The sequence below is a fragment of the Ctenocephalides felis genome, unplaced genomic scaffold, assembly GCF_003426905.1.
Source record: "Ctenocephalides felis isolate EL2017-DRISC unplaced genomic scaffold, ASM342690v1 CF-g0.4_SCAFFOLD_01604, whole genome shotgun sequence".
Taxonomy (NCBI): domain Eukaryota; kingdom Metazoa; phylum Arthropoda; class Insecta; order Siphonaptera; family Pulicidae; genus Ctenocephalides; species Ctenocephalides felis.
In genome coordinates, this window is record NW_020537758.1 from 43,385,148 (window position 1) to 43,457,236 (window position 72,089).

The following is a 72,089-nucleotide window of genomic DNA, read 5'->3' on the forward strand; positions in this document are numbered from 1 at the left end:
AATTAAAATATATATCGTAATCACTTTAGAATAAAACTATATGATAATAGATAACATATTTAATAATTTGACAATTAACATAATTTAAAATTAAAATATAATCATTTAATATTTAGATTAAGTAATGTTTTCTGATGAAATATAATTACTAAATAACACTCTTCATACTCTATCTTGGAATACGTAACTTTTTATCTAAAGTTGGATACTCATTTTACTCAATTTGATTATGATTTGAGACATTTTTCTAGACACATTTTACTAAGTTTCAAATTTAACTTCGTAAAATTTAACAGCTTGTAACTTGATTTTCTCTAATATACATATTTAATATAGAGTAGAGACCCAATATTTTACCGCTAAAAAGATCCAACACCAATATTTAAGTGAAATCATGATTTATTTAACATCAATATTTTAAAGTAGAGGGGAAAAATATACGTAACCAGCCATTGCCTCAAATGAAGGAATGTCGCTATCATAAGATAAATAGCCATGTTTGAAAATCAATTCCAAATTTTATTTAATTGTTGTTAAAAAATGTATAGTTATAATTGAGTTTAATTACCTTGCCATTGGGTAAGTTATAGTACTCGCAAAAAATTGAAAATGAATTTTTTTTTATATCTTCACGTTTGAAAGCTTTCTGCACATTTTGGCATACCTTCGGAAAAATGGATGCATGTATATGTATGTTTGGATACAGTTTTTGGACGTATGAATCAACAGATTTAAATGGTTCAAAAAACATTCGATTTCTACTAATGGAGAGACTTGCAGATTAGTTTTTGGTGAAGACAGGTCGAGCCATTTCAAAGGAATGAGACAAAAAGTGCCAAAAATGGTAATTCAGTTTTTGACTTAATGGTGCGACCGATTTGAATGATTCAAAAAACCATTTACTTGTACTGACGATATGAACATTTGGTTAAATTTCTTGGGAAGGGATACAGTTGAAAAAGTATATAAAAAAATATTTGGCGGTCAAAAATGATTATTAGAAGACATATGTTATTCAAATTCTCAGATATTTTATAAATGAGTACTGATATTTTTACTACTTTTTGGGTTCCGTACCAAGATTTTTACTTTTTAAAGTTCACTTGTACGGTTCAAGCAAATATCAAAATTTTCTTTTTTTTTTTTAAATTCTCAAATATATACAAAGTTTTATACTTTAAATATTAATTTTAAATTTACAATTCAGCTTTAAAATGTATATATGTCGTTATTGTAATCGTAAGGAATATATCCTCAGATGGATTCATTTAGCATCTATTTCTAATGTAAACATTTTGAAGTATATTGAGCGATAAGATCGCCACTGTATATTATATGAACGAATAAATATACATATAGTAATTATAATTATCTCTTAAAAATATTTAAAACAATTGTTATTAATCATTGATCAATATTTATTGTTACTGATGTTTTTTCCCAGAAGTAATTAACTCTGGTACGTGAAGTTCCAGCAATTTGCCTTAAGACACAATACCATGCACCACTAGTTTGTATATAATATTTGAATGCATAATAATACCTAGCTAAGAATAAATAATATCTCGTCACCAGGTCCGACAATATCCGCAAAGAGGTCTTCGTTGATATATTCTTATTTATCCGCGGGTCGAGTTAAACCCGCTCCTGTCATCTCTCTCACTAACCTAGGACAGTAATCCTAAAACATTTCACGATTGTCCCATTTATATTATAGACGAAGCACTGGAAAATATTTTTCTCAATAATACTTACTAGGCAACTACATCTGCAGATGTAGTGGGCATGTCTTCATACTACACTCTATAAAATTAAACCCTTACCCAATTTGTAATCAAAGTTGTACAAATACAAATAACTGAACATAGTAATATTGATAATTAGTTATAGATCAGTTCGTACTTATGAGGTAACTAATTAAAAGATCAATTGACGGGGCAAAGTTTTTTTTAGTTTATTACAATAGCGTGTATTATACAATTTGATTGCTTAGAAGCTAAAATGTCATTCACAAGTAATTAAAATACTTGACAAAATGCCCAACATTTTTATTCATAACTTTACTTTATAGTTGAACACATTACTATATTCAACTTTAATTTTGGAATTACATCAACAACAAGAAATCTCTAAAAAATCCTGTATTTATTACTGATAATTTATTTTCATACATTAGAAAACGTACCAATGAGTGGTTCTCTAAAAACATTATACCTAGGTTAAGTTTCAGATTAATTACTAAATGTCTTTTAATCATAAGACAGATTGTAATTTAAATATGAATAAAAAAAATATTACTGATAACTTTCCTCGTTCAACCGAAACTGATAATTATTACTACCAGGTCTTTAAAACGAAATGAAACATAAAGTTCAACATTCCAACTATGTAAAAATTAATCCTAGTAGCCTTAAATATTTATTTCAATCGATTTTCGAAAGCTTAATTCTGCACATGTTGATGCATCACTATACGAATATTAAATATTTTGGACACGTTATTTATATTTATTGCACAAAATTGTAGTTTTCTATTGTGCAAAAATAACCGTTTGTGGTTTGAATTTTCCAATTAAATTATTTTTAGCTGTCGACGATATATGAATTAAATTATTTGGTAGCATTATGAAATATAAAGGAAACACTGTATAATGAATATTTGAAATATAATATTAATAATGAAAAAAACAAGTATAGATGTGTATTAGAGCGGGTCGATTTGTATGGGTCAAAAAAGTCGCTTAGGCACATTTGATTTAGGATACTAAGTATCAAAGTAATATACTTTGCTGAAGAAACCATAACTGTAATGAATTTTTATGACCCGTGCATTGACCTGAATTTAACATTTATCCATCCAATCATTAAAGAATCTAGGTTGCGTTTAATTAGTTTTTAATAAAACATCCAGACGTTTAGAGTCCCAAATTAATTATTTTTAGTAGATATATTTCAAAATAAATTAATATAATGAATATCTAAAATTCATGAAAAAAATCAACGGAAATAGTACACAACATGACTGTTATGCTGATGTACGAGTAAAATGATATAGATGTACAATTTAAAAATGTACGATTAGGGTTAGTCAAAACCGGTTTTTGAAAACCGTTTTTTTTACGAAAATTATGTAATTTGATTTAATTTGATTTGATTTTTTAGCGGAAAAAATCGGTTTTTACTGCATGAATGGAAAATGACAAATATACTAGATGGAAGCAGTCGTATTAAACTTGGAATCATATGGCTACAGTACGATACTATCATGTAATAAAATACATGAACATTTGCAGATAAATTATTTAAAAAAAACGCAGAAACCATCAGTGAAAAAAAACCTTTAATAAACAGTCGTTTGTCAAATATGCGATTGCAAATATATAATCCAGTGTGCGAACTATTCAATTAGGAACATAAAGTAAATAATACTAAAGCGCGTTGCTCTGTTTTTGGATTGAAATAGTTGAATGCAGATTGTTTATAACCGAACATTTCATTTTATAAAATAAGTAAAAATGTTTAGCATACTATTTTTTAAAAAATACAAACATTACATGATGTCTATTTGTTTTTCATGCAGGATTTCATGGCCTAACAAGTATGCAAGAGGTACAGAAATCAAACATTGAGTCGCCTTGTTCTGATTTGGTACAATATTTTTTAATACAAAATTTTATTTGAATGAGTATTAAATTTTATAAAATAAGTAAAATTATGATCGGTGCTATGTCTATAAAACTAGGCCACAAAGAAAAACGCAAATAGGCGAACGGGTTGTTGGCTGATGAATAAAAAGGCGCGCGTGACGGTTCCAGCGCTCATTCTTCAAGCCGGATTTTCTTATGCAGAATAAATCTTTTGTTTTGCGCATCTTCCGTAAGCCGACGTCACATAAATACCAGGGCTTTGCAACACTGTCGGGACGATCATCATAATTCTCGAGCCGGCGATTTTTTTTATATAAACCGCAACGGGAAAGAATCACTATAAATAATATGAGATTTAGGAAAAATCTTGATTTAATGGGTTCACTTTGACTTTTGACGAATTACAACAACCATGGATCAATTTTACTCTTGACTAAAAGTATAATTTTGATATTCACAAATCGCGTTCAATAGATTTCTTTTTTCTGGACTTTTTTTGGCAAATCAAGTTTATCATTAAAATAGTTATTAGGCAATTTTTTTTATATAAACCGCAACTAGAGGGAAAGAATCATTGTAAATAGTATGAGATTTAGGAAAAATTTTGATTTAATGGGTTCATTTTGACTTTTGACGAATTACAACACCCATTGATAAATTTTACTCTTGACTAGAAATATAGTTGTGATATTCACAAATCGTGTTTAATAAATTTCTTTTTGCTGGAATTTTTTCGGGAAATCAAGTTTATCATTAAAATTGTTATTTGTTAAATATAAAACTTATATGTTTAAATATGTTTACACAAAATAATGTAAACGAAATTATTGTACCAAGTCTGGGAGATAATAAAGCACCATCATTTTTCACCTTTTTAAATTGTCATGTACTCTGCACTATATCTCTAAAAGTCTTATATTGCAATGAATTGACAATCACTATTTCGATCAATATTCTAGTGTATCAAATTATTAATCTTATAATGTTTATTTTATTAACTTCCCGTAGGATAAATTATTGTAATTGTACAAAAATCGAAATTCAAAATTTTTCCATTTCTCGACGTTGAAGGTTTCTGAACATTTTGACATACCTCCGAAAAAATGGATGTGTGTGTATGTATGTATGGATACCATTTTTCGGTCACGTTTTCGAGCGCACGGATCAACCGATTTGAATGGTTCAAAAAACATTCCATTCCTATTGATAGGGAGATTAGTTTTTGGCAAAGGCAGGTCCAGCAGTTACGGAGATACGGAGCAAAGAGCGCAGAAAACAGAAATCAAGTTTTTGGAGCATCCGATTTGAATGAACTAAAAAACATTCAATTAGTAATGATTGGGAGAAGTGGTTATTAGTTTTTAGCAAAGGCAGGCCCAGCCATTTCGAAGATACGGAGCTAAATGTCCAAAAAATGGTAGTTTTTGAGAGAACTAAGCGTCCGATTTAATTGATTCAAAGAACTTTCTGCTTGTCTTAACAAAGTAATTGATTTTGAAAAAAAAATTTGTTTCACCTTTTTTTTTTAATTTTTTGTATATCGAAAATTATTCAGGTTTTATTTTAATTCTGACTATAGTTCTAATATACTTTAAACAAATAATTTCAACTTTGCAATTCAGTTTATATAATTCTTATAAATATTAGACAATTTTATAATAATTTATTTGAAAACATTCAGTATTCTTCGAACATTTCGTTACGGTACGGGAAGTTCCAGCAATTTGCCATAAGGCACGATGCCACCCACCCCGCTAGTTATGTTTTGGTTTCTTGACATATCAATTGCAAATCATTACTACTGTATTGTGCCAATATTTTAGACCAACGTTTGTTGGTCTAAATATTACAGTCCAACGTTTGTTGGACTGTATTGTGCCAATAGACCAACGTTTTGCCATGCAATTCCTGAATCATCAGTAATCGGAGCACTATTTTTTTATAATTATGGAGCTTACTTTCAACAAAACCATTACTTATTGATCACTACCCTACCGCCTTTCTGAACATTTTTTTTTTAAATTAAACTTATTGGAGTCTAAAGTGTTCGTTTTGACTACCAACTCTATCACCATTATAAATACAATACATCTTTATAAATACAATTTGGGTATACAGAGAAAATCTTGTCTTACAATTACAGAATCATTAATACAATAAGTACTAATTTGATATCATTTTATACATTATCTGAATCATTTCTACACGATTGTGGTAATATTTTGGAGAATGCCTTTCCATAACAATAACCGAATCATTACTGCGCTATTGTGGTATTATTTTAAAGCACGTTTTGCTACGCAATTACTAAATCATTACTACACTGAGTACTGAATTTTGGTACTATTTTAGAGAATACGTATCATAACTTAATGAGGCTTGATGTGTCGTATTACAGCGCTAATGTCCCCGTATTAATCGCATGGGACGCGTTTGTCGTTTGTAGGTTGTCGTTTGTTTGGTAGTTCGCATGCATGCATTATCACATCGGCAAGTGTTCGACATTGAACAACAGTCGTTGTCCAGCCAAACAATGTTCTAAGGGACCTCTGCTCCATTCTGCTCCAACCTGCTCCACTCACAATGTTATGCATTGAATACGAGAGTTGCCGCATGAGAACATATTGACCTCGTCACATCTGGGGACAGATTAATAATCTGCGTTTTGCTAATGAGCTTGTAACACCGGATAAGGGCGGATGTACATGGACCATAAACCTTAAATTTTAGTAAAGGATTATACCACTGTTAAGCAAGAGTACAACAAGTTTGCGTTTGAATTTGACCTCTTTGTATTAAGCTGTACTCCATTATGGTTTACTGGGCAGTCCATATTGACTGACAGTTCTTGGGATATTTGACCCATATCTGATGACAGAATAATAATCTGCTTTCCATTAATGAGCTAGCAAATCTTGTATATTGGATGGTGGAAATTACCATGAAGATTGCTTATCATAATGCAAATCTTATATAATTTTAAATGCACGTTTCAAAAATTAAAAAAAAAAACTTCTGTTCCCTTCTACTCCACTTTGGCCTAACAACTACCTTAACATCTGTTAAGGGCTATCTTGTATTCAATATTGCTATGATAATATATTAGCTGGTACATCTGTGGTCATTTGATCCATTACATCAGAGAACAGATTAGTATAGAGTATTACTGATGAAATTGTAACAATGCACAAGGACAGATTTCCATGATCGGGAATTTAATCGTGTCTTTTAGTTATTGGACGCTGGTAATGATTGAGTTCATGTATATATTTCTAAAAACCTCCAATTTCACTTTGGTCCACTTTGCTTCAAGTTTTCGCACAAGTCGTATACTATATCTAAGGACAATTTATTGGACATTGGAGATTGTAAATAATCTGTGATTAGCTAATAAGTTAGCAAAGGTTGAAGTGGGATGAAAGAAGAATTTGAACATTTAAGATAATAGATGGTGTTAAGGATGGGGTTTGATTAGTCCCTTTCGGAATAGTTTATTGTGCTTCGATTCAATAGGTACTCCGAGGACTTTGTAAAATTGAGTATATTAAGGAAAAAATTGAGGTTATCTGCTTGAAAGTCGGCCCAGACGGATGGCTGCTTGAAGTCTGGAATTCTCTGATCGCCCTAGGTATTTGGTGCTGAGGAAGGAATTGACTTCAAAAGCACAATAAGGACTGGTTGCATTTATTGAAAAGATTCATTCACATGAATAACAGATAATACTCGGAAAATATATCAAACTCGCACGTAAAAACAAGTGAACAACGTAAATGAATAAACAAAAGGACTCATAAACGCTCATGATTAGCATTTATATACAAATCTTTTTCTTTGGGAATTGCCAGAGATTTAGTAATGTCCGATTCTCACAATTACGCGTGTCATCTAACGTCATTTTTACGCAAACAGATGACGCTTATTAGTTGATGAGATGAACTTGATACTCATATTATAAAACTGCGATTACTCATTAGAATCAAATATAAATGCTAGTTTGTGTATTAAAAAAATGTTTTACTCTTTATTCTACTTTGATCAAAATTGATTTACTATCTCTGTCGATTACCTGTTACTGCATGAGAACATATTGACCCTATAACATCATGGAACAGACTAATAATCTTAGTTTTGATAACCAGCTTGCAACCGAGCCATCGGATAAGAGCAAATTTGCATAGACAGAGTTGTGATCATAAACTTAAGTTACTGGTTGGTGCATATTATATGAAAATTAGGTAAAACTTGACGAGTTTATATTGAGCATACGCTTAAGCTGTAGAATAAACTATTATGTTGCTAAGTCCATATTTCAGAAAGTTAGAATAAAATTTACTCCACCACTGTTGCCCCATGAAGTTTCATACACAATAATACAATAAGAAATTAACAAAACAATTAATAATACGCATTTTAATGATGATCATATCTGATATATGATCTGATGATTTCGTAGGCATCATTTTGATTATAATGTGCATAATCCTGAATATAGGATATAATTTCATATTTTCTGGTGACAAGGGTGATAATCAAAAACTTTTTTCAAGTATATTTCAAAATAACAGACTCAAAAATATATTTTACTCTACAACAACTCACCCTCACCTCACCTACGAGAAGTTAATAATTAATTCATATTGCCATGTTAACCTAGCCTTATGCTGCTACGTTGCGTTTTGAAACAATGCATACATTATGGGTAACGCGACGTTGTTATTACGTTTGTTAAATTGGATATCCGGAACTGCCGAGTAATGTTACCAAGTTTGGCCATGGCCATTATCAAAATTAATTGCTGAGATTGATTGTTATTAATACCCACTAAAGATAATCTCGAAAGGGATTTATTATATGAAAAGGTTCATTTGTATGGATCAAGGATTCCACATGGTATCAATTACATTGATTTAATCCACAGTATAGAGATAAATCTGTGATAATCTACATTTAATCAACAAACTAGTTTTTTAAATGTTACAATGGCAGAGAACCAATAAATACAGAAATATATTTTTTTTTGCCAATAAATTCATTTTTGCTCTACCATGAAAATATTTTTTATGAAATTTCAAAATGACTTTTATTGATGCCTTCAATAGATATTGCATTCATTGGTTTCCCTGAACGAGTAATTGTGTTTTAGGACTTACTCTTTATACAACAAAAATTGCGTTTTTTGATTGGATCGAATGGGAGCTCTTAAAGGAGTCACATACCAAAAAAAATTGTTGCAATTTTATTGCTGATATAAATTCAGATTCGATTCAAACCTTGAGAGCATATTATATATTATTCATATTCATTATTAATTAATAAACTTATTTGTTTACAATTAAGTTTCTATAAGTCTATCATTTCATCATTTTCCAATTTTTCAATCACTTCAGTACATTTTTTTAAGGTTGGGCTTACAAAGTCAACCAATTTTGAAAAATTTAAAATCATAGTTCAATAAACAGTCTTAATTATATTAATCTTGTGATAATAGTGGTATTTTTCTAAATGTAATCTTAGAAATGTTAGTCACGGTTACGATTACAATGTTGAAATTAACAAAAGTAGTGAAAATTAACAATAATAACCGAAATATGGTCATCATTTCACAAAAGCTCTAGGTTGCACTTAAAAGCTCATAATTTCCAAACAACGTGAGGATTTGTATATAATTTTTTAGCCTGGATTTTTACCCCGTTTTGGCTGACGTCATGATTTGGGACATATATATATATATATATATATATATATATATGTCATAGCAGCGAATAAGTGGTTAAGTCCATTTTCACGATTTTGCAAAGCTTGACTTAAAAGTTCTATTACTCGTATAATATTGCGAATTTGAAATTAAATTTCATATAAAGTGCTTCATTAACTTCTGTTCCTAATTAATAGTTTTTTCATTTAATAACTAATATCTGAGAAATAGTTAATATCGCTATTTGAACTTTTTCCGAAATTTGACTTAACCCAGTGGTTTCCAATCTATCCTGCACCGCGCCCCCTGCTCTAATAAAAAAATGTATATATATATATATATGATTTAGTAGTTAATTTTGATGTTGAAATATATGAGTGAGTTCTTGAGGGCGATACATCAAACAAAGAAAAGCCAAAGATTTATAAAATAATCTTTATTTCCAAACGTTTCGACATTCAATTTAATGTCATCATCAGTGGATCTAAAAACAGTATGAAAATTAGCATATCTAGGTAATTATAATATATGTGGATTGGTAAAGTAACTATACAATAAGAGAAAAATTAACAAACAGCAACACTTAACAACAAACCAAATATAAAAGATAGGAAAGGTAGTAGAGACTAGAATTAAATAAATAATTAAAAAGTATAGGCAAAAATATTTAAGTACACTCATATAAACCTACGCATATATACATATATATACATACACATATACACACATATACATATATATATATACATATATATATATATATATATATATATACATGTATATATCCATATACACACACATACAAACATATAATACACATATACATATACAGATACAACAATATATACCTATATATGTACACATATACATGTAAGACTATACACATATAAATATACGTATATACATATATGCAACGTGCAAGCATATTCACAACGACGTACATGTACATGTATGAACCATACATATACTCATACCTATCTATGTAACTATAGCTATACACGTATACACATACATATACGCATAAACATGTATATACACATATATACACACACATATATATACATATATATACATACATATATATACATATACACACAATATATATATATACATATGTACATAAATGCTCACAAATATATATATATATATATACACATACATATATATACATATATATATATATATATATATATATACACATACATACATGCATATATACGTATATATAACTACATGTATACACATATACATATGCACATACATACAAACATACATGTAAATAAGTAATATACATATATATACATACATACATACAAATACATATATATATATATATATATATATATATACATATAATATATAAACATACAATATATGTAAACTCGTATATATGTAAAGCAAACAAATTATTTATGAAGATGGATAAAACATATAAAATACAAGTGGACTTACATTACGTTGGTTAGTTACATATAGAGAAGTGTACACAGCACTAGAGATTTGGCACTAACATTTATACAACTAACTTGTCAGCACTATGCATTTTTTATATAATTTTTTTGTATGATGTAAACAGAAAAATGATAGTTTTATTGAACAAAAATGTAAGTAGAATTATGTAATTTCTGCCACGACTTCTGTACTTTGCTAGTACCGAGGCATATATAAAAGTCACCACATGTTTTGAGAGATTTTTAAGGGTCATTCCAGGATTGTTATGGGCGGGTAGGTAGAAAATAGTCGGAAGTTGAAACTAGTAATGTTAGCCTAGGTTTGTATGGTTAGAATTAGGAGAAAAAAATTGGAAATGTTATTTAGTATTACTAAGTAGTTATAATAATAACTCAAAAATCTAAAATAAAAAATTTTTTTAAGGTTTATTCAAAATTTGCTATGTATGGGTAGGTAAAGCTCGGGTATCAAGGCCGAAGTTAAACTAGGAAGTGTTGGCAAGGTTAGTAAGGTCACTTAGTTTTGTTCAGAGGAGATAAATTTGGAAACATTATTTAGTATTACTTGGTAGTTATCGCAGAGTAAGGAGGAATCCGATCTTTTATTCACCACGTGGTCACATATTGATATGAAACAAGATTCTGCAAAACGTCTCTGAATGGTGTTCCGTTCATGGTAGAGAATACTGGCATTATAAAAGTTAAAGGAGTGTTTGAAATTTTTTATGTGTTCTGTTATCATAGTTTGGTTTTGGTTGGGGTTTTTCGAATTATTGTCGTGTTGTTTGAGTCTTTTTATTAAATTTTGTCCGGTTTCACCTATGTAAGTAGAAGGGCAATCATTGCAATTTATTTTGTAGACAATGTTGGAAGGTTTTGTAGTATAGAACGTACTTCCAACATTGTCTACAAAATAAATTGCAATGATTGCCCTTCTACTTACATAGGTGAAACCGGACAAAATTTAATAAAAAGACTCAAACAACACGACAATAATTCGAAAAACCCCAACCAAAACCAAACTATGATAACAGAACACATAAAAAATTTCAAACACTCCTTTAACTTTTATAATGCCAGTATTCTCTACCATGAACGGAACACCATTCAGAGACGTTTTGCAGAATCTTGTTTCATATCAATATGTGACCACGTGGTGAATAAAAGATCGGATTCCTCCTTACTCTGCGATAACTACCAAGTAATACTAAATAATGTTTCCAAATTTATCTCCTCTGAACAAAACTAAGTGACCTTACTAACCTTGCCAACACTTCCTAGTTTAACTTCGGCCTTGATACCCGAGCTTTACCTACCCATACATAGCAAATTTTGAATAAACCTTAAAAAAATTTTTTATTTTAGATTTTTGAGTTATTATTATAACTACTTAGTAATACTAAATAACATTTCCAATTTTTTTCTCCTAATTCTAACCATACAAACCTAGGCTAACATTACTAGTTTCAACTTCCGACTATTTTCTACCTACCCGCCCATAACAATCCTGGAATGACCCTTAAAAATCTCTCAAAACATGTGGTGACTTTTATATATGCCTCGGTACTAGCAAAGTACAGAAGTCGTGGCAGAAATTACATAATTCTACTTACATTTTTGTTCAATAAAACTATCATTTTTCTGTTTACATCATACAAAAAAATTATATAAAAAATGCATAGTGCTGACAAGTTAGTTGTATAAATGTTAGTGCCAAATCTCTAGTGCTGTGTACACTTCTCTATATGTAACTAACCAACGTAATGTAAGTCCACTTGTATTTTATATGTTTTATCCATCTTCATAAATAATTTGTTTGCTTTACATATATACGAGTTTACATATATTGTATGTTTATATATTTATATGTATATATATATATATATATATGTATTTGTATGTATGTATGTATATATATGTATATTACTTATTTACATGTATGTTTGTATGTATGTGCATATGTATATGTGTATACATGTAGTTATATATACGTATATATGCATGTATGTATGTGTATATATATATATATATATATATATGTATATATGTATGTGTATATATATATATATATATATATATATATTTGTGAGCATTTATGTACATATGTATATATATATATGTATTGTGTGTATATGTATATATATGTATGTATATATATGTATATATATGTGTGTGTATATATGTGTATATACATGTTTATGCGTATATGTATGTGTATACGTGTATAGCTATAGTTACATAGATAGGTATGAGTATATGTATGGTTCATACATGTACATGTACGTCGTTGTGAATATGCTTGCACGTTGCATATATGTATATACGTATATTTATATGTGTATAGTCTTACATGTATATGTGTACATATATAGGTATATATTGTTGTATCTGTATATGTATATGTGTATTATATGTTTGTATGTGTGTGTATATGGATATATACATGTATATATATATATATATATATATATATATATATATGTATATATATATATGTATATGTGTGTATATGTGTATGTATATATATGTATATATGCGTAGGTTTATATGAGTGTACTTAAATATTTTTGCCTATACTTTTTAATTATTTATTTAATTCTAGTCTCTACTACCTTTCCTATCTTTTATATTTGGTTTGTTGTTAAGTGTTGCTGTTTGTTAATTTTTCTCTTATTGTATAGTTACTTTACCAATCCACATATATTATAATTACCTAGATATGCTAATTTTCATACTGTTTTTAGATCCACTGATGATGACATTAAATTGAATGTCGAAACGTTTGGAAATAAAGATTATTTTATAAATCTTTGGCTTTTCTTTGTTTGATGTATCGCCCTCAAGAACTCACTCATATATATATATATATATATATTGCAACATTTTAATTTTATAAATAATCAACTGAAATTATCAGACTACAAATTAATATGCAATATTATGTAAAAATATGCAAAAAAACTAATTATTTTTCGCTTATTTTTTAATATCATTTCAAAAATGTTGGGTTATTTTCGATAATTGTATTTTGGAACCAGATGTACGCGCCCTACAGGGTTGAAAACGCTCACTCAACCACTTGTTCACTGGGATGGCTTATTTGATGAGACTCTCTTCTATATATTCAAATTATTTGAACAGCAATCAGACCTTATGCGTTTATAAGGCTATGCGATGAATTGCTTACTGCATACATATGTAGTTTTATTATAGATTACTCAAACAGTCGTCATCTCTATATGATCAATTTGGTTATTACAATATCCGTAATACGGATGACTTATTACAAATGCAGTAAACACCACTTGCACTTGGCAATATATTGCTATCTAAATTTGCAAGTGAACACCAATATTACTACTACTATTTGATATCAGGCTACTCTGATTCAGATCCAGTTATTATAACTCACTTACTAATAAGGGGGCGTCTATTATTCACAGGGGCGAGTTTTTAAGGATTTTTGGAACCCCATTCCCTTGGTGATACAAGGGGTATTCGAAATTATCCCGTTCCTCCTTTTCCACCAAACATCACGTGTATATTTAGTTACGTGATAAGGCTGTAAAATTTATGATTTTTTTTTTGAAAATGTTTTTTCAAAAAAATCAGATAAAAAATAAATATACGTGATATCTTACTATACCCCTCCCTCCCGTGATATCACGTGATACTTCGTGATTTTTTGTCAAACCCGCTCTCCCTAAAATCCTCACTGGACGCCCCCTAATGAAATTATTTTTCTTTGAATATAGTTTGTGGCCTTGATGATATTGTTAAGTAAAAGGTTTGATGAAGTTCGTCTCTGTTGCTGACGATTCCCGTGATAACTTAGCTTATTGTTAATGTGTTTGGATTTATGACAATATACGTCATAATTAACGCATCGTGCAGCCCGAACTTCTATCATAACTCAATGCTACGCGCTCTCATACGCGCATACGCATGGCGGTTTCGCGTTTCACGTCGGAAACTAAACGATATATATAGACCGAATCCGAACCCAGGATGCAGTGCATTGCCTAGTATTTAGCACTTGACTGGAATAATCACATCATGCCGACTGTAGTATTTTCTAGGATACTTCTACTTAACCCAATGGCATGGGTCGCCTTCTACGAAAGAACTCCATATTTGATTTATGTCTTGTTAGAATGTTTTGAAAAGCGATTGAACATTTTTAACCTGACGCAAACATATTTTTATTCTATTTTATCAAGTAACTAGTGGGGTGCATGGCATCGTACCTTAAGGCAAATTGCTGAAACTTTCCGTACCGTAATTAAAAAAAAAATTACACAAAATGTGTACACATTATCAAAATCTCTATAAAATATCTGATAATTTGATGTACATATGTTCAATAACCATTTTTGACCGCCAAATGACATGTTTCACAACGGCTGTTCTGCTTCCAACAAATTTAACCAGTCCTCCATCTCATCAACACAAATGAAATTTTTTTGAATTATTAAAATCGAACGCTCCGTTCTCTTAAAAACTGAGTTACCATTTCGGCACTTTTTCACTGTATCTTCGAAACGGCTAGACCTGCCTTCGCCAAAACCTAATCAGCACGTCTCCCTACCAATACAAATCAAATGTTTTTTGAATTATTTATATCGGTTGATCGGTGCTCTCGAAATCGTCGACGAAAATTTGTATCCGCACACGCACACACACGCACACATACACATACACGCATACATCCATTAATTCTAAGGTGTTCCAAAATATTCAGAAACCTTAAGATACATAAAAATTTTCATTTTCGATTTTTTGCGAATACTATAACTTACCCTACGGGAAGTTAAAAATGTTTATTGCTACTGCTAGTAATCAAATTGTGCAAACTATAGGCGATAGCGATAGCAACTTGTCTGTAGGCCACACTGTGAAGAATTCGAAGTTGCGATATATGGGAAAAAACTAAGGATTTTGATACCTTTATAACGATGTATAATATTTTATGTTTTCTTTACAGAAATATCTAAACCATATAATCACTAGATCACTAGGACCACCCGTTACTAGTTGGATTTACAACTTTTTAAAGCTGGGCAATTCAAAGTCAAGCAATATTAAAAATTTGAAATTATAGTTTAATAATTAGCCTTATTTTTTGCAAACCTGAGAAAATTGTGGTATTTTTGCTGTAGTCCTAGAAATGTTGTTCAAATGTTCAAAAGAACCAAAGTAGTAAAGATTAACCGCAATAACCTAAATATGGTCATAACTTGACTAAAGCTCTAGGTTACACTTGAAAGCTCATAACTTCTGAACAATGCAAGCTTTTAACTTCCCTTAGGTTAAAGGGACCGATTCTGCCGCAATGTTATGATAAGGTCATGTTATGAAGAATTTTTCATAGTAATATAGACAAAAGTTATGCGGTTGGTGTTCAGTCAGGCGAATTTCTCAGGTTTTCTCATACAAAACATAACCTAAAAGCCGCACAAATGTCAAAAAAACGATGTTAGATAAGTGTGTGTTTCTGATTCCTCTTAGATAACATACGAGTGACGTTGCAGTTTATGCTTAAAACGCCGGAATGAACAGCAAATACATAATATTTTGACAGCATTCAGTATGATTCATTCGCATAATGTATGGAGGTCGGAGCGTAACATAGCTATGCCGTAACATTTCTCTGTTATGCGCAGAATCGGTCCATTATGGAGTTTAAGTTACAGCAATCGCAAAAAAATCGAAAACGTAAATTTTTGCATAACATAACGTTTTCAAGGTTTCTGAACATTTTGGCATACTTTAAAAATAATGGATGTATGTGTGTGTGTTTGGATACAATTTTTTGTTCACGATTTCGGGCGCACGAATCAACCGATTTGAATTATTGAAAAAACATTCGATTCCTACTGATGAGGAGACGTGCTGATTAGTTTTTGATCGAGAGAGGTCCAGCCATTTTAAAGATACGAGGCAAAAAAAGCCAAAAACGGTAATTCAATTTTTGAGAGAACGGAGTACCCGATTGGAATGATTCGAAAAACATGTTACTTGTATTGACGGATTGAAGAATTTTTGGTAAGGTAAAAAGTAAAAAAAAAAGATATTTGGCGGTCAAAAATGTCAATTAGACATATGCACATCAAATTATCAGATATTTGATAATTTTTTTAATAATGTGCCCTAATTTTGTTGGGTTCCGTATCAAGATTGATAATTTTTAAAGTCATACGGATCAAGCAAATTTCAAAATTTTCAGATAATTTTTTTTCAAAATTTTCAAAAATATACACAATTTTATATTTCAAATATGAATTTTAAATTTACATTTCAGTTTGAAAATGTATATATGTTCAAATTCGTTCAAATTCTAATCGTAAGAAATACGAGTATATCCTCAGGTGGATTTATTTGGCACCTATTGCTAATGAAAACTTTCTGAAGTGTTTTGAGCGATAGGATATAGCGATTATAATTATCTTTCTGAAAATGTTAACAAATGTTAATAATATATAATTTAATAGATCAAAATTTATTGATTACTGATTGTTTCCCTTCGATTATTTAATTCTGGTACGGAAAGTTCCAGCAATTTGCCTTTAGGCACAATGCCATGCACTAGTGTAATTTGTAATAATGAAAAATATTACTATGTTTGAAAATGGGAAAATAAAACTTTTTAAGATAGCAACTATCCCCGAAAATTAAAATGGGTTCATGGCGACCGAGTGAAATGTGTCAACCGTACTAAAATCACATCTAAAATGTTCTGTAACGTTTTATCTTATATTGAAATGTCATACAATTTGTTGGCATTAATATTTTTGAGTGCTTTATTCTAAAGATATTTTCACAATAAATATATCGTCTAGTAGCTGCTTGTTATTTTATGAAGAAGGCATGCTATTTGTAGGATTGGATCACTTCTAAAATAAAGTATGCTAAAGACATACTATTAACTAACTATATTTTAATTACATACTCATATTTTATTTTTCTAAAATATTTACTACATACACGATTCGCACTAAACATTGTCCAAACTATGTATAAATTTATTTATATACTATATGTGTAAAGTTATAAATAATTATATTACTGAATCTGTTTTTACTTTGCCTATAAAATACCATGCACGTTGCAAAATATTTCTGAGGATTATAATTTTCGAAGCAATGCAAATATTTGCACACGTGTTATTTTCATTTATGCAAACGAAATATATGCAAAGTAATGAACTCTATAATATTTACATTATTTATTCTATTCCGTTTTAAATCTGATTTTATTTACATACCGTATTTATTTTATAGGTACTATATATAAATAAAATCATAACAGCAAAATAAAAATGGCCATATGTTCTAAAATAAAATGTTGAAAAAAAGGAGATATCTCATTCGAGATAAACTCTCTAAAGGCAAAAGGACCAACGGATTGCCTTGAAAAATAATTTATAGATTAATTGACAAAAAATATATGCATGCACCTACATGTAACAAAATAAATTATATAAATAATAAAAGAAAAGTTGCATATTTAGTGTATTTTTGAAAAATATATGGAAATGGTTGGGATGAAGTGTATGTATGAATTTTAATTGAAAGGTAAAATGATTGTTACTAAAATATTATATTTTAGAAATACTGAAGCTTCAGTAAATTTGTCTTATACTTTTTTGTAATCGGATATTGCAAATTTAAAATCATAATTTACATATATCTGCATAAAAATTACAATTCAAATACAAAAGTTTTATAATTTATTATAGATGTTTTATCTGCATATTTATATTTAATCGCTTCTTTCTACCTTCAGAACCATTGACCCAAATTGTGAATATACAAAAACTCATTATATAAACATTTTATACTTCATCGCCTTAAGTTATAACCTATACCACATTGAAACTAGAAAACATATTCAATTTTACTCGAAACGTTAATGCATAAAACATAAGAAGTGTATAAAGTTATGAAAATTTCGAACTTTCGCAATATCATCATGACGAAACATCAAACTTACTGAAAACTTTGAAAGAAGCAACTTTGGCACGTGTATACTGTTCGTGTGCGATAATTATAATTTGTATGAATCATATAGAAGATGTATTCATTATTGTTTATTCCTTAATAGAGACGCTCTAAATTACTTCGAATTTAATCGACATACTTTTAAAACAAAATCAATCAAGAATCCCTGGTGCATTCTGGATAGTTAAAATAAAATATGTTTAAGCCGGTATTCTGGTTCAGAATATTTTGTCCTTTTAGCATATTTGCAATGTGTAATTATTCAAGATTATGTGTACAAGAAGATTTTATAGATTAATCTATTTTTGGGGGTATTGCAGATAATCAACCTGTTTCTTCCCTCAGCAAAACATTAAACGCAGTTTTTCTCGAAACTGCTCTTTTTGATACGACACCCAGATTTCTCATTTCATACTAGATTGATTTATTTGAAATTTTTACAGAGTTTTCTTTATAGACTTTTCTTAGTTTAAATTTAACAATATTTTTTAATAATATTTCTAATAAATTTGATAAAAAATATTGTTTTTCCTGGCAGTTGCTACTTTGTGAAATAGTTTATTCATCTTGTACGTTGTTTATAGGATGATCATATCATTCGTAATTAATAATACATTAATATTTTGTCTTCAGGCAAAAATGAGTATAGAACAAGTGCCAATTTTTTGAGATCCCCCACTTTATCCCCTTCTAGAAATAAAATTTCACGCCTATATACCAGAATAGCCCCTGAAAACGCGTATAAGATCTTTTATGAAAAGATCCTCCATCGATATATCAGGTTGTTAGGTTAAAACTTAACCTTTGTAACTGTCGACTGTAAGAAACACTGATTTAGTATTGGATGATTTTTTAAACCAAAACATCTGGTGTGACCACCGATGTAAAATTATAAAATATTATTTCACATAACTGTCAGGTTAAATCTGGTTAATCCTGAAAATTGGGAACAATCTCGCCCAGGTTCGACAGTCCATATAATTGGGTTGTAAAATGTTCACCTTTGGGCCTGGAATTTATAAAAAAAATTTAGTCTAGTATAAGAACACAGAGAAACAAGATGTATTTTTAAATTAGTTATATAAACCTTTTTTTATTTATATATATATATATATATATATATATATACATTATTTTCATATCTCAGTCGGCAGAGTTGCCTGGTATGAGAGATTATGAAAAAGAGTTTTCATATAATATATACATTTCATTTGACTATAATATCTATTTCATTAATATAATATCTATATATAATGTTATATAATATAAGTTATATCTTTATATATAACTCTTCAGTCTTCTTTGTCTTCAATTTCCTTATAGTGCTTCTTTATTTTTCTTTTAAATTTATCGTCATCATTGGTCATCTTAATTTCGTTTGGCAATTCGTTATATATTTTGCTAGCACTCCATATGACATTTTCTGTGAAATTCTTCTTTCTATTGTGTTCAATGTGACGTAAAAATATAAAAGGACTTTCATTTTTATAAAACAATCATCGTGAACATTTCACATTTCGTCGATCATCCAAATTACAGTCCACTAAAGATGCAACAATCAGTTGACGTTATATAAATTGCTCCAAGTATGATATTTGTATTTGTTGCTAGTTTGTATTATAAGATACTTTTTTTTAAATTTTTAAATATTTATTGCTTATTTATTATACATGTTACTATGAGGACTTCAATTATAGTAGTGAAAAGCAGAGAAAATTCTCTACTGCCCCATCTGCAGGGCAGCCAGCTTTTGGTACAAAAGCTCAATGATATGAAGATTGCTGTATTCAATATAATAATATGAAATTACGTCTGAACGCCCCCTTCCTTAAGGTGCTAGTTTATTAACAAAGTCATGCACTGATTTTTTCAGAGCTCCTTTATGTTTAAAGAAATGCAGATAAAGAGTGGCATGATATAAACAATTTTATATTGCTTTAATAGTTGCTGATAGAAAAAATATTTAATTATTTTCTTAATATTTTATATTTCTTTGCAGCTGGTCTTAATACAATGTGATAACGGGTCTTAATACAATGTGAACTTTGTTAACCATTTTATATAAGTATAATCTAGAACAAAACCTATATAGAATCTTATTAACTAAATTTTCAATTTTGTCCCATGAATTCATATTGAAAAAGTATGATACCATACCTTCCAAGTGGCGTTCAATTCCCGCCGTACTAATAAATTCCCCTAGCTCGCAAAATGATCTCTTATTTAATGAAAAAATGCTTAATCAACATTTAACGCAGCCGAAAACCACGTTTTCTACGCAGATTACGCGCAATACAAATAAATCAAGTTGAAAAATCATCGGAGAGAGAGACACCCCCCACACCACCCACATCACCCACCCACCACAAACAACGAACAGTTGAGTTTGCAATATAGCAAGCAAGGGGACGTTTTCTTGCCAACGCAAAATAAATACCAATTTTCTTTTTAATTATAAAATCACCCGAAAAAAGTTTGTATTTTTCAAGAGACCAAAGTATCACTGCCTTTAAAAATGGCACGATACGATGCGCTGAATAAGCAAACGCTTCTACTCGGCTTTTTATTTTTTTTTGCGGACTTGGGAAAATATTCTAAAAAGTCGAAGAGCGAAAGAAAAAAATATTCAATTAGTGGCTGTTTTTATGAGTATATTGGTAATATATACAATATCATACAATGTATAAGCAAAATAACTTATTTAGATTTGATAATTAAATTAAACAACACCCAGCGGCACATCTAATAGGTTTATATTATAACACATCATAACAAAAATAACAAACAAAAAATCAATCTAATATGTCTAAGGCAAAACAAAATAATTTAGGTTTAACTAGACTAGATTCAATATGTATGATCATATTCTTGCTACTATAAATATGAAAAGTCTGACTATGTTTTGCAAAATATGTTAACTAGCTGGCCAAATTCAGTCTTACTAGGCTAGAGCAAGACTTCTTAAATTATGGGTTGTGACCCCAAATGGGGTTGCGAGGGAAAATTCTGGGGTCACGATATATTTTAATGACAAATATTTACATCATTTTATAACATTACGCCTTGATTTTTGTATGTTCTCAATGAATTTTACTATATAGTTTCATATGTATATGTATATTGTTACCATTTTTTTGGTTTTTTTTTTAATTACAATATTTGTTACAACAATAGTTGTTACTAAATAATATAACATTATTGAACTAAAACATAAATAGAATAACATAAAAAAATAGAGCACAAAATAATGGATAGTATTTACATTGAAATGATATCCGTATTTTGATGATTTAATATAAAATAATAATAATAATAAAATTAATAAGTAAAATAAATAAAATGTGTGAATAATAAAAATAATACTAGAAAAACAATAAAGTGAAATAAAAACAATAATTGACAGATAATAATAAATATAACAATAAGAATACTAGAAATAATAAGATAATAATATATTAATAATAATAATAATAATAATAATAATAATAATAATAATAATAATGATGTTAATAATAATAAAGAGTTTACAAATGGCTATTTATGAGATCATTGAATTTTTTTTGAGTTAGCCTGGTAGTGCGCGCCAATTTTTTTATATGTTTTGGGTCGCCAAAAAAACTCGCAATCATAAACGGGGTCGCAAAGCACAAAAGTTTAAGAAGCTCTGGTCTAGAGAATATCATTAATTATACTAGATTGATCGTTCATATGTTAGTAAATTCTTAAATAAGATTCACTTATTATATGTACAATAATAATATTGAATTTGATTCTGGAGATGCCTTGAGTATGCATCTCAATGTGATTCATATGTACAATGTAAGAAACTATTTTTTGGAACTGCAAAAATATGTAGTTAACACAAATATTTATTTAATTCATGCCCATCAATTTATTAGATTTGAATTGAACACATAGTCATATTTTTGGTTTCTATTAACATTTTATATAAGAAGTAAATAATACCATAAAAAATTACCAAGTCACTCAAACAAATATTTAAAAGAATTGCTTGGGGGTCAACGATTAAGAAAAAATGGCCATATGATCTCAAATAAAATGCCATAAAATAAAGAAGAGATATGTCATTGGAGATAAACTCTTTAAACGCATAATGACCAACATATTATCTTGAAAAATAATATTATTTTGATCGGCAATAAATATATGCAAAAAAATAACATTTTTTATAATTTAAACATAAAATTTAATCAAGAAATATAAACATTAGATAGCAAATGAATTGAACTACACATACTTCAATTTTTTTCAATACTATCACCTACCACAGCTTTTCTCTTTAAATTTCTACTTTTACATATTACTGTAGTGTTCGTATTTTATAACAACCTTTTTAAATTTAACTAATTGTCCAGCTCTGTCTTTTAACTAACATAGAATAAAAAACAATTAGAGTGCAACTCGAGATCTGGTGTCCGCAATTTAAATTACGACGTACGAATTAAAACTACTATACAACTAAAAGAGCAGTAGTGGAAAATAATAATGACTTCTGTTTGCAGAATACAAAGTGCACGCTTTCGAGTATTAAATACTGGTAAATGGATAAAATAAAATTGGCATTTATTTATCTTTAAAACTACTATTCAATATCCAAAGAAGCGCTCCAGGATAGACGGTAATTAGAAGATCTACAAATAAAAATTTTAAAATTACGAAAAAAAAACAAAATTTCCACTATTTTGTTATCGAGTTTCAATTCGATAGAGTGATCTTCTGAGGTTTGTTTTTTAAGTTTTGCAAGAAAGTCAGAAACCTGGCGAAAATAGCGTCGTTCCCAGTGTACAAACTGACTCAGCATATTCTTTTTTCCGATTTTTTCCGGAGTCATTTGAGAGTTGTTGCAGATTGATATTTATGTGCAGATACACGAATGCCTATATGTGAATGAAAACTGAATGTTATGTAGCAAAAGTATGCGGGATTCTCGGCACGTCAGCAAAAATTTGAAACGTGCTCTCTTATATCTCATGGGTATTTTGCAGGGGTTGCAAACCAAAAAGGTACAAAGAGAGGTTGATATCACGGTACACGTACCAAGAGTGATAATGCTTTCTTGAGGTATTGAAAGGAATAATATTATTTCTCCATGCTTTAGAGGAAAAAATCGTTTTTCAACGAGATATTTGGAAATGCTACTTTGAAGATGTAAACCATGTATAAAACACGCTAATTACTGCATATTTTTTTAATTCTACATTATAAATACGTTAATAATGTTTGTTAAAAAATCCGTTTTTAGGAAATTACTGCTACAAAAAATATTTCTAATCTTTGTAATGCTAATACAAATTTAATATGAAATATGTAATCAGGTCATTTTAATTCAAGCTTTCAAATTGAGAATTAGAGATTAGTTCTAATAGTTTGAGCTTTTCAACCACAAAGTCCAGGTTCGATACCTATCTTAGACATCCGGATATCAAACAGTAGCAATATTTTTCGGCATTACTGATTCGAATAAAAAATCGTCAACGCTAAATACCTAATAATGACAATATGTTTTTGTGTAGAAAATATCAAATATCAAATGAAAAATGAAAAAATATTTTTTTTATTGAAGGTGTTTCTTAAGTATCACATCTTATTCACTTAATTACATATTTATAACAAAATTTATATTTATTATATATTCAAATATTTTGTTAAAAAAATCAAGTAATAATCCTAATATTTATAATATATATATACATATTTATTATTAACTTCCCGTAGGGCAAATTATAATAATCGCAAAAAAATCGAAAATGAAAATTTTTATATATCTTTATGTTTCAATGATTTTTAAACATTTTGACATACCTATAATTTGATATACCATAAACATTTTGGATACAAAATTTCGTCGACGATTTCGGGAACACCGATCAACCGATTTGAATAATTTAGTAATCATTCGATTCGTATTGAGAAGAAGACGTGCTGATTATTTTTTTGGCAAATTCAGGTCTAGCCGTTCCAAAGATACGGGGAAAAAAGTGTCAAAAACGGTAAACCAGTTCTGAGCGTCCGATTTTATTAATTCAGAATATTTTACTTGAATTGACAAGATGAAGAACTGATTAAATTTTTGGTGAGGCAGGTTCACCGGTTATGGACTCTCAATAAAAATAAGTTAAAAAAATGTCATTTGGCGGTTAAAAATGTTTATTGGAGATATGTACATCAAATTATCAAATCTTTTATAAAGATTTTAATAATGTGTACACATTTTGTGCAATTTTTTTGAGTTCTGTACCAAGATTTTTAATTACGGTACGGGAAGTTCCAGCAATTTGCCTTAAGGCACGATGCCATGCACCCCACTAGCTATCTTAACATTTGTAAAATAAAAATTTAAGAATAAATATAAGTAGTGAATTAATAATATAAAACACAAAGAAATATATGTAACAAAAATATTTAAATGAATTAAGAATGAAACTTTGACTACAACATATAAACCAGTTTTAAATAATTCCATGGCGTATGTTTGATAGAAATATTTTCTATAAATAAGACTAATAATTATATGTTTATAATATAATAGTATAATAATAATAATTATATAAATAAATTACAATTTATCGAATTAAAATTTAACACCAAAACCCATTTTAAAAATGAGCTGCTCAATATTTATAAATTTTGTTTTAAACTTAATAAAATAACGTAAGTTTGTGTTAGATAATGTGAGATAAAAATATTAATTGATAATTATGGAAAAAAAGATTGTTTTAAAATTTAATACAAGAAATTAACTATTACTTGGTATATGATTTTTATATATTTAAAATTATGCTGGCACTATAAAATATTCAATATTTAGGTTTTTCATATTTATTAAATACAACATTATTTACTTTAAATTATTCTACGATTCTATAAGATAAACAAAAGTCAAATATTATTTCAACTCGTCATTAAACTGAATATTTATTGCTTTACTAAGGGCTTCATATCGCGTTACAATAAATAGAATTGGATTGATAGATTCTGATGTTTGTTCCATCTTTTGTAAAAATGTAACGATTTTTTAAGTGATATTTGCGCCAAAATATTTTATATCATACAGATTACCTCTGCGTAATCTTTATTTTTTTCTTACTTTATACATAATAATTATGATAATTGATAAATATTTTTGCTTCTCATTACAATTATAAAATATTTCTTTTCGCAAACGTTTCGAAGTTTGAGAGTACTATAGAAGCATCATATTGTTTTAAATAACAATATATACTCAACAATTTTAGTAACTTATTATTTATCTTGACGAAGTATCCGATCTCAAATTAGTGTAGAAAATTATTTTTTTTAAATATTGAAGATTATGCTAATTTAACACATCTGATACAGAAAATACAGTTTATTATAATATTGTAATATGATCTTTTATGAGTTGTTGGTCTTTCTTACTTTTAAGTTTGTTTTTGGTGAAAATTACTTAATTTACTCGATAGTGATAATGATTTAATTAAATTGGATATAATTTTGTTAAATTATTATTTAAAAAATGAATTATTTATTTTATTTTATTGATTTTATTGCTTAGGTGAATATAGTAGTTGAATATACATTTTTCTATATTTGTACTAGTAACATTCAATTATGTTTACGTTTGTTTAAGATAATAAAAATACCGGTAATTTACCGGTATGCCGGTTTTAAAATGAAAAATTACTGAAATAGCGGTACTAAAATTTTCCATCGGTATTGCATTCCCTAGTTACAACGACAAGCCAATGTATTTTTAAAACGCTCAATCGCTTCTAAATTAAAAATCCTGAAAATGATTTCAACACAGCATGATTTTCTTTTATCAATTGACACATAAATAATCTTCTCCATAACAAAACCTCTTAATACATCTGTCAATAGGAGTACGTGATTTTTATAGAATTTTTCCCGCGTGAAATAGGCGAAATGAAAAGGTCCACAATTCTTTGTGAGAGGTTGTCGCGTGCTCGGATCAGCGTTGGCTACCCGTAAGGTAGAAAAGGTGGATTTTCGTATAAAAGCAACTAACCCCTTTCATTTCATCCACCTTTGTAAAGTTGTTTTGTTCGCGGGTTTCAGGTGCTTCGCGACATGACGCGCATAACAAAATGGAAAAATTGAAGAGCTGGGGTATGGTTTTGTTTTGAAGTTAAAAAAAATTGTTTTTATTGCTCTTGACTTAGAGCATCTTAGTAAAATTGGTGCATGGCATCGTGCCTCAAGGCAAATTGCTGGAACTTCCCGTACCGTAATTAAAAATCTTGGTACGGAACCCAAAAAAATTTACACAAAATGTGTACACATTAATAAAATCTCTATAAAATATCTGATAATTTGATGTACATTTGTCTAATAAACATTTTTGAACGCAAAATGAAATTTTTTAAATTATTCTTATCGAGAGTCCTTAACCGCTGGACCTGCCTTCAAAAAATTTAATCAGTTCTTCATCTTCTCAATACAAGTAAAATGTTTTTTGAGTTATTAAAATCGGATGCCCCATTCTCTTAAAAACTTTGTTACCGTTTTTGGCACTTTTTGCCTTGTACCTTCGGAACGACTAGACCTGCCTTCGCCAAAAACTAATCAGCACGTCTCCTTATCAATACGAATCTAATGTTGTTTGTATTATTCAAATCGGTTAATCAATGTTCCCGAAATCGTCGACGAAAATTTGTATCCGCACACACATACATACACAGACATACATCCATTTTTTTCAAGGTATGACAAAATGTTCAGAAACCTTTGAAACGTAAAAATATATAAAAATTTTCATTTTTGATTTTTTTTGCCATTACTATAACTTACCCTACGGTAAATTAAAAATGTTTTAATTGCCTTTGACTTAAGGCATCTTAGTAAAATTTATAATAAAACACAGACTAAGGGGTTGATACTGCCATAAAATTGACCTATGTTATGGCAAGGCTATGTTATGCAGAAGTTTTCATACAAAATGGTACTAAATACTGCCTAATCCATGGGGTTGCTATGCAGTCAGGCGCCTGAAATAGAAAATCTAACCTAGACAAAGCACAAATGTTAAAAAAACGATGTTATAATAACTGCATCTTTGTGGTGTGGATTAATGGCATATGAGTGAAGTTGAATTTTATGTGTAAAACTCCTGATTGCACAGTAAATACATAACATTTTGACAGTATTTAGTACCATTTTGTATGGAAACTAGAACGTAACATAGTCTTGCCATAACAATGAACTACTTTACAACAGAATTGGCCTATAAGACCTGTAAACGGATCTCAAAAAATATCACAATGCATTTTATTAAAATTTGTAATTTGTTGACCGAAAACAAATGATGCTAGCAAATCATTAATAACTATTAAATTGATCATAACTTTTTAATTGATCATAAATTTTTACTACTTATATCTTAATATTTTAGCATATCAAATTTATTTGGTTTTATTCCTATTTATTTTTCTATTTAAAAATAGATGAATAAATTTGTTAAGAAAATTGATTGGAGCTTGAAAACATCTTACGTGACAACTTTCCGAAAAAAGTTTATTTTCGCCAGAAAATCTGATTTGCTTGTTTTGTTTTCCCGATGTTTGCAGTGATTTGGAATTGTTTGATACCAAAATTGAGAAAAGCATTATTATTAGTAGTACCGTGTACGAACATTTATTTGTAAGTAAGCAAAATTTGACTAAATTTCATAGATTCAATTTTAGAGTACCTACGAAGTAGTATGAAATATATTCGATCAATTAAATTCGAATAATATTCAATAATTATAAATATTACTAGATTGTAATCAATTAGAAATTTAATTGCTTAACTTTCAGGTATTTAGATCTTTCATAAATAAAATTTTCAACTGTTTATCATCAATGGATTTTACTTTCCTTAAGTATCAAAATTTATTAATCACATATCCACAAGTTCCTTCAAATTGCTTTGAAATAAAATGCCACTTACAACTATATATTACATTTATGTTAAAAGTGTATTTCTGACTACATATTGTTTATAAAATATAAGAGATTGAAAATAGATATGAAATATTTTGAAAAATAATAAACAGCAGGCATATATAGTGGCAAATTTAGTATAAGTTAATGTATTTTAAAATTATCATTGAATGCAATTAATATGAGAAACATAAAAAAATTATGATATTAATCATAATGTTGATACGATCATAGGATAATTCTTCTTAAGGCTTGTTGATTGTACTTGTTGATAATCTCTTCTTTGATTGCCAGGTTATTGATTAATTTACAAATATTTTTTTTGAATACTTCTAAGACTTTGTCAATAAAAGATTATTAACGATTAAAGATTAATAAAATATACTTTACTAAGTAAAACCAAAGCTTCATCTGAAAATCTCAATCAAACATATGAACATACTTACACATATTGTTTAAGCAATTTCAATGTATCATTCTGGAAATAAAAATATTTTAAACATTATATATATATATATATATATATATATATATATATATATATATTGTATGATTCTGAATTTGATGTTGACATATGTATTAACAAAGTCTAATAATTGGGCATAACATCAATAAAAAACATTAATTTCTTTCAAAAATTTATTTTAAATCCATACGTTTCGGCTATAATCCTAGCCTTCATTCAGTGGAAACTAAAAATAAAATTAGTTTCCACTGAATGAAGGCTAGGATTATAGCCGAAACGTATGGATTTAAAATAAATTTTTGAAAGAAATTTATGTTTTTTATTGATGTTATGCCCGATTATTAGACTTTGTTTATATATATATATATATATATATATAAATATATATATATATATATATAAATATATATATATATATATATATATATAAATATATATAAAAAGTCATTTACAATTTTATTTGACCTACCTATATGTCCTATTATCAGACTGATATTATTAGATTTATCTAGTATCATCAGACTCGAAAAAAGTCAAATTGAAATATGAACTCACGTGTCACATACCTCTATTAAATTAAAAAAATAAAGCAATGACGAGAAAAAAATATAAAAAATGTAAAATCCATATCAGCGTTATGTGATTCAAATGACTAGCGCACGTTTTTTTATTATAAAGGTAGATCACGTTTTTATGCAAATTTAAATAACTAAAATAAAAAGATTCACATTTCATTGCATGTAGATTGTTTGTATCGTGAGATAAATCGGATGAAGTCGAGTAAAAATATACGAGATACCTTTATTTATTAAAAAAAGTTTATAATAATTATAACTTATTAAAGAATAATATTTTATTGCAATTAGTTGGGAGTTCTTAATTTTATTTATGTGTATAATATAACCAAAATAAAACTTTAACACTTACGGGACGGTACCGATTTCAAAACAATTTATGCACCGGCTGTAAACTTGATTTCATTGTGTATGTTATGCAATTTGTTTGATAAATATGTGTGGTCATTGAAGGACATACATTTTTAATATTAATTTATTTTTGATCATTTTATAAAGAATGGTGACGTTCAAAACAATTTCCAAAATGCATAGCTGGTTGATTTTGACATGTTTTACAATAAAATGTTGTTCGCCGCCTTCCTCCTGGTGCTTTTCTGTCAGAACAGACAATACAATCTCTTTTTCTTTTAGAATTTAGAATATTCCACTGATTAGTCAGTTTATTGGGTCATTTTTTTGCTACCATAATGGTTTATTTTTTCTATTATATTGTCTAATAATTCATTTATAAAATATAAAGTAAAATAATCTATTGGATATCTTATATTGCTTGGTATTTGTAGTCGGGGTGTTTGTTAATGTAAGTCAAACTCGATTATTGAAGGAGAATCGGCACATTCGCTAATGTCTTCCCGCTCTTCATTTATTTTGTCAAACTTCTTCTTTTTGTTGGTTGAATAATATCATCATCACATTCATCACAAAATTTGTCTGTATGAATGTCTATTTGAAACTCATCTTCACTTCTGCTTAATTTACAAAATTTATCAGTCGTTTTGCCATATTTAAAAGCGCTCGGTCGTTTTAAATATTAAAAAAAGACCATATAGCAAAGAAAAAGGATAAAAATACTACTAAAATAATTTAAAATTATTTTCAAAATACAATACTGTTTATCACTGCTATATGTAATTTATTCAACTTTTCGATGCAAACTGAGTCATTGTTTATAAAATAGCCTGTGCCTTACAGAGTATGTTTGTCCACTGAGGTGAACAGCCGTCCCAAAAGTGTTAATATTGTAACATTGTCTAATATTCATAAACTAAATTGCAAATATATTAATATTTGTTCAAAGTATATTAGAACTTTAGTCAGAATTAAAAATAAAATCTGAATTATTTTCGATATACAAAAAAAAAAATTTTGAAAAAAAAACTGAAAACAAAAGTTGAGACAATTTTTTTTTCCAGAATCAATTATTTTGTCAAGACAAGCAGAAAGTTTTTTGAATAATTTAAATCCAAAATCCAAAATCTGACAAACACTTCTGCCAATCATTACTAATTGAAAGTTTTTTAGAACATTCAAATCGGATGCTCCGTTCTCTCTCAATAGGCGATTTCTGTTTTCTGCACTCTTTGCTTTTTATCTCCGTAACTGCTGGACCTGCCTTTGCCAAAAACAAATCAGCTCTTTTCCCTATCAATAGAAATCGAATGTTTTTTGAACCATTCAAATCGGTTAAACCGTGCGCCCGAAAACGTGACTGGAAATTTGTATCCATACATACATACACACACACACATCTATTTTTTCTGAGGTATGCCAAAATGTTCAGAAACCTTCAAAACGTCGAGAAATGTAAAAATTTTCAATTTTGATTTTTGGACTTTTAAATCAGTTCACTAATTAAAAAATCTCGAAAAAATACTTAAATTAACTTGGGCTTATATTTATATTCAAGTCCTTAATTGAAACCCTTCTTGAAACTAATGAAGCAATCTTATACAATGAAAGAAGCATGGATGTAATTTCTATTCTTGCACAAAATAAATGCCAACAAAGGGACTATGTTAATACAAAATACTAAGAATAAACTAAACCATATATTTTTTTAGTCAAAAATTTAATTTTAGATATACATCAAGGTTAATGCATAATATTTCTTGCATGTATGGTATTTGATGATTTTATAGACAACACAATATTTCCATTCTAAATTCACCATTATTAAAATATGAATTAACATTCCACGGCATAGACAGCACTTACTACTTACAAAATAGTTGCTCACATTATTCATTTAAATCCCTGCATTAATTATGTCATCACAAAAAAATACTTAACATGAATGATACAGTTTATGGCTCGACAATGAAAGAAGCACGTGTGTAATTTATCTTCTTGCACAAATTAATTGTCAACGGAAGGACTTTGTTAAAATAAAATAATACAAATCAACTGTACCAAGGTGAAAAAAATAATTTAAATATACATCAATCAATGCTAATGTTTGTTTTGTGTATAACATTTGAAGATTCTGTATCGTATATAATGCAAGAACGCCGAGACAATGTATTCCGACCTCAAATTTACTGCTATGCAACAAGGTGACCTTAAATACAAACTGCGTTATAATAACAAGGACTCACCCACCGCGGCACAGACATCATGCACATACCATTTTCAGACTAATTGTCCACTTTTAATTCATTTTAATCACTGCACTAATTAAAAAATCCCGAAAAACACTTCCATTAACACTTACATTAAAGCAAACGCTCCTTACCATAGATAATATAAACTTATTTCCCATCACTGAAAGAAGCGCATGGGTAATTTACATATTTGCACAAATTAAATATCAATAGTTCGTCTTTGTTAATGAAAAACTTATACGAATCAACTGTACCACACATATCTTTATCAAAGTATTCGAAAGCTATTGTTAATAACTTATTTACAAGGGTGAAAACGAAATTAATGGCTTAACAAATTTTACACAGAATTTTTACCGATGCTCACGGGGTTGTGGATCAGCACATACTGAAGACAGATATCGATTTTTGCATGATCGGGTGACAAGGACAGGAGGATCACCTAGATACAGCGCCAAATTTGGCAACAATGGACAATTAAACTACGGTGTAGATGACAAAGTTATTGAAATAAAATTATATACTAGCTGTAAGTGGAATTCTGTCTTAAGGCAATTAGGGCATCGTGCCTTAAGGCAAATTGCTGGAACTTGCCGTACCAAAAATTTATATTTTTTTTAAAAACGATTAACGTTTTTGAAAAAACTTTACTTAAAAAAATTAGATTTTTGAGAAACTATAAATTTGACAAAAAATTACTTTTTTTTTAAATTTTTTTTTTTTTGAAAACATAAAATTTTTTTGAAAAAAAAATGTTTTCTTCATTTTGACATATTTTGGAAATTCTGAACTTTTTTTCAAAGCAATCGTACTGCTTGAACTGCGTAGAGACGAAATGTCGTAGCGCGTAAGTGCCGCGCCGCCGTCAAACGGATAAGCATTGGTACGGAACCCATAGGAATGTAAAAAAAATTATACTTATTGTTAAAATCTCTATAAAATATCTGATAATTTGACGTGCATATGTCTAATGATCATTTTTGACCGCCGAAACCGCTAGACCTGCCTTCATTAAAATTCTTCATCTTGTCAATACAAGTAAAATGTTTTTTTTTATTAGTTTTGGAATACCCGTATCTTCGAAACGGCTAAACCTGCCTTCGCCAAAAACTAATCAGCACGTATCCTTATCAATACGAATCGAATGTTTTTTGAATTATTTAAATCGGTTGATCAGTGTTCCCGAAATCGTCGACGAAAATTTGTATCCGCACATACACACATCCACGCACACACACACATCCACACACACGCACACACATCCACACACACGCACACACATACATCCATTTTTTCTAAGGTATGCCAAAGTATTCAGAAACCTTTGAAACGTAAAGATATATAAAAATTTTCATTTTCGATTTTTTTGCGATTACTATAACTTGCCCTTACTTAGAAGTTAATAAAGTTAGAAATTTTAAACAAAAATATTTGAAAATTAGGGTCAAAAAATCTTTAACCAAATATAATTTTGATTCCCACGACATCGTTATCAGATAATAAAAGGCAATGTTTGAAAATTTAAAACAAAACTATTTGCTTTCGTTGTTAGTTTTTCTGGTTGTGAATAATTTATAAAATCGTTGTTTTTAAGTTAAATTTAAAAGTTTTTTTTTTCAAATAACCTTCATAAAATCTTGCATGTGGGTTAGATAAAAAAGACTAACAAAACCATTACCTTGGCAAAGGTGCCAACAATAATAATACTAAATAAAAACTAAATTGAGTTAAAAAAAAACAATTCTGGAAAAGATAAGTAAAATAAGTAGGTTTCCCAACTCTGCTGATGATTATTGCTTTCCAAATACCAAATAAAAATTAAATACAGTATTATTTCTGTGAAAAATACACCCATGAAATTTATATTTTGCATTAGTCGAATAATGTAGCTATTATTTCGTGAAATTCCTTTAAAATTAGAAATAAGACATTAGGCCTACGTACCTCCTGAGCGTCCAATTTTACTCCACCTATAGGATAAAAAGAACATGTGAACAGGTTTCTGAAAAACAGCAAAGTAATCCAAGCATCGTTTAATTTTAAATTTAGCTAACATCAAAAAATCTACTCATTTTCTCACACTTTGATGAATTTTTAAAATTAAACTACTTGTCGTAAGGCCCTAATATTACAGTAAGTTTTATAAGACCATGGTATATATCGTCAAAAAAAAAATCCATAAAAATCGGCTTAAATTTTTTTTCCAACAGTTAATTACAAGAAAACGGCTCGGTAGATTTTCACCAAAAACTAATCAGTACCATTCCCAAGTAATATCTTTCGAACAGTTTTTGATTTTTTAATTTCAAAGGTTCGGTAGGATGAGCTTGAATGTGGACGGAAAGTTTAACACTTTTTTTCAAATTACAAAGAAACGGCTTGGCAAATCGTCGTACAAAACTGATAAACGATAGTCCTCATCGAAATACATCAAATGGATTTTAAATTTCTGAAATCGGTTCAGATGTTTTTGAGAAAACGTCGATGAAAGGTCTAGTTTTGACAAATGCCAAAAAAGCGATATCAATATTTGCAAATTTTGACGAATTTTCAAAGTTAAACCAATTGTCGTAGGGCCGTAATATTTTAGTATGATCTAGTAGACTATAGTATCTACCGTCAAAAAAAAAACAATAATAAAAATCGTCGAAAAAATATTTTTTAACACTTTATTACAAGAAAACGGCCCGGCCGATCTTCACCAAAAACTAACCAGCACAATTCCCAATCAATATCTTTCGAACGGTCTTTGAATTTTCATAATCGGTTTAGAATTGCGGGCTAAAACGTGGACGAAACGTCTCGGCCGATCGTCCCACAAAACTGACAAACGATAGTCATCGTCGAGATACATCGAATGACTTTTAAATTTTTGAAATCGGCCCAGCCGTTTTTGAGAAAACGTCGACTTCACGGCAAAAAATCTGTTCACATTCACACATACTTTTTCCAAATTTGGTCTCATTCGATTCAGAAACGTGGCTTGAAACGTCGAGAAAACATAAAATTAGCGAATCGGATATTTTTTATGAAAACATAAACTTCTCCTTCGGGAAGTAAATTAAATGGTGAAATAAAAAAATAATTAGACTAATTTTTTCAGTATGATTGCTCAGTTCATCAAGTCAAATTCCTCCTTCTTGCCTCGCCCTACTCTAATGTATCTAATGTACATATAATGTTAATAATTGTACCTATCGAATCAAAGAAGGGTGTAGTTTTTAAATAAAAGTAAAATTTCTACCATCCTTTTGTTCTTCACCTATTGACTTACCCAGCATCTGTAAATAAAGCATTAAAGACGAACTAACCCTTTACTCGTCAGGTGAAGCGCGGTAGGAATTCGTTAAGGAGAAAAACCGACAACGAGGAATGCGCTAACAACTGCACAAAAAGACAAAGCAGGGAAACACACTGAGTGTGTTCGTGTTAAAGTTTGAATGTTCAAACTTTGCTCTTTTGCACAGACTGCAATTTAATAAAGAGTTGGAATAGATTTATACATAGATACATGTAAAAACTCTCAGGCTCATATCTACATATACATAATAAATAAATTTTGTACACTTAATCTATTTACAAGATTGTAGTAGGGAAAACTGGGTACGGTTGTGCCAGGGGGTAGTGACAGTCGTCATAAAAGCTAAACTGTACTGATTTTAAAATATGGTTCAAAGAGAGAAAGATAAGCTTGGTTTAAATGTTTATATTGTGTTGTTACATATCACATATATTATTAACGAAATTTTAGTGTACATCTCTATTGTTTTCAAGCTGTCACAACCTTTTTTGCATTATTCAATTTTATAACTAATACGTTGTATTCGAGTACAGTATTTCAGTATTTCTATATAGCCAAATGTTCAAATTACCATTCAATTTACTTTTCTACCAACTATCTTCTAAATTAATAAAATTATGACAAATCAAACAAATGTAGCACAAGCGTACCCAGTATTCTCTACATCAGCAAGTATGTTGTAATTAAGATATAATTGCAACCAGCATAAATTAAATAAAACTAAAAAATCCTAAAATTGAATTGAATGCTTTCTTACACATACGACTTTATTCTTTTCATACATTTGCTGAGATTCATTTATAACATAGTCTCTGAATTGGAGTACTGCCAAAATAGATTGTTGCAACAATGTGTTTCAACCCTAAAGTAATTGATATATATATATATATATATATATATATATATGTAGGTATGTATGTATGTATATAGGGTGTCCCAGAACTCAACGTCAAAGCGAAACATGGTATAAGTACAGGCTTTAAACACTGCGACAGTATAACATAGAAAAGCGATAATCACTATCCTGTCAGATATTTGTGGTTATTGTATTGTTACAGCCTCACAATAATTCTAAGAAGTGTAAAGAGGTTTTCTTATCATTGAATAGATAATGGGCCGATTCTTCCGCATAGGAAACCAATGTTATGGCAAGGCCATGTTATTCTCCAACTTCTATAAATTATGCTACTGAATCATACTGAATACTGTCAAAACGTCATGTTGTTGCTGTGCATTCAGGTGTTTTACGCATAAACTGCAACGTCACTTGTATGTTATGAAGCTGGGTCAAAAAGACCCTGTTATCTGAGACAGTTTTTTTTGACATTTGTGCGGTTCCTAAGTTAGGTTTATCTATCTGAAGGGTATAAGTTTAGGTCCTGAAGTAATTTGAAAAAAAAATATCTCGCGTTGTGTAGAAATTATGAGCTTTTCGTACAACCTAGAGCTTTGGTACAAATAATGACACAATTGCTCGAAGTCTTCAAGAATTAAGATTGTTTGGTAAACCATGAATTTGAATATTTTAAAATTGATTGACTTTGAAGGACTTCTTCTCGAAAAAATGCAGTAAAGTGTAAAGGCAAGTTTAATTAAAAGTTGGTGCATTTAAGGATTAAAATGGTAGAATACTTGATAATTTCATAATAAAAAATAATTCATAATTTTACATATATAATAAACAACAAATTTGCCAAGTATTCTTGCTATTTTTCCTAAATTTCTACAATCTCAAGAATTATACCTGATACTAAGAAGTAAATCTTCAGGATCTAGAATAAAGAAAGTTTCTTATATCTAATATTGTGTGTTAATCTTGTCATTTCTTCTGCTTGTATTGCTTTAGGCTATATGAGAAAAAGAAAATCCGCTTTCGTGTTCGATTCACCGTAATAATATGAATTGAGGTGATGTAACTATTGACCGGGAATAATACATATTTCTACATGTTACAAGCAATTGAATATATATATATATATATATATATATATATATATATATATAATTATTGTTATTTAGAAATGCAGGACACAACCTGTAGAGCTAGTATTTAAGTTTACGACTGTCGCAATAATAGACATTATGAGTTTAGTATCAGTATGAGTTTATTCGTCGTTCAAGTTTCATACCTTAATCATACTCAGTCTTGAGTCTGATCAGTATAATCTCATTTGTCATTTAGTTTCATGAAGTTTTCATCAGTTTTCCCGTTGTTTACGGTATATGTAAAGTGAACAAAAAGTTATGAAACAAACAAATTCATCAAACGTCTACGTTCTTTTATATTGATCAGCCTTTGAACAATTGAACAATTGAACAATTTGTTGGCATCATCGGCGGACTTTCTACACAGAAAGGGGTGACATTTTTCTTCATTTGAGCACCATTAATCTGAAGTAAATAACTTATTTGCTTATATATATCAACCCAATTCCCGCATATATATCACGGGTACCTATTTGCTGTCCGACTGCACTTCCATAAATTAACTTACGTGTCTATAATATGAATCCCAGTGCATTTAGTAATTTCGAAACGTTTACCTCTGGCAATGGAGAAGGCATCAATTTTCTGAAATTTCTCCTGCATTCGTATAACAAACTCACAAATGAACAAATCCCTTAAGATCGTGGCTTGCATTTCAGTCTCAGTCCGGCAGCCTCGAAATTGCTTCGCGCAGTTTTAATTGCCTCTAATTAGCGCTGCCACACGAACGATATTAGACGAAGCGCTAGTGGAAAAATAGATAAAACTAGTGGGGCATGGCATCGTGCCTTAAGGCAAATTGCTGGAACTTCCCGTACTGTAATTAAAAACCTTGGTACCGAAACCAAAAAAATTACACAAAATGTCAACACATTATTAAAATTTTTATAAAAGATCTGATAATTTGATATCCATATGTCCAATAAACATTTTTAACCGCCAAATGACATTTTTCAAACTTATTTTTATCGAGCGTCCATAACACCTGGACCTGCCTTCCCAAAAATTTATTTAGATATTCATTTTGTCAATACAAGTAATTTGTTTTTTGAAATATTAAAATTGATTACTATAACTTTCCTTATGGGAATTTAATTATTAGAAAAGTTGTGTAAAAACCTTACAATGTCATTTGAATTGAGCGATCAATTCAGGTTGCAGAAGGTTAAATTTTTTTCTTTTTGTTTACAAATATCTTGTTCCGCAAATCACATGCATAAGTAGTTATGCCAGATATTTTTTTGTTTAATTTATTTACTTTTCCTTCTATAATTAAATTTCCTTCTGTATAGAAATATAATAGATAGTTTTATCATCAGCTTAATAATTTATGCATTATAGCATCTAAAGAATACTAAAATGCATTGAATAATTTGCTCAATATGTTAATTAAAATTACTAAAAGAAATTCATGAATTATTTGAACAACCAGATGTTTATATTATATTGCTTATAGTAATTGCTAAACATTCTCTAAATAATTATTTGCTATTATTCAGAACAAAATACGATTTTGCTATTAATTTGCAAATGTGGTTAGTCTGACAAAAAATTTTGCATAGGTTCATTTTGCATCAATTTAATGTTTCTGAAATATAATTTTGTCCAAAAAGTGCAATGCAATATATAAACCAACAAAGTATTATATATTTTCAACCAACTATATTCAACAACATAAAAATTAAAACAAATTTATCTATTGACATTTTTTCAAGTTATTTTTTTCGTCCTTTTATGTACAATCAGGAAATACTCTTTGAAAAGAAATAAATCATCAACTACTTTACTAATTAGACTCATTTAATTCATAAATAATGTATATCTCAAACCGCATAATTTACTACGTTTTGTTGCTGGCAACAATAACAATAATGTACATAATGATCTTAATGAATTCTGCAAAATGTAAATCAAGAAAAACACAAATATAAGTGTTTAGAGTTACATATTTGTCTTAATATCTTATAATTGTTTAAATTAGTATTAACATTCAAGAACATTTGGTTTAATTTCAATTGATTTATTTATTGTTAAATTGATTAAATATTTTATTAGAAAACTAAACTGTTAAATAAACTCTTTAACCGTTTACAAAAGTAGCATAATTTTGAGATTAAACCAATTTGTACATTTGGCAATACTTTTAATTCTGAAGTATAAAGATTTCAAAATGTTTTGATAAAATTACGAAATAAGTAGATCTACGCATTTATGCAAATTTTTATAAATTTTTCAGAAATAATCACTACAACATACTATAAATGGAAAAATATTGCAAATATTTCATTAAAACATTTTAAATGTGTTCCGTGCTAAAGTCGGTTCAAACATAAAACCCTTTATTATAAATTATCAGGATTTGGAACTTCTCATTTGTACCGGAACCATATTTAGCAAAAATTACGCAGGAAAGAAATTTTTAGAATTAGAAATTTTTTCAGTTTTTTATTTTCATCAAACTACAACTGCCTAAAAGACATTCAGAAATTGTTGTGACTAAGATAATAAACAAAATTTTCAAATACTAAATGGTAGTATTTCAAGTTTGTATAATAAATATAAATATGTGAAAGAAATTACAAGCAAAAAATAATTATAAATATGTGAAAATAATTACAAGTTATATACTAAATATATTACTATACTAAATCTAATGGATCTAATCTCCTTAGTCTCCTGATAGTGTTAGCAAAATGTAGGTCCTTTGCCAGTTTATTTTGATGGTTCTCCAACCTTGACTTGTATTCAGAATTAGAATTTAAAGTAGCAAAAGGAATATCCTGAAATAAATATGCACTTACAGGATATTTTATTTTCAGAGAAATTTGCGCCTTAAATTCTGAGATAACTGACCGTGTTATATTCATTAATAATGCACAAACTTATTGAAGTATATGTTTATATTCTAAATTATAAAATCAAAAGTTGTTCTTAAAAATTTTAGAAATACGATCAGATGGTCTTGGTAGACATGAAATAGATTATGTATGAATAATGTTGGTAAAATATATTTTCTAAGCACTCACAATTAAATATTTACTCCTAATATTATCTATATCTTTCTGAATAAAGTGTTTTCAAATATATAAAATTATCGAAAGCTCCTTTGCTTTTGTATTTTGCAACAGTATTTGCAAAAAAAATCGAAGTCCTTTGCATGAAATTTCAGTTGTTTTGTCGACTGGAGTTATCTATGACGAGGGTAACTAAAACAATTTGAAATGGTGAATCGGTGAATTGGTGAATTCGTGAACTGGTGAACTGGTGAACTGGTGAATTGGTCTCTTGGACAACATAACAGTCTCCCACTCACAATTGTTAGGAACCGAATCGTGAACGAATTGAAAATTAATAGCCAGTTCGCCAACGCACGCACTTGATATATAACATAGCTTCTACAATGGGGATCCATATATTTTTGTATATATATATATATATATATATATATATATATATATATATAAATCAAAAACTAATGGTGTATTTTGTTGTTTTTATAGGCAAGTTGCTAGAGCATCATGTTCAAAAATTTACTAGAATTTTAAATAATAATCTGAAATTTATTGAATTTTAATTGATTATTATAATATGGAGGTTAAAAACATATTACAGAGTAAAGAGTAAGTAATTCGTAGTATCTATTGTGATTATATAAAATAAATTTCTAGAGTGTACAAAATCTCATTCAATGGACAGGTCGTGCAAATAGCATTCTAATAAAAAATGTTAATTAAATAGGAATTGATCAAGAAAAAAGATGCATTATTTTTGTATGAATTTCTGTAAAAATCTAAAGGTTTTCATTACACAAGACTTTTTGACATTGATTTGTTATAAGCAGTATATATATATTGACAAATTGATAGATGTATTTCTACTTTTTTAATATAGCAATAATGCTAACTAAAACTAGTGCAAAAAAGTATCTCTAATTTCTTAATATAGTAATAATGCTAACTAAAAGTAGTGCAAAAAACGCACTACTCAAAAATTCAAAATCGTTTCACCTTTTCCTTCTTTGGAATCATTTTCTTGCTATAATGAATAGATATGCCATGAACCTGTATTGAAAATTTAGAAGCGCTTATTCACAATAAATAATTTAAAACTTAAGAATAGGGTAGAGCGGGGCTCAAAAGTTTGCGGGTAAAAAGTTCCACCATAGACATCTAAACAACAACAATATTTTTAACAACAATATTTGAAAGTAGAGGCAAACAGATGTTTAACCAGTTATTACCTTGAATGTTGCTCTCGAGAGAATAACGGCAATGCTTCAAAATCCATAACAAAAGAATTTTTTTTGTTACTTTTTTGGTTGTGAGCACTATTGTTTAGTTTACCTGACCTAAATATAATTTAAGTATACGTTATTTACTTGTTTTATAAGTTGTATTATTAATTTTAAATCATATTCAAAAGTTGTTTTTATATAACCTTTATAAAAATTACCCCATGGATGTTTCACAATCGTTTTACTTTTTCGTTCACTATCGAATAATTATTTAGCAATATATGTTATTAATAATATATTTTATTATGATAGGAATGGAATTAATTGATAACGAAATTTAGAATTGCGTTATCTGGTTGAAGATATCTTTTGCAGTTGCAACTGCAAGTGTCTTTGGATAAAGGGGTCACTTTCGCTTATTTTCAATGGCATTTCAGGCAAATGATGAGCTAGGAATAAAATTAGGAATAAATTAAATTTGGTATATTGGATTTTTTCGACCTATAAAATGCCATCATACTAATTTGGGGCCAATTCTGTATGGTAACACGACCATACCCTTTATTTGCAAGATACAGCACAGTGTTAAATATATGATAAGTCATAAGAATATTTTTTTCGTATTTTAGAATAAATTCATATTCAACTATTATAATACTGGCTGCAGAACCAATATCAAATTTGATTTTGATAGTTAAGTATTCTTTCAACTAACTATGAATATTTAAAATTCTCATTTACCATGGTATAATAATATGAACTCTATGATTTCTCCCATATCATTTTTACTATATGACAAGAATATATGACCTAATTTCGCACAAAACATTGTAGGAACTTCCGCAAATCTATACCTCATGGGACGTTCAGTTATCTAGATTTGTCGCAGTAATATCAGGTATTCCCAACGCCCCTTAACCAATCGCTTAATGTCGCTATATCGGAGTTCCATATACAATGACTTCATTAGTAATAGAGCTGTAATAAAATTCTAGAAATTGATAGAAAATATTAATTGTAAAAAATAGAAAACACTGCTCCACGACACCGTGAAGTCCGGGATAAAAATAATAGCAATTCTTTTGAGTCTCAAAATATCCATGTATTGTAGATACCCAACAAGGGGGTAGTTTAGAAGAGAAGATTTAACATATAATTTTTTTTATTTTTGATATTAATAGGACTAACTATTTAAGAAAATGTGCATAACATGATTTTTTAAAATTTATTATTTTCTGGAGATATATATTCAATACAAGAGTTTAACTACAATAGCTCTCGTATATGTGATAAAATTTTTGAAGTTATCAACTCGTGCTTGGTCCAACTCTTGAACAATTGCATTTTTGGGTATTCTGATCAAAATATAATCAAATTGATGCAGTACGTATCGAAACAAATGCAATATTCATAAATAATTTTATTTTTCTTCATAATAATTGGAGAATGATTGAAACCTTTGATCAAATGTTACATTATTGGGCAATAATTGTGTACTCACATTAAGTCACATAGAAATAAAATAGAAATAAAACAAAATTAGTTTTAAACATTTTACTTACTGTTTTTATTTTACTTTTGTTGTATTTTACTTTTTGTTAAAGTTTTTTTTTATTTAGAATGTAAACTAGCTCTTCGATTAAATATAGCTACGTACTATTATAACGTTGTAGCTGTATAAAATGAACGTGCATTACCTAGAAATTGTTCTGTCTCTATATTAATGCAGTTTTACACACAACAACCGGAATTTGTTTCCGGTGATTTGTTAGTTTTAGCTGAACTTTATTGTTCTATAAAATATGACTTATGAGTAGAACGTATTAAAATATTTCACACATGAAATTTGAGTTTTGGTAATATTTTTAACATTTAGAATTGTTATCTAAATCTATCTTATGTAGTACGATGTTTGGTAGTGTATTATTCATATACTTAATTTTAGTTTTTGGGTGTTGTAATAATTAAAATAATTATTTATCAGTAACGGTATTGTTGCCTGAAATAGTTAAATCGCATAAAAATTTTATTCTTTACCATACTTCATGTCTCATTAAAGAAAAAAGCACCTCACTAGTTAGATACTGATCACTAGCAAATAAGTGTGGATAAAAGAGTTTTTGAATTTTATGACAGCAAACAAAACTAATATTTTGATAAGCAATATTAAATTTCTCAATATCTAAAATATTGTATGATTATAGATGCAAATCTTACACTTGTCAAACAACTACAGTAATAAAGTGAACAATTTTTTACGGATATTATTTTTATACCAAACCTTTCCATTATTATAATAAGGCATTAAGTTAGATTACCAAATATATCTATCTTTTTGTGAAATAATGAACTACATACAAATTAAATGAGCAAATTTATGACTTTGATTGACCCAGTAATGAATTTTAGATGCGTATATTTGGAATATTTTCACAATAAAAAAATTAAAAATTAAAAATATAAGAATTGTATAAACTGAATCACAAAGTTAAAATTATTTATTTTAAGTATATAAGTAAGCTTTAGAACGTTAGTCAAAATTAAAATTAAAATCTGAATTAATTTAGATTGCAAAAAAGAAAAAAAAAATGATTTTTTTCTCCCAAATGCAATTTTTTTGTCAACATAAGCTGAAAGTTTTTTGAACCATTCAAATCGTTTAGTTTTCTCAAAAGCTTTGTATCTTTAAAACAACTAGATCTGCCTTTGCCAAAACCTAAACAGCTTCTCCCCACCATTACGAATTGAATGCTTTTTAAAACAGATGATCATTCAAATCAGATGATCCGTTCTCTCAAAATCTTGATTTTTACTTTCTGCACTGTATTTCCATAACGGCTGAATCTGCCTTTGACAAAAACTATTCAGCACATTTTCCTATCAATAGGAATCGAATGTTTTTTTAACCATTTGAATCGGTTGATCGGTGCGCCCTAAAACGTGAACAAAAAAATGCAGACATATCATACATAATACATACACACGCCAAAATGTTCAGAAACCTTCAAAACGTGAAGATATGCAAAAAAAATTATTTTTTATTTGTCTGAGTATTACTATAACTATCCTACGGGAAGTTAAAAATATCAATAAATATTTCGCATCTAGTTATTTTTATTTTCTATATTTTAAATATTTTTTGCCGTTTCCGCAACTACGAAAATTTGCTAAAATTTGTAAAATAAGATCGAGTAATATCAATTAGTATTTTTACTAAAAGATTGATGCACACACATGTGGAAATAGTTTCAATTGTAGTCTTTATTTTCGAATTTTACAGGCACAAAGCAAAATCCAACACTTGGACATAAGTATCCTGCACATCGTAAAACTTCGGAAAGAGTACAATATTTTCTATTTTTTACTAAGCTCTCGGCATTTTTTTACACTCTCAGTACCACCGGGTTCCATTGTGTTTCGCCTCACACAAATGTATAAAAATCCATATATTTCCTGTGTCGCATTTATGTAGTCCATAGCTCTACAATTTACTCTGCACAGCTTACCGAGTGGTTTTATGTTACTTAAAGTTAAATATACCAAAAACTTGGCTACGACCGTTGGCATAGTAAACTCTAGAGGCAACTAACGATATTCGCAAAAAGTCATTTAATTTCTCAGAGCAGCGAGTTGTAACCGTCGCACGGGCGGTAACTTGCCGCAGGCGATTAGTTTATAGCGCCAGAGTTGATGTACAATTTTAATTAAAATCCTTGATAGTTTTGTTAAGGATATTAAGTGATAATATAAAGGACACGGGCACTTTAAAGTATTCTATTCATTATGAAAATATTTTTTTTTGTTTTAACTTTACTAACGAAACTTTCCAGTTTTGTTCTGAAATTTTAGAAGCATGTAGTAGTCTTTTAATTAAATCAGGGTTTTGTACCAAAAGACAAAATGATTCTTACTCATAATTTAATATATTCATACAACTCAAGTTCTTAACTTTTAATTACACCATGACACTTGATATTTGTAAACTGTTGTCCGTTTGTTAGATCATAAAAAATACACAGAAAACTAATTAAGTTAACCCTTAAGATATTTATCTCTGGTTTTATCAAAACTTAAATTTTCACTAACTAACGTTTTTAAAATTAAGAAGTATATCATTTCGTTATTGTTCAATTATTGAAGTATAACTCCTTCAGGTGCGACTAGTATGTTAAACCGTAATGACAATGCAACGGAAGTCCGTTACGCCCGAACTGTTAGTCATTTGTTCTCGATGAGATCATTTCTTTGAAGTTAATAAAATAGAAAATATTTTCAGGAAAGGCAGATGTTACAGCTGTTCAAAGAATGAAATTATATCGCCGGCAAGCAAGTAAAAAAAATACAAGCAGTAAATGAATGTATGTTAATTTTAATTACATGAAGTTCTTCGAACACAATTACGTAATGAGTAAAGTTGCGAAAACAATAATTGTTTAGGCGTTGCTTAACATAAACCACTGTGTGAACAAATATTATAGAATTTATTAATCAGCAATTACTTCATTTCTATAATGACGATTCATTTCTAAATGCTAATTACAATGACAAACCGATCATGTCATATTTGAAGTATGACTTTAATTACATTATTGTTTTTAAATATTATACATATTTTTAATACTTTTATAAATATACAATTTATCATTATATACATGTGTATGACAGTTGACACTAATAAATATGTGAATCACAAGTGTTACCATATTACTAATAAACATTATTCAAAAGTGTTATATGATGTATTTATTTTTACTTAAATGCCATCTTGTACAGTAGCAAAAAAGTTTTACTTCAATCGCGTGTGAACCTTACGCGCACTCTTTTTTTAGACTTTTAATTACTTAAGGCTTCTGAACCAAAACACAAAATGATTTTCACTCATAATCTAAATTACTTGGATATTTTAAATAATAATAATCTTTAATTACATTATGATACTTGATGTTTTTAAACTGTTGTGCGTTTGCTGGATCATCAAAAAAAAAATTACACAAAAAACTAATTAAGTTAACTTTTAAGATATTTATTTCTGGTTTCATCTAAACCCAAATTTTTAGTATTCAACGTTTTTGAAGTTAAGAAGTATGTCACTTCGTTATCACTCAATTATTTTGGACTTTTAATCAATTAAATGTTCTGAACCAAAACACAAAATGATTTTTTCTCATAATTTAATTTACTTACCCTCAAGATAAATTTTGTCTGGTTTTATCGAAACTTTTATTGAATTTTTATTATTTTATTGAATGGCTAATGTTTTTAATGCTATATTACAAAGTTTCTAACTTTGGCATTCATAAATTATTTCTATAAAACAATTTCTTATAAATCATGAAGATGTTCAGAAAATTCGTTGAATAATGAAATTTGTAATTTCTCAGTGAAATCTTTTGTTAAAACAGTGAATATTATTGTAAAACATATATCAAACTCGAATTCTGACGACTAGAGATTAAATGAAACTAATGCATAATTTTGAAAATTATATAAATAATGATTAGTTTAATTATAAAATAATAATTTACGAACATTTATTAACGCAACATAAAAGATGAATTCATCTTTATTTATTTTATTTAATGATATAAAATACTTTGTTTTAATATTATTAAACTCAAATTAAAATCCTTCATAATTTTGTTCAGAAAATTATATATTATACAATTTTAAGCTCTGATTAAATCTTTGTTTCATGAGTTATTGATTTTTGTGATATTATATTGAAACAGTTGAATAATGTTATCTTAATATCTGTATAATTTCAAAGCATCATAATAAAAAATATCTCTAATTTTTTCAGGTCTATTTAGATTTATTTCTAACTAATAGACATTAATTTTTGAAGGCTATACAAAGTAATAAAATGCATTATTTAAAAAAAATTCTAACCTTATAATCAATATAAATACATAAAATAATTGATACAAATATGAATATTTTCACAACAATTGTTAGTCATTGATAATAATCAACGATAATTACGTCGAAAACTTGTATAATTTGAAATAATTTATCAATAAAATTAATACCAATATAGAAATAAGCTTAAACACAGAATGTTATACTATTACAAATAGTACTGCTATTAATAAACTATTTGCTCTCTAAATTAATATGAAAAATAAAGTATCATTTTAGAAATTAATGCATTATTAACCAATATGATGAATGCCGACAAAAAATATCTTGTTGTTTATTTATGATAATTTTCTAAATGTAATGAATCTGAATTAAGTGATTGAGTGAGTTTAAATACGTGTTCATAAAACCTAAACTATTCAGGTCAAAATAGATGCAAAATTCCAAAAAAATTTACATAATTTTATATCATCATGTCTGAGATATTCATTAAAATTAGTTAACCCTCACATGTGTATTTACAATAGCAATATATATTATAATGATAGGAATTATGAGATGCATGTAAAATTATGTATTCCAATACAATTAAAACTGTTATATCAAATTAGGGTACATGTCATCACTAGCTCATACTCTACATGAAATTAGAACTTTACCTGTGTGCTACGTCTAACTCTATCTCCATTTTAGTATCATCTAGCTTTAGATATTACCCTGAAACTACAGACGTATTCGTTACAAGTGTTTGTTAATGCAGATTCAGTATACATCGAACGAAATTCGAGTTTCGATAAAGTTGACGAAGTCTCTGCACAACTGCACATGCAACTATGTCGTATTTGGAACTTAGTTGCTTCTAGAATTGATTATAAAACTTGGTAGCTTTTGTAAAAAAGTTAATTATGTGAGCTTACATATATACATAATGGTAAACAAATACAAAAATAATGTTTAAAACTTTTCAAGAATGAATTTGTCACATTTGAATCCAATCTAATCCAATAATCACTAAAAAGATGAATTGAAATTGATAATGGAAAGTATAACAAGCATATGCTTACTACTAAGAGTGCATAGAAAGATTTTATCTTTTATTTAAAGATAGAAAGAAATTATCTTTTTTCCCTTATATATTATTCCTTAAACCATTCATTCCTCGATAATGCTATTATTTTTATTGTTTTATAAATTTATGAAATAAAAAATAAATGTTCATTGTAGTCGTACTAGTCCCAAGTACGATGTAAGTTGTAGAGTTGCACTATTTCTTGTAAATAATTGATTATAAAACAATAACATATAGTCAAGGCATTCTTTTTATTAGATTCAAATAAGATGGTTACAGAATCCATCTATCTTTGTTCAGTAACAATTTGATTGATAATTATCAAGATATTTAAAAAAAATGTTACAAGTGTCTCGTGTTTCTTTGAAAAAGGCTATTAGTTCAGAAAATAGAACCGTAGTTTATTTACAAATGCGTTTTTTAGTTTCCTTATTTATGTACTTTTGTAATTAGTATAAAAAAAACTACTAATTATAGAAAGTATTGACTTTCACCATTAGTATCATGAGCACATTCCTATACGCATATATATATATATATATATATATATATATATATGTAATATGATATGTATTAGTCAGTTAGATTGTATATTGATTCTCCATATATCGTGATATATTTAGTGTGTCTATTATCGTGTGTTGTGCATTATATTACACCTAGAATATCTCATTTTGAGTATTCGGTAATTAACGCACAATCTCTCTAAGGCACCATGTACAACATACATTCACCTGCCAATATGTAATTGGATATGCTAGGTCAATATTACTAATACTGCAGTAATTGGAGACATATTCAAACTGAGATAGATTTGACAGACTGGCACGATTCCGGATATTACCTCAGTTATGTCAATGTTTAAACATTGTAAATTTGAAGCGCGAGTAGTTAAATTTATGCCAATGAAAATATAGATATTGTCAAAAAAAGAGTGCGCGTAAGGTTTACACGCGATATAAGTAAAACTTATTTGCTACTGTACAAGATGGCATTTAAGTAAAAATAAATACATCATATAACAATTTTGAATAATGTTTACTAGTATTATGGTAACACTCATGATGCACACATTTATTAGTGTCAAAGCTTATACACATTTATATAATGACAAATTATGAATTATATATTTATATTAGCATTAAAAATATGTATAATATTTAAAAACAATAATGTAATTAAAGTCATACTTCAAATATGACATGATCGGTTTGCCATTGTAATTAGCATTAGAAATGAAACTTCATTAGAGAAACGAAGTAATTGCTGATTAATGAATTCTATAATGTTCGTTCACACAGTGGATTATGTTACACAACGCCCAGACAAATATTGTTTTTGCAACTTCACTCATCGTGTAATTTTGTTTGAAAAACTTCTTGTAATTAAAATTAACATACATTCATTGACTGCTTGTATTTTTTTATTTTTTTGCAGGCGCTATAAACTTATTCTTTGACCAGCTCTAATATCTGTCTTGCCTAAAAATATTTTCGATTTTAATAACTTCAAAGATTTATAGAAACTACAAATAATATAGAAATAATTTCTAATCAATAAACTTACGTTTATAATTTTACGTTTTGTTATTTTCAAGGAACAGGGTAAAATATTCATCTGATTCAGGCATTTCTCATTAAATCAAGATTTGTACTACGATGTAACTTTAAATTGTTTATTTATCTATGCCGATTTCCTTGTTGATATAGGTACGTTTACAACGTAGATGCTGGTACGCATACAACGACAGATCTCTATTTATATACGCGACGACTAATCATAATCCAAATGATTTCATCGAGAGCAGTAACGCACTTCCGTTGCATTTGTACGGATTTACCCTCTAGTCGCTCCTAAAAAAGTTTTACTTCAAAAATATTTTGAGACGATGTGATAATGTTGTTAGGTTATCCTCTAATAACATATTTATAATATTTTACCAATGCATTGTGATACCGTACTTCCTTCTCTGGATTACAAATATGTTACAGCTTTAATTGTGACAGCAAATGGCTATTTATAAACTTTTTATAGCCACAAAATTTTATTACGTTCACAAGAAAACTTTTTTCTCGCTTCCCTTCTTTTCCACTTACTAAACTGGCTCTACCCACATCAGAGAGATGTACAATGTATTGTAATGGAATGAGTTTCAGTTGGACGTATTCGGAAAACTTTAGTTTTTATTGTCACAAACAAGTCACATGTTGGTCTCGATTAATGACATCGCTTTTCCAGAATGAACTTTAGCTGTCCATTCGATATCCAGGGCGTCACTTTTAACCATACATAACAGGGATAAAAGATATATTTTACTCTGAATTTAACAATAAAAAGTTTTCCCACAGAAGACTATAACACAGTGTTTTTACACTATTATTTTATTTTATGCAAACCTAAAAATAATAAAATAAATCTGAGGTATTCTACGTATACAACTGAACTGAATACTGTTTACTATTATCATATTAAAATACCTGAATTAAAAGAAAGAAATTTCGAACCTCAGTCCACAGTTTTAGAAATTAACTATACATAATTTATTATACCTCTCAGACTCTTTTAGAGAAAAGAGTCCTCCATTGAATTAAATAAGTCCTGTATTTAATGTGTTTTCCATTATCTGCTGTTTGGAGTCTCTCGAATAGATTTCTTATGTCTATTAAATAGCGAAGACGCTTTTGTGTTATGCTTTATACAATGGGCGATCACCATAAACATGTTTGTAAATATTTATGAACACAACAAAAACTAGCTTTTTGAAACATGTTTTTGTAGCGTTTTTCAATTAATAGGTAACTAGATATGTTGCTAATTAATGAAAAAGAAATGGTTGAATTGAATCACTTATATTAATAATAATTTCACTTTAATAGGTTAAGAGTATTTCCAATAAGATATATGTAATAATTTTTTTTTTAATAATGCATTAATTAATTTTATTGATAAAAATAATGAATGCTTATTAAACGTCATTTTTTTACAGGACCGGTTTCTCTCTCGGGGCATCTCCAACAGTTTTACAACCTTTGGTGAGTAAAATGAACTTTTTTTTTCTTTTGTATATATATATATATATATATATATATATATATATATATATATATATATATATATATACTTATATGTGTCTATTTTGATTGTTCCGATGTTTTTTGTGCTTAGTATTAGATTACTATAGTTTAGATTAGATTCTTTAAGTCTAGATATAGTTTTGCTCAAAAGTACACGGCGTCTCCACCGTGTACTTTTGAGCAAAACTTTTTTAATCCTACTTTATTATTATTATTTAAAATTAATCCCTATTTTGATATTTCAATAATTAAAAAATATTATGTTCAATTAACTAATATTAACGAAAATATTAATATCAATTTATCTTGCATAAATGTGTACTAAAAATGATTAAAAACATACGTTTTATTCAAAAATTTATGTACTAAGGTACCTGGTACAGAGCTTTTTATTTGTTGTATCCTATTGATTGATTTCATTATTTTTATGTGAGCTTGAACACATAGAACTAATTATTCACCAATTATTTTTGCTGCTAACTGTTTTCACACTTCTACGAACATCTTTAAATGCGTTTACAAATAATAACGTTACAGAAGCTTTCACAAACAAATATATTCATATTCGAATCGCTCAAACTAAAATTTCAAATGCGTCATTCTAGTAGTTCCCGATGCAAATTTTTCCATTTGGCTCGTGTTAAAATAGCAGAAAATTTCATTTAATGGAACTATCGTCTGTATGACGTTATTTATTTAAGTTGTCAGTAAGTTATGCGCATATATGATGTGTTTTAAAGCCAAGTGTCTCTGTGAGAAGTAAGTCGGGCGTGATGTAATGTACGCGCAAAATGTTTATGCAGGCATCGACGGAGCACGAAAGTATAGCATTACGATATTTACATTGTTGGAAGATCAATATTTGCATTTTATGCATCAAATGTAGAAGACAAAGAATTATTATAAGTGAACACGATGGAGAAATTATATTACATGTACGATATATTGACGATGCAAATATTTTATCTCGTATAATATGTGATGAAGTTTCAGATATGTTTGATTAGTATCTGGTAATTAAAATCTGATCGAAGGTATCTTAATAAGTATTACTTTGTACTAGTTTTACTAAAATGTGCGGATATATTTTAAAATATCACATATTTTATTATCAATTTAATTATTAGAGAACAAATGTAGATTCTAATGATATATTTAGTGAGATAGCAAACTTTAGTAGTTCAAAATACTTGATTCATACGGTTTTTAGATAAACATAGAAAATTTACTTCTTCTAATTTATCTTCTGAAAAATATAACCAATCATAAAAATGAATTAAATTTGTTCCTTAAGTTTGAGTTCTCAAACTTTTAAATAAAACTTAGTTCATTCAACACTTCCAACTTTTCTTTATAAATATAAAATGATAAAACCGCTGAATTGCAAATTTGCACAAACAAAGTTAATTTAAACTATCTTCTTCGAAGTGTTAAAATTTTTCAATAGAATTTATTGACATACGTAGCCTTTAACAAGTTGATTTAAAGTTACATCATAACTTTTGCGCTCAGGGAAAAACATCTCGGGTAACTTTTACTCTCTTAAATAATTTAGTGAGAAAATATAAAATTGCGCTATATAATTACAATATAATTTTTTCTTTATTGTGTGTCCTGTGTTATGTTTATTTTGATTTTTTAAGCAGAAATTATTTTATGTAGATTAAATTGCTAATTATTTGGAACTAATTTAGCATGTGTTCCATAATTTGGAAATGAGACTATCTGAGGAACTGCATTTTCGAATAATGCATTTGTAATGATGCATTATTTGCATACAAAATATGCGAATAACCATTTACATATTCATTCCAATTACATTCGAAATCAGCATCTGTTTAATTATTTATTTAATGCTGACTAACAATATTTTGTCATATGATAATAATCCCCCTGTTAATGAGGTTACATTTCTATACACGTTTATTATTCATCAAAATAACTACAAATACCAGTTAATTTGTATTAAACTAATTTTTGTACATTTGTCGCCTAATCAGGAATTTGTTAATCCAACAATATAATCAGATATGCCATAAATAATAAATGTAATATGTGTCCAGGTAATAATTTAGAACAACGCGAAAATAATGTCATCGCATCATGATATAATAATGTAGAATGTCAAAATTTGTATAATTTATGTTCTGATATGTAATTGTAATTATGGAGGCGGCTTTTGTGTCACTAGAAGCTTTCAACGTTATGAATTATTTCGCGTTTTTATATGTGTATTATCTTTTGATTAATATATTTATAATGGAGAGATAAATTATGTCGAAATGTGGATAAAATGTATGCGATGAAATAAATTTGATATTTTAGCTAAATAATGAAATGTATGCTATATTTGCAATTTTGTAGATTTTGCCTAACGTGATGATTTCAACACTATTGCACTCACATTTGTTCTCGTTATTACGCAATATTTTATATTAAAATAGCATAAATTTACTATTATGTTGTTATTTTATATATATCTTATGTGTAAAACGCCTGATCATAAAACAAATACATGACATTTTGACAGTATTCAGTAACATTGTGAATAAAAACTGGAACGTAACATAGCCTTGCCATAACATTAGTCTATGTAAAGGCAGAATAAGACTAATAAATCCCAATATATAAATGTCTTCACTATGGAATTGATAGCATGAACAATCATTAGCAATTCCCGTTAGCAAAATAGATTGCATCCAATTTATAGGATGGTTGATCATCCGCAGTGCAAGCATGTGCTGATGCAGCAGTTAGTAGACGTTCTGCACAGAGTCCAAGTCATCATACGATTTAGTTGAGTCTAAAGTAGTTACTGAAAATAAATATTTTGGAACATCTGAATCGATGGAAAATCTACACAAATACATTGGATTTTTTTCTTATAACAAAGAACTAAACTAGGTTTCTTGTCTGGGCTCAGTAATGCATGGGCATAATATCGAATAGAACATTCGCCTCACAAAAACCGGCGTTTTCGTCATAAATGTATGGAAATACTTAAATATATAAAAAAATACTTTTCCATGTATAAAATATATATTAAATTTCGATGATTATAAAACTTTATAAAATGCCATGAACATTTGTTTCTCTCAAATTCACGAGGCCCACTTGATTCCCACATATACTCATGCTCAGTGTTGACCTCACTCTAGTTCAAAGATGCACGAAAACACGTTATATTTATTTGGTGGGAAGGCAGAATGTAGCAAAGTTGTAAATTTGACATTTTAAAATTTTTGAATTATGCTCAATTGCTATCTTCCATCAAGAACTCACCAAATATGATGTTAATCATTTACAGGCCACCACAGTAGTACCATTCTACATTATGGTTTTATCAGTATACTGGCCACCTAGACAAACCATCAAATATGACCAATTTCTAGCATTTTTCTACACGATGGGTGCCAGATTTCTAGTTGAAGGTGACTTCAATTGTAAGAACACACTCTGTGGTTCAAAATTAACTACTCCTAAAGGTCGTGAATACGAAAAAGTAACCACCTTTAGAAAATACGCCGTAGTATCTCCATGGTCTCCCACATATTGGCCCAATGACCTCCATAAACATCCAGATCTGCTTGATTTTGCCATCATAAAATGTTTAAATCTATCTAGCATATCGATAATTTCAATCTACGACTTGTCATCTGATCACTTTTGATAGTAACACTGAATTCCACTTGCGCAGACTTTTTACCCAATTCGGGGACAAATTGGGAACGTTGCAGAAATAATATTTCTGAAAAATTGGATTTGAAGATTTGCTTAAAATCACCGAACGACATTGATGGTTCTCTAGAAGACTCAGGAAGAAACAACCAACAAATCTTCTCTAAGTGGCTAGTAACCCTCATTGGAAGATTATCTACCATGCCAACTTTTTATACTCAAGTACAACACTACTTCAGTTAAGATTGAACAAAACAGCCAGAGAACAACAATATGTTCTGACTGCTGTTAAATAATGTTAAAAAAATATTAAAAAATGTTATCTTCATTGTAAATGTCGTAGGTTATTTATTAACTTCTCGTAGGGTAAGTTATTGTAACCGTCCAAAAATCGAAATCGAAACTTTTTACATTTCTCGACGTTTTGAGGGTTTCTGAACATTTTGGCATACTTCAGAAAAAATGGATGTGTGTGTGTGTATGTATGTATGGATACAATTTTTTGTCCACGTTTTCGACTATATACAGTTAATTATGAAGTAATGTAACATAATAATGTTAAACAATGCTATTTTTACGACATTGATGGTTCTATATTCCTATGTATAAAAATATGTATATTCCCATTATATTCCCATATTCCTATATATTCTCATAGATTCCCATATTTCTATGTATAAAAATATGTATTAAATTTCGTTGATTCAAAAACTTTACAAAATGTGACGACCATTTCGTTTTATCAATTTCACGAGGCTCACTTAATTCCCACAAATGATTCCCTTCACTCTTCTTCTTTCAGTGGAGCAGTATCCGCTGCTCATTGTTAGAATGCACCAGGCGTACATTTGGCTGGTATTCAATATGAAAATAAACCAAACCGCTAACCCTACAGGAATATTTCACAGCTCTTAACTAGAATTTCTAAGCGCGGACGTTAGTATCAACTAGCCGCAGAATGTGTTTTGCAGATATATTATTCTCCCGTCTGCCATATACAACGTGCTTAGTGAGCGTGCTGCAATAAATCACTGCGGGTCCGTAGCCAATTGTGCAATGTTGTATTAGCCTAGGACGCTCTTGCGAACTACCGACGGAGTTTGTTGCTAGCGAATGCATTCACCGAACAAAATTAATCTTACTCCCGCGGATGTGTCAATGTGTGTGTTTTATTCAGTCACGGTTCGGGGGGGTCGACAAACACCCGTCGGAGGGGTAAAGTCCGGGAAGAGAATGGCTGAGGAAACATTTACTGGAATAATTACAGATTTTGAGCAGGCAAAATATGTAAACATCTGCTGATGCATTACTACAAAATATAACATTTGACAAAATGTCTTCTTTGAGTTCCCATAGGGTAAGTTATAGTAACGGGCCAAAATCGGAAATAAATTTTTTGCTTAAATTCATGTTTCAGAGGTTTCTGAACATTTTGGCATACCTCAGAAAAAATGTGTGTGTATGAGTGGAGATAATTTTTTGGCGACGATTTTAGGCGTATGGATGAACCGATTTGAAAAATTCAAAAAGCAATCGATGCCTTTTGATAGGAAGATATGCTGATTAGTTTCTGGCAAAGGCAGTTTCAGCGGTTTTAGAGATATAAAGCAAAAATTGCTAAAAATATCACTTTTTAAGAGAACGGATCAACCGATTTGAATGATTCAAAAACATTCGATTCGTAATGATGCGGAGAAGTGGTGATTAGATTTTGGCAAAAGCAGGTTCAGCAATTTTGGAGGTACAGAAATAAATGTGCAAAAAATGGCAGTTTTTGAAAGAACTAAGCATCCGATTTGAAAGATATAAAAAACTTTTTGCTTGTGTTGATGAAACGAAACGATTGCTTTTGGATAACATTTTTTTTAAATATAATTTTATTTTTAATTTTTAAAAAAGAATTTGTTTGAATATCGAAAATAATAAGGATTTTAATTATAATTCTAGCTAAAGTTCACTTATAATATCACTTATAATATTTCAAATAATTATAACAATATATATGAAAACATTTTATATTTCTCGAGTATATTATTAGTTTAATTAAATTTTCTTTAAGGCACGATGTCATACACCACTAGTTAAAATTTAAATGTTAATTTAAAAATAGGAAAAATTACTGATGCATGGCATGGTGCCCTGAAGCAAATTGCTGGAACCTCTAGTACCGTAATTTAAAATTCTTAAAAGTTTTGGAAAACTTTGAAAATATTAGATTATTGAAAATTTAGAAAATTTTGAAAAAAGAAATAATTTTTTTTAAAACATATTTTTTTGTATTTGATTTTTTTTTTGAAAACTTAGATTTTTCCAAAACAATCGCGATGCATAGCTGATTTGATAATATTTTGAAATACTTCCCAACAGTGGTTATTCTACATTCGGAAATTAGATGAAAAATAGAATACATAAAAAAATATGAAAAGGAAAGCCTACTTTAGGGGCATAAAAGCGATTTTTTTACAAAAATGTCTCCCAAAACTAGCTAAGAATATATTTCATAATTTAGGACTAAATTCTATTCCAGTTGAACCTAAAAAACTTAAAAAAGTTATAATTAATCCAACTTTAAACAATATAATGTGAAATTTTGTATCAAAAACCATAATTTCTTTTTTCAAGTTGTAAAAAAGTTGCGAATTTTTTATTTTTTCCTGGATTTTTTAGGTTTAACTAGAAACTATACCATTGTTTTGATTTTTTTGATTTTTTTGTTTCGAATGAAAATTGTGACCGGCATCTTTCCCGCCGAATGACACCTGCACGCACGTGGCGCATCGGAAAAATGCTTGTACCCCGCATATTATGACATATATTCTAAATGAAAAAAAATTAAGAATGTTGAAATATATAACAATAATACCTGAAAAATTTTTTGCAATTAAACATTTATTTTCTTCTCTAAAAATTCTTCAAAAAAGCGATTTTTTCAGGCCTCTAAAGGTTCTAAGGTTCTCCCCTTAAAAAAATCTAAATTTTATGTTGACTAAGTTATATCTAATGGATTGATTTTTTTAATTCTTCTCGCGATGTGTATGGAAAGCAAGTATTTTGGGAGTTGAATCGGATGATTTTGGAATTTTGTCTTGTATTTGGATGTAAAACCAAGTATAAGACAATTCTATCGACTAATTTTATTTGTTACTAGATATAGATTGGCCTTACTGACTCAGTCAATATGAGACATTGTGATACACTTGATAAATTTTTTCAAATCTATCACACTGTTTATTATTTTAATGATCGTTTGATTTCCATGGTCTTTGAACATGAGATCAAAACAAAAGTTTTATTATATGTATCTAGCTTGTGATTATAGTTATTTTAGTAGTAGTATTTAGAAATTGTGTTACGTGATTTAGTAATAATTTGCCTTCGAATAGTTTGTAATTAATTGTTAGCATTTCAAAAAGCCATTGCATTACTAGAAAAAGCATAATTAGTGTTGAAAATATTTTTCTCTTATTTTGCAAATTCAATGTACTTCATGGTTCAATATATATCAAAAAAGATTTGGTAGGTCATAGGACTGCGCTAAATATCAGATATTATTGCTGCAACAACGCATTATAAATATAGAGTTATTTCAGTAACAGCACATGTGTTAATACAACATTATTTTATAAAATAGCAATTTGGTAACAAAATAAAATATTTAACACACTCTTAGTGTTTGTATTAAATGTCTGAAGCTATTATATATATTTATATATTACTCTTATATTTGATTTTTTATCTAAAAATAAATTCAATATATTACTAAGGCCTTCATCACATTTTCATATATCTTGCAAACAATTTGTGAGTTATATAAACGTGTCTTGTATTTCCTGCATGTTCATTTCATACATCTTTGCTAGTTTCCGTTGAATATATTTTTATGAAACGAAACAACTTTTACTGCAAAGGCGTAGGAAATTTATATAGGGAAAGTTTTAATTAAATTCTAGATTCTCTGGGTGGTTCTGGTTATCATAATATTGACGATATTTCTTACTTAAGCATCAGGGAGTATATAACAGTTTTTCTGTGGTATATTTATGGCAGTCAACTCAATTGGAAAATTTATTGTTTCGTGGTTATACTTTGTTAAACGTAAAAAATTATACACTGTACACAAAATAAAAACATTATTGTTTTGGTAATTTAATAATAAAAATATTTTGCTTTTCGGTTCTCTAATTTGCTCAAAGGTTGATTCATTTATTATATCTACATTTTTATCAGACTTTATTATATTCTGTAACAAATATTTCCATTAAAATTTGTAGAAAAATATTAATTTATAATTAGTAATGATGGATTAGTCGTTAGGGCTATATTATGGCACAGCTTCATTTTGGTCTTCATAAATGTAGGACATCTGTAAAAATATTAGTTGAATCTAAAAATTAACTACATACAATATTAAATAAAAATATAGTAGTAGTTCGTGTGATACAAATATTTTATTAATTTGTTAAAATTTATCTCGATTTGTGTTTTCACAAACATTAAACAGAAACTGCTAACAATATATGTGGGAAAACAAACATTGACTAGAAATTAGTAGCTAACCACCTTGGCGTATCTACTAAGAACTTGTAAGATATAATAACAAAAACAATAAAAGCAAAGAAAAACTAGTGGTGTATGGCATTGTGCCTTGAGGCCGTACCAAATTGAAATTTTGAAAATCTGAATTATTTTCGATATTCAAAAAAAAAAAAATGTATGAGGTTCAAAAAATTTTTTTTCTTCTCTCAAAAACTATCTTTTCATCAACACAAGCAGAAAGTCCTTTGAATCATTCAAATCGGATGTTTATTATTTTCAAAAACCATCATTTTTTGCACATTTAGCTCCGTGTCTGCGAAATGGCTGGACTTACCTCTGCCAGAAACTAATCACTACTTCTCTCTTTTAATAGGTATGCCAAAATGTTTAGATTTTTGGTCGATTACAATAATTTACCCTACGGGTAGTTAAAAAACTATACAATATAGCAAAAAAAGTTATTAAATTTAACTAGATAAAATGAAGTCTGCAGACAGTTTTCGTTTCAACCAGATGCGAAGGCCTCCCAGGTATACTCTAATGGCTAATGAATAAATTTTGCTTTCTAAAATTAGAATTTTTATTTTATTTATCGTATAACTGAACCTACGTATAAATTAATTGATTATAGTTGTCATCTGTCAATACCTTCAAATTTTTCATTAATAACTACAAATTTTTATTTGAAAGTTACAGGCTGACTTTTGTGAAATCATTTAGTTGAAATACGAGAAATTTCAGGATTTTTTTATCCATTCGCACAACTAAAGTTATTTAAATTAATTCAACTAACTATTTAATTTATTAGGAACTAGTGGACTGTATAATTTGATGTGTAGGTTTTCGTTCCCTCATCTGCATATATCACTTTCGATTTCAATTCATGAGAATGTGGGCTTTCGTCTTTTTCAGAGTGTATATAATACTCAATACTGGCTCCTAGCATTGTTTTTCTTATCTTCGTTTCATCAACGAAATAGGCCAAGACGGAATTCAATCTAGCGCCTCTTCTGCTATATTGATTCAGTTGTTTCCAAAAGACAAGATATATATGTATGATTGTCTTCATGGCGAAAATACTGAATATGAATGACTCATAAATAATCATTCGATTCATGAAATTCACTAAAAATGTATCAAAGATTGTTCAATATATGCGTTTATAAATATGTTGTGTAGTAGTCTATTTATTCTCTTCAACTATATAGAACAAACTATGTGGGTATAGATGACAACTGTGCCAACAAAGAGCTACTAGATGGTGATATAGTTTTATGCAGGTTTTTTGACAGTGTATTGATGCAATTATAGTCAAATCTATCCAAGAAAGTAGTTAAAGAAATTTTCAGAATATATAAGTGGCTTAAGATAATCAAGTTTTTGATATCGCTATTAAGTTGATTTAAAATAAGGCTTCTGGTGCTTCTCTTCTAATGCACCAGATCGACTTGTAATATTGATCATAAGTCAACAAAACTTCTTGAGTTTAATAACTCATATTTAATTTAGTTGTTATTATAATTATTAAATGATTTTTTGCACCAGGTGTTAAAAAATCATACTACTTACATCAGCAGATAACTTTATATTAGTACGACTCACCGTTTGCAAACCAGGTGTATTTATGAGCCAATCAGTATATACATAGAAATACACTTTTGCAGAATCAATAGTTCGCTTGCGGATTCACAAAAACTGTTAACCTAAAGCCCAGTTAACATCAACTGGGTCAACTCATTTCTTAGATGTCGAGAGGATGTCACAAACATATTTCGATCTATGAAGTTGAGCTTTTATTCACAAATGATTGATGAAATATAATCGTTACAAAATATAAGATTTATTATATTTAAGCACATATCGACATTCCTATCTTATAAATACAATTAAATTTGGAAACCAAGAAGACTTTATAATACTCGATAAAATTAAAGCCAAACGAGTGGTTTATGGCATTGTGCCTTAAGGAAAATTGTTGCACAGTAATGAAATGTTCGAGAAATTTTTAATGTTTTTTTATTTTAATTGAAATCTGAATAATTTCAGATATTTAAAAAAAGAAAACTATTTTCTTATGAAATTTGGAAAAAAAAAAATTTGTCATCCCAATATTGTGGACAAAAAACTGTGAATATGCTACTACAACATCAATTTTTTCTAAGGTACGCCAAACTTTTCAGAAACATCTGAAATGTAAAGATTTGCAAATATTTTTATTTTAGATTTTTAGATAATTGCTATAGCTAACTTTACGAGATGTTATGTTATTAAAACACCGTTAGTTTGGAATAATTTACATAAAGCTGAATAAATCGACTATTCAAACTGGATTATTTCAGATTAATATGTACAATTTTGATACAATGTATAATGGCTGTTGTTTGGTCTAGATTTATTCAATTGAGATTGCATTTGGGTTCGGGTTCATCTTTTTTTATCGAAATTTTGATCAAAACATCTTACACAGATTTATTCGTCTTTTGGCTTGTATACATCATATAATGATACAGTATGGAGCAGGGAGTTCATTTTCCATCTTACATGATGCCACTATAAACTGGCGCATTTATTCAATATGATGATGAGGATTTAAACACATCAAATGGTCATAGTCGTGCTTTGCATTCATATATACTTAATTATTTTCTTTACTTCATTAAAAAACAAACAGGTATATGAACTTTCACACTAGAAAAATGACATAGCTGGCTGGTGTCGCTCAAGGAGGAAAATATTTGGGGGATGTTCTATAGTTTGATACTTTAAAAGACAACTTTAATAAACTTATACTATCGAAACACAAATCAAAGATTATTTTACTCTGCATATTGAGAAAATTATGAATGGTTGAACCATTTAAATGGCAATATCTTAGGAACGTTGATTCTGACGAAAAAATGTCTTAATACAACTTTGTAGAAAAGTTGATAATACAAAAATTTGCCTAAAATTTTTTTTCAATATTCCTTATGGTATTTACCAAAAACGGGAAAAACTATAATTTTGTACCTTTGCCCTTGAATAAAACATTCGCAGTGGTCAGATCGATGAGTACCTTTAACGTTTCATTTGTAATGATTCAACTAACATCAATTATCAAGATATCAAAACCCATTTATTTTTCTTAACTAAATAACTCTGTCTAATTCCCTCTAAATATTTTCTCTACTTCTAAAACAATCCAAATGCTTTTTCATAATAAATGCGTCTGTTGCGATACATTTCCGCAAGCATATTCCTTAACGACTCATGCATTCAGTTAGAGTAAAAAAACTATGGGAAAAAGCACTGGTCGTTAGCGAGTCTTAGCCGGAGATTAATGAAAGCTATTTTCCTTCTTGGAAACTGTAACACTAGTACCAAACTGCAACAAGATCGGATTAATTCTAGTCGGAAGGTTTCTTTTTTGTTAATTTATATACCTTGTTTATTTACATAATTAGTGTACTGCTTGTATTACAAATTAGAAAATATAATAACGGACATTTAGGTCTGACAAGGGCACATGGAAACAATGCTTCTCACAATGCCATCATAACTGAAATTTTACTACTGTTTAGATGGTATATTTGTCAAATTAGTCAATTTAAAAAAAAAGATTTATACAAATATATAGTAGGTAAATAACGTTTTTTTGAAATCTGACTATGATATAAAATAGCAATTAGTGGTGTATGGCATCCTGCCTCAAGGCAAATTGCTGAAACTTCCATTATCTTTAATGCAATATGCGAGGAATATTAAATGTTTTTAAAAAGATTATTATATATAATGTAACATTCATTATTCTTATTTCATAAAAAGTGAATAAAAAAAAATTAATCAATCGGATTTAAAATGAAGGACATTGTCTAATATTTATAAGACTTCAGTACTTTAGCTAGAATTAAAATTGAATTGAAATGACATATATATTTGATATTAAAAACAAAATTAACTTAATTTTTTCCACAAAAAACAATCATATTGGAAACACAAGCAGCGAGTTTTTTGAATTAATCAAATTGGGTGCATTGTTCTGTAAAAACTGATTTTTTTGCACATTTAGCTTTGTATCTCCGAAATGGCTAAACCTGTCTCCACCAAAATCTAATCAACATATTTTCCTATCAATATGAATCGAATGTTTTTTGAATAATTCAAATGGGTAGATCCATGCGCCTGAAAACGTAGACAAAAAATTGTATCTACACATACGCACACACACACATACTTCCATTTATTCTGTAAATGAAACTTTCAAAACGTGAAGATATGTAAAAACTTTCATTTTCGATTTTTGAACGATTACAATAACTTACGCTACAGGAATTTAAAATCTTTGTAGATTTCATCAAATTCCTATAAGTTTTATGGGACATCCAGGGGGCAAACAAGTCCAATGTCTTGGTTTTAATCTGAAGGCATTTTACAAAATAATTGCTATATTATTCAACCAATGCAAAATATAAATTTTAAGGGTACATTTTTACAGAACTGTGTATAACCTTGTTCTGGTATTTGTTCAGAAATAATCATCAGCAGAGTTTGAATAACTATTTATTTTATTCATCTTTTGTAAAATTATTATTACAACTTATTTTTTTCATTTACTGGTTTTTACAGTTACCGTCTTTGCCAGAGTAAGGGTTTAGTTGATCCTGTTTACCCCACACACTTGTCAGCTTTTTTACAGTGATTATATAGAAAAACTGTTGAATTCAACTTAAGTTATGAATAAATATATATATTTTGAATTGTATCTTGTATGACAAATAATATGACTTTTTCAACTTCTCTACTGGAAAACAACAACATCATTCCAACGAACCCATATATCTATTTTATCATAAATATAATTTCATATTTCTCTAATTAATTTTTATCCGTTTGATCTTATTTCTCTCGCAAGCATGACATTGATATAAAATCTTTTTGATTTTCTAATTATAGTACAATGGGCAAAAACAATGCACCCGGGAACAATATACAAGATGCATGATTATCTTGTTCCATTGAATCAAAGACATTTACCTCGAGGCGATGGATGGCATTATACAGTGTCGTCGTGATTCTTTGTTATTTGAAAGACTTTTAATTAACTAATATATATATATATATATATATATATAATTCCTGTTAAGTAATGAACAAAGCACAAAGACAGTTTTCTTCGCTAACAATGCAACAGAGCTTTGAGTTAGTTTATTTGTCTTTAATTAAAATGATAAAAGTCAATAAGAACACTGTGTTTTAATACAGTGAAATAAATGCAAAGCCTTTTGTATAATGACAAAACTCTTTTTGTCACGAATAATATTATACTAATTTGTATTCACTTTTGCATGTTGGAAATATTAGAAATCGTATATAATTGTTTTTTTTTTAGGATTGATTACAAATACATACCTTCTGTAATTTATAACGATTGTTCATCTTTAGAATGATTTGTATTATGGATAAATTATTATTAATAATTAATATTATAAAAAACGATGATTTTGTATAATAGTTACCTGGGACAATAATATATTATTGTTTTAAACTTTTAATTTATTAGCCTCAAATTTAATTCATAATAGTGATAATAAAATTATTATGAGAAGTTATACTCTAAATACAATAGATATAATATAATATATTAGCAATTTTTTGTTTAGCAAGCTTTTTAGCAATGTGTTTTCAGTGCTTTACCTGAATAATGAGTATATAAAAAATTCTATATCTAAAATTCTCTAAATTCTATAATTCTGGCTGAAAATCTAATTCCGTGAACATTGACTCTTATGAAACAACCATAATATTAGATGGAAATAACATTATTTGTTTTCAAAATGGTTGGATAGAAACATTTATATATAATTGATTATTTAATTAATATTAATTTTATTTAATCTTTTAGATAATGAACGCAGAACTGAAAACACTTTGTCTGAATGTACAACAATGCTTCATATTTTTTTGCCTTGTTATTTCTTCACATTTTTCTCATAACTATAATGCGATTTTAATATAATTGAAAATGATGAAACAGTAGTGATAAAAAAAACGTATGCAAAATAAACTTGTTCGTTTATGGCTTGATGTTTGATAAAATTGAAAATTTTTATATATTTTCACGCTTGAGAAAATTGATGTATGTCTGTGCGTGTGTGTGTGTGGATACAAATTTTCGACGATTCCGAAAACAAGGATCAACCGATTTGAATAATTCAAAAAAAAAATGATATGTATAGATAAGTAGACGTGCTGATTAGCAGAATTTTCATAATATTTCAAAGTATATAAAAAATTAAATTTTTTCAGAAAGGTCAATTTTTTCAAAAATTTAAAAATTCTCAAAAATCTATAGTATTTTCAAAGTTCTACAAAAATTGAATCTTTTTTTTAAAAAAATAATTATTGGTATAGAAAGTTCCAGCAATTTACCTTTAAGCACAATGCCAATAACCACTAGTTTTAAGAGAGTTTGATAAGAATTAAATTATTAACTTCCGTAGGGCACGAAAATAATTTTTTTATATATCTTTACGTTTCAAAGGTTTCTGAACATTTTGGCATACCTTAGAAAAAAATGGATATATGTGTGTGCGTGTATGTGTGTTCGTGTATGTACGTGCGTGTATGTGTGTGCGTGCGGATACAAAGGTTCGTCAACGATTTCGGTAACACGGATCAACAAATGTGAATAACTTATAAAACTTTCGATTCGTATGGATAAGGAGACGTTATGATTAGTTTTTGGCGAAGGCAGGTCTAGCCGTTCTGAAGATACGGGGCAAAAAGTGCCAAAAACGAGAAACTCAGTTTTTAAGAGAACGGGGCGTCCGATTTTAATAATTCAAAGAACATTTTACTTGTATTGACACGGTAATGAACTGATTAACTTTTTGGTAAGTCAGGTCCAGCGGTTATGGACTTTCAATAAAAATGAGTTTAAAAAATGTCATTTGGCAGTCAAAAATGTTTATTGGACATATGTACAGATGAAATATGTACATCGATTTATCAGATATTTTATAGAAATTTTAATAATGTGTACACATTTTGTGTAATTTTTTTGGGTTCCGTACCAAGATTTTTGATTACGGTACGGGTAGTTCCAGCAATTTATATCAAATATAATTCAAATGTTGTTTATGTTGAATTTGTAATAATTGTCGTAATGTACTTTGTATAGATTGCTATGAATAATAAATCAAAAAAAAAAAATTGTTGTAATCATTTATATAGTATTTATATAGGCATTAGCTTCAGGTTTCAATAAAGAACGATTAATACAGCAATTGTTTTTCTTTTATTTTCCGAATCCAAAATTTTACACGAGTATTAATTAATCGAAATATTAATGTTATAATAATTTACGTAATATAGATATGTACAATTAAAATAGGCACATGTATATTTTCGTTGGTAATATGATCGCATATTGAAAATTGTTTAAGATAATCCTCAATGAAATTTTAACATTCCATTTATAACAAACAAAATCCTTTGTATAAAAGTGGTAATGCATGTGTTTACATGGGAGCTTTTGGGATATCATATTTGAACCCGCAATTTATGTAAATTTCAAACAACATTGTTTGTTAGTAACCACGATGTGAAATGGATTAAGATACTCAAACAAAAATATGTTATTTTGAGATCAAAATTTAGATTTTAGCATGATTAGAAGATCGATGGTATACGTAAAATAAATGTAGAGTAGGGCGGGGCACAAAGGTTCAATTTGACTTACAGTAATTATACTGTCTAAAGTAAATGAATTACATGATAATACGTTTTATGTGTCAAACAAACTATACTCTGATTACCAAAATTCCCAGTTAGAAATTTGTTTATTCACTATTTTTTAACATTTATCTTCTGCCCATTTTTGCTCTATGAGCTGGGTAAGAAGAAAAAGTCTGATGGCAAATATATCCAACGTATTTTTCAAAACTTTGAAGGTATTTTACAAAGTAAGATCAATACTAATGTGTGCTACAGATTTTATAGAAACATTTTTACGAAGATTTTATTATTTATAACCTTGATCTGGTATTTCTGGTATCAGAAGTGGTGTAGCTGTAATATGATGTATTCTGTGATTTAGTTTTTTTTAACTTAATTTATTTGTTTGTTTACTCTTGTTTATTATTCACATATTTGTCAATGTAAACCTTTATTTGATCCTTCTTACACCTCCCACTTGTAGGTTTTTCAAGAGGAGGTAAAAAGTACATTTTGCCTTCTACTTTAAAATGGTATCACTAAAAAAATTCTATACTTTGCTCATTTTCAAGAAAATTATGCCTAATTATACCTAAGTATTACCTAAAAACCCAACTCTATCCGTCAATAGATTTATCAAATATACTTTTTGTAAATTATTTATTTACTATATAGATAGATAGGCTGTATGCTATAATGAAATTAGATCAATAAATATTGTTCAATTTATTTTTTGATCAAATTAAAATAGTTTCAATTATACTAATTGCAATATCTAAGTGTGTTCTAATTAAACTTCTTTATATTTAAAATAATTCAATTAATACATATTAACTTCCAGTAGGGTGAAATTCAGTTCATACAATTCTTATAAAAATAGACAATGTTACAGTATTTATTTATAATAATCTATTTGAAAACATTTAATATCCCTCGTACATTTTGTTACGGTACGGAAAGCTTCAGCAATTTGCCTTAAGGCACGATGCCATACACACCACTAGTTTCAATATAAAATTAGACCAGTTGTTTTGTACCTATTTGATATATTTTTTTAAGCGTTTTGGAATAATCAATCCAATTAGGAGGCAAAACTTGCTTTCGTTATAAGCTAATATTAGATAATAATTTATATGCCAATATTATTTTTGCACCGAACAATCCTTGCTTATATTAAATTACCTTAATTTTGATTAGGTTTGTATATACCTTGGTACATACTACTGGAATCAGCATTTTCCATATTTATTTTTACCCTGTCAAGATGAGATATGTATCATGCACGTTTCAGAATCATGTTCTGTTTGCAACAGTGTTGATTTTTTGCGAACCGAATGCGAGAACATGGTTGAATTCATGCAGCGTTTTCCTATATTCACCTATAAATTTTCTCGTAAGTTATTACAATATAGCAGTGGAAATGGAATCGCGCCAACTGCTAAATCATCTTCCGCCATGGGAGACTTTCCTTCTACCGGAAAACACACATCCAATCGGAAAAACAGGGTTTGTGTCGAATGGAATTTTAAATCTGCAGATATATTTGATTTTTTTGACTTGGCTAATTTAGAAACATTGCAGAAACAAACAAATCCTAAAACTGAACAACTTTTTAATAGGTGCACACACATAGTTAAGTGGAGCAAATTAGCTCCGCACTAAGTATGCTATGATATATTATACATAAACAAAGAAGTGTATCTAAAATATTGACATTTAATAAAATGTAATAAATTGGTAAAGATTGATTTACAATTAAACATGCCTAATTAGGGACACTAAAATAAATCAAAATATGAATAAAAAAAATTTTTTTTTGTGCAAAAGCTTCCATAGAAAGTCAATTCAATCACAACTTAAATGAGGGTATTGTTAAATTGGAATGAAATATACAAAAGTAACTTGAAAATATTCTCAATATAAGAATTCTGTAGTTTATAATTTTATCAAATCATGTATTTGTACTGCCTTTATGACTTTTTAAAAATACTGATTTTTATGTAGTTTTTAGTAATTGTCTATTTGGAAAGCTGGCATTTTAAGTAAAGTTATTACTAAGTTTAATTGAATACTTTACAGATAGAGAGCAGGTATATCACAAATTTGTTTCGACTACTAAAAAATTAAGTTATATTCCTTTATAAAAACATATTAAATTTATACACTTTTGTGAGAAAAATTAGATCATGCCGAATTAAAAAAAAAATGTTACTTAAAAAATGAAAAATATTTTGCATATAATAAGAAGCTTGTAATATAGAGTATAAACATATAGAGTGATTAGTTCTTGAATTAAATAAAGCATTTGTCTGCATTTTTCATATCACTCTATAATAGAATATAAAATATTATTATTTTCAGAGAGTATTGTGGATTGTTTGGAAGTGCTGTAGATTGTCTAAGAAAGTTGTGAAAGATCTAAGATTGTTGTAGATCGTGTGAGAGTGTTGATGATTGTTTGAGAATATTGTAGATTTTCTGAGACCGTTCTAAAATATCTAAGAGTGTTGTAGATAGTCGAAGAAGGTATTGCAGATTATCTGAGGATTTTGTAAATTAGCTAAGAGTGTTGTAGAACGTCTGAGGGTGTTGAGAGTATTGCAGATAGATCATCTGACTCTTTTTTAGATTATCTACAACTACATCAACTCCAATTTTTGTGGAAGTTTTCATACTGATTTAAAATTGTCTGAAATGTTGATATTTTTATGTAAATATTCACAACTAAGTTCAATATTTCATCATGTTATTACGAGTTAAAAAGGGTTGAACTACCTTTCTTAGGAAAGCAATGACTGCTATGAACACTCTGTAATTATCTGTGGAGACTGACATTTGTTTACTAAAATGTAAACTGTATTTTAAAATTTGTAATGTGTAACAGCCCTATTTGATATAATATTTCGAAATCTTCCGTCACAGTCTAAACTTCTTTTAGCGGAAGATTGCGCCGCATCATTGCCGGCATCTGAATTTTGACATGGGTTTCCACACACATTCATAAATACATATATACACATATATATATATATATATATAAATTTATATATATATATATATATATATATATATGTACATAAATTTTCAAATGTATTGGTATCTAAATAGAAAATTCTGGAAATGTTACGTGAAATCTCTGGGATTGTGGCTATTTGATATATGTATCAATGAATCAAAGAAATGTTTTTTTGAGCGATTCAATATTATTTTACTGATCGAATTCTGAAAAATGAACATATATAATATTTAACGATTTAATGAAATATAAATATAAAATCTATCATTTATTATCTTTTAAAAGCTTATTAAATAATCGAAAATTTATATTTGACACATAAATTTTTAATGACCAGATTGAGCTATTATTTCACATTTTAGCCTTTGTATAATAACTGTAGTATAGAATATGGATTAATGAACCTTTCAAAAAATTATAGAAACATATAGAAATAAAAATTTTGAAATATAATTCATTTTTTTTTTAAACTATGAGTATAAACACTTGATGAAGATGAACCAGATGTCAATTATGGACTTTTATGTGATCACAGAATATCACCCCTTTAGTAAATCAACCATTTAATAAAATCAAATGTCGAGTTCTATATGATAGTAATCCTTTTTTAATATCCTATACTAATATTTACCGTTTAGTTAAAAATAATTACTATTGTTTTTGAATTACTATTTACACCAGACTATGAGTGATGGTAAATGTTGAACTGCTTTAAATAAAATGATCAGTTTCAATTTCCACAGTTAAGTCTTTAATTATCCCTTTAACAAATATCGAAAGATGTTCTTTAAAATTATACCTTACAATTTGTAGAACGAATTTTAGTACAATTATACCCTACAATTTATAGAACGCATTTTAGTGCAATTTAGAATTTTAATGACCAACTTTTCTAGCAAAGGAACAATACTAAGTTTCCAAATTAATTATTATTATATGAATTTATTCAAAATCATGTAAGTAAGAATTATTTTTCACATTTTATTTTTTTGTAATAATTAATATAATTCAAATACTAATTTTACGAAAACTTACTGTAAACAATCCTCAATTTTAATATGGTGCATTTTCTAGTATCAAAGTGAGTAAATATTTTTCGTTGTACCTTATCATTACTCAACAGTCATTAGTTTCATAGTTTTAATTTATAATATATTTATTAATTAAACAATTGTCACAGTATCATTCATCTACTACATTTTATATGCATGGTAATATCTCATCTTTTGCATCTCATACTTTGTATTCGTAAGATTTTTCA